The sequence below is a fragment of the Eublepharis macularius genome, chromosome 19, assembly GCF_028583425.1.
Source record: "Eublepharis macularius isolate TG4126 chromosome 19, MPM_Emac_v1.0, whole genome shotgun sequence".
Classification (NCBI taxonomy): domain Eukaryota; kingdom Metazoa; phylum Chordata; class Lepidosauria; order Squamata; family Eublepharidae; genus Eublepharis; species Eublepharis macularius.
The window spans coordinates 24853145-24924772 of record NC_072808.1 but is presented as its reverse complement, the minus strand read 5'-3'; the positions used below and the strand labels follow the sequence as shown (position 1 = coordinate 24924772).

General features: G+C 47.3%; 2 protein-coding genes across 2 annotated transcripts; both read right to left on the bottom strand.

The window, feature by feature from the left end:
* Positions 1-1016: 1016 nt before the first annotated feature.
* On the bottom strand, positions 1017-4553 carry GPR173 (G protein-coupled receptor 173). Its single transcript, XM_055003905.1, has one exon. It carries the CDS (start codon positions 4452-4454, stop codon positions 3342-3344), a length of 1113 nt encoding a protein of 370 aa, XP_054859880.1. The 5' UTR covers positions 4455-4553; the 3' UTR covers positions 1017-3341.
* A 21889-nt stretch (positions 4554-26442) lies between these two features.
* Positions 26443-70979, bottom strand: PPP1R3F (protein phosphatase 1 regulatory subunit 3F). The gene is made up of 4 exons (XM_055003280.1): positions 69927-70979; positions 44658-44713; positions 42708-42784; positions 26443-33304 (listed from the first exon to the last, which is right to left on the bottom strand). Exons 1-4 carry the CDS (start codon positions 70964-70966, stop codon positions 32201-32203), a joined length of 2277 nt encoding a protein of 758 aa, XP_054859255.1. The 5' UTR covers positions 70967-70979; the 3' UTR covers positions 26443-32200.
* Positions 70980-71628: the final 649 nt, after the last annotated feature.

The following is a 71628-nucleotide window of genomic DNA, read 5'->3' as shown; positions in this document are numbered from 1 at the left end:
CACTACCTGGAGGCTGACAACCCTAGTAGTTTGCCATTGCCTGCCTCTGCAGAGAGACAGGGGACTTCCCTGATGGTCTCCCATCCAAGTATGAACCAGGGCCGACCCTGCTTAGCTTCCGAGATCTGACCTGCCTGGCCCATCCAAGTCAGGGCTTTGCTGACCTACATGTAGCTATACTGGGACCGTAGATGCCACGGCTGAGTTCTCATGAGACTTCCTTCAGATTCCTAAAACCTCAGCATACCATTCAGCTTACTGCCAACTCGCCAATGTTTTACAGGCCCAGCCAGGACTGCTTTCCCCTGGTTGTTGCCAGGATGTAAAGTGACAGGTAAAATACTGGGTGGTCAGTGACTGCATTATTTCTGCACTTTGTGCGGGATGCAGTTTTGTTCTAAAGAAGAAAAGGGCCCGTCTTCTGTGCCTGTCCTCTCATAAATCTTTTTTTTAAGATCTCCCCATTATAGAGGAAAAGCACTCAAGCACTTTGCCTTGCACGCCTCTTAAAAACATTCTTGGAAAAGGCACTTTGTAGATGCTCAGAGAAACAGACTGGAGGTGGCAGACTTTTTGAAAACAAAAAGGGGTCAATGCCAGACTCTGTTTCCTTTATTCCCATTAAACCTGAGATTTCTAGTAGTAATGCAAAGGAAAGAGGGAAGATACCTATAATTGTCAGGAGGATTTTTGTTTGTTTGTCTTATGTGCAGGGAGGAGACTGGTTTTGATTTGGGGGGAAAAATCACCCAAGAATTTTGCATTTCATTCCATCTTTTTTATATATTTATAAAAAAAAGAAAAAGAAACAAGAAAATCCCCCGAAAAGGGGGGAAATGGAAACAAATTTGACACAAAAGGGGGTGGCGAGGCAGGGTCAAACTGAATCCCTACCCCAAATTTCCATCTCCACCCCCCGATCCAACCCTGCCCACCCCGCCCACCCCAAGCTGTCCCCCATCAGAAATAAGTTCAAAAGCATCCGTTGCAGGGGACACATCTCCACCCGTCTGCTGTGGGCCCCCACCCAACCCTCCCTCCCCTTGCTGAAGTCACAATTCCTTTATTCACTTTCCTTTAAAAAAAAGAAAAGAAAGAAAATCTTCATTTCTCTCATGTCTCTTTCCAGAAAAAAGAATTCTGGAAATGATCTGTGTTCATCTCCCATCTTTTCCAGATATGGATTTCCACGGGGTGGCCACAACATTGGCCAGTGATTAAGGCCATTGATTTCCTGGTGGCAGGGCTGGAGGGTCAGTCAGTCTTCTCTTCACAGCAAAAGTCCAAGCCGGGATTCTTCAAAGGGGGAAAAGTGGGGACGAGGCCCAACCCTCCCCCCCCCGCCCACGGCTCTCTGGGTCCCCCACGTTCCCTCCTTCCTCCACCACCCCGCTCAGATTCCCCCACCTCCCCCTCTCAGCTCTGCTCCCATACCGCTGGCCCTGGCCCATCTCCTCTCTGCTTTTCTCCCATTTCTCCCAACAGCGCCCCTTCCAAGCCTTCCCTGCTGGCCACCTCCTGCACGCTCTCTCCCTCTCCACCCATAAGGAGTATCTCAATGCCGGGGACAGTCATTTGATGAGAATGCCCTATATATATGCCCTGCCCCCTTCCTTCTCAGCGGGGATCGGACAACATGGCTGGAAAATCAATCAGATTGGATTTGGAAGTCCTGGCAATGTGGCGGACGCGCATCCCAGCAAAGAAGAAACCCAGCTGAACCAGGCTTTGTTAATCTTTGGAGACAGAAACAGAGCCAGGGGTCCAGACCCCGCTCCCCTACACACACGTGCTTTCCCCCTCCCTTACTGAAATTCTCTAAACTCGGGTCTGGAGCCTTTCCCCCACTTGCTCCACCCACTGCACTCTCCCAGGGGCAGGAGCAGAACCAGCTCACATGACCCCGGCCCCTTTGAGGCTCTTTGCTCAAAGCTGGACTTTTGGACTCTCAAGCCCTGATGGAACCCCTGGGACCGTATGCTCTCTCTTCCACCCCCAGACCTGACAACTGTGGCTGGCTATTCACCAAATCATATTTGTCCACTGGGATAAATCCAGAAAGGCGCTACAACAACTTTGGGGGCCGGGGGGGGGGGCGGAAATCATTGTCTGTAAGCCTCTCTCTCAAAGCAGAGCATAAACAAGCTCTCGGGTGATGTGCTATGGCCAAGACAGAAGTTGTGAACCAGGGGGGTCGGGATGTGTGTGGATAAGAGAGGGGCACTGAAGGCCTGCCTTGGAATGTCTGCTCTTCGCTTTAGAAGGGGATGTGCCGCCGCCACCCCTCCCTCTCCTGAGGCCTGCCTTACGCACTTTCCCTCCCGCCTCTCTGCGCTGTCGACTGGTGGTGTCTCTGCCGTCCCCCTTCCCTCTCTGGGGAACACAGTGCTAGGATTTCTTGGTGGGTTTATCCTCCCCCACACCCCGCCCTGCATCTTCCTGCTTGCATTGTTCCAGGGTGACATGGTCTGCCGGGCCTTGGATTGGCTGCTGCTATAGCAACTGAGGTGGGGTTTCCCAGGCTCCCTAGTTACAGCTTTCCGATTGACAAGAGCTAAGTCACTGCTGGCTCCCGGACGTCCCCCTCAAAACAGCTGAGCCTGTCGCTTTCTTCCCTGCCTGCCTCTGTAGCCCCAGAATTTTAGGAACTCTTACGGAAGGGCTTCGCTTAGGGACTGACCCTCGCAGAGCAGCAGATGCTAACTTCAGAGCTCTGCCCCCTTCACTGCCCTCCGGGTGTCAATCTGGACCAACCCTTCCGAGGCTGAGACTAGTGCTATTCTGGGAAACCGAGGCTACGAATCTGACTCTGGTCCGCTCAGCATTTGCAGGCATATCTTTAGAGCTGCCAGATTAAAGAAGTAGAAATAATGGATATTATGAAACGTGGGCTGAGGCTGTATGGACTTCTGGGGTGTTTGATGTAAGCCATGGGATAAGAGTCTGGAGACCAGAAAAACAAGAAAAACAAACCATAAAGCAGTGGGCACTTTGTCCTCTGTCTAAGAAAAGGCCGGGATACTAGTCAGGACATTTAACTGTCATTGTATAGTTCTGGATTTACGCCAGGGGAGCTGAGATCAGAATCCGGCTCTGATCTCCTTGAGGCAGTTAGGTGATTTTGGATATTTGCCCTGGGGGGTGCCTGAGAGCTCAGAGTCCATTTGCCGCACCCCTTACTCTGGAGAACCATGGCCAAGGTTGCCTGGGGTGGGGGGAGGGAAGCAGAATGACCCATCAATTGGCATCTCATGTGATGTGTATAAAAAAGAAAGGTTCAAAACAAAATCCAGACTCAGTTTGGCACAGGCGGGTGCCTTTGAGCTGACCCTCAGCGCCCTTCACATGACGCAGTAAGGCTCCCTGGGCAGTTCAGGCTCTGTCCTCCAGCAAGGAATGTGGGCAACCAAGCTCTTCTTGAGGTCCTTGTTGAGTAGAAAGCAAACTATGGGGTTGACAGCAGCTTGGGCGAAGCTCATCCAAACGGCTGTGGAGAGGTAGCGGTGGGGGATGCTACAGGCTTTGACGAAGACCCTCCAGTAGCAGGCCACAATGTAGGGTGACCACAGAACCAAGAAGAGTAAAGTGATGACGTAGAACATCCTGCCCAGCCTTTTCTCAGCCTTGAATTCTTCCATGCCCAGCAAGCGCCGATTGGCTGCGTGGGCGTTCTGCCGGATGCCCAACAAGGTGGGAGGCATGGGGCCACGACCAAAGCCAGCAATCCAGTTGGCCGCAGCTTGCCCAGTGGCTCCTGGCCCATGGAACGTCCAGTTTTGGCTGATGGCTGGGACCATCTGGATGGGCTTCATCTTGCGATGGCGGTACTCAAAGAGAAGGAGCTTGATGTAAACCACGTGGGTAGCAAAGATCAGCACGGCCAACATGAGCATAAAGCCCAGAGTGTCGTTGGCTTTGAAGTAGCGGTGCTCGAAGATGCACTGGTCCTCCTCCCGGATGAACTTGTAGGTCCCAACGTCAAAGACCGGGGGGAACGCCATGGCCACCGACAAAGTCCACACCATGCAGATGACTGCGACGCACGTCCAGAAGGTCATGCGTTTGGCATAGAAGCGGTGGTGGGCCACAGCCATGTAGCGGGTGACGCTGATGCAGAAGAGGAGGAAAGCCGCGTGGAAACAGAACAGGACCGCCATGAAGGCCACAATCTTGCAGCTCAGTACACTGTAGGTCCAGTTAGAGCCGTGGCGGATGGACACGAGCACGAAGGGGAAGCAGACAGCCGAGCGGATCACGTCTGCCAGGCACAGGTCCAGCAGGAAGTAGTAGGGGGCCCTGTGGAGACCACGCTCTTTCAAGACCAGCAGCGAGAGGGAGAGGTTCCCCGCCAGACTCACACAGATGATGACGCCCAGGAGCAGCAGCTTGGCATAGGTAGAGGCAGCGTGGGGCACTGAGCCGTGGGCCTCTTCGGTCTCATTGGCACTGGCCATCTTTAGGGGGGAGGAAGTGGGGGGCGCTGGGTCAGCGGCGACGTGCCCGATGACAGCCCATGACCCCAGTGCTAAAGGGGGGCATCATCTGTTTGGGGGGAAAGATTGGAGGAAAAGGAGGGGGGAAGAAAGGATCAGTTTAGAGTGCATTTATTGTATGCATTGCAATGGAACAGTCTGTCCCCCTTTCTGATATGTGTGTACTTTGGTTAGGTCTCAAGAGGTGGAGCCCCTGCTCAGCTAGTTTTGTTTGTTAGAACTGTAGACTGCAGCAGCTCCCTTGCTCCCACCCTGTATCTTCTCGCTAACTAATGCACATTGTTTTGAACACACACGCATCTCTGCCATGTGAACCCAAGAGCAGAAATACGAGTGAACTGCAAGCAAAAGGGAACATCACACAGACCATTGAGAAACAGGACATTTGTCAAGCATGGACATTCTGTGAGCCACAAATGTTTCAAACTTGGAGACTCCCAGAGCAGAACCACAAGTGACAAAAGGCACAGGTTGGACACTTGTCAGCTTCCCTCAAGTTTTGATGGGAAATGTAGGCAGCTTGGCGGAATGTTGGACAAGTGACAGTTGAAAAGTCCATTGGACAGCAGTCAGAGAGCCAAGCTGTGAGACCAGGACGCCTACATTTCCCATCAAAACTTGAGGGAAGCTGACGAGTGTCCAATCTGTGCCTTTTGTCACTTGTGGTTCTGCTCCCAGATTCCAGACATTTTGTCAAGACTTGTTGTCATCTTAGTGGGATGGAGGCCTGACAGTGTGCTCCAGAACCGCCCCCCCCCCCCCGCCCCGAGATGTTGCAGAGGTTTTAGAGGTTCACCTTCCGTTCACATGGGGAACCAGCCACGCTAGAAGCACAAAAACCCAGATGTGCCAGCTGTTTCCAGAACGAGGGTTGCCTACTGGGTTTTGATCCCGTAAGTGGCTCCTTAGTTTGCTGGTACGGTAGAACTGCCCCTTTGTGCATAGCACATTTATCCCCTTATTAAAATATTTAAATCCCACTTTTCCCTACGGCTCAAAGCAAGTTACAAATCCAAATTCAAAGCATACAAAATACAGTAAAAAATCCAAATTACTCCCCATCCCCCCTTTAAAAAAACGTCTCCTGCTTATACCCTCTTAAAACCCCTAGAAAACAGAACAGCCTTGCAGCACACTCTTAAGGACTTCTACGGGTGGTGCCCCTTCCGCCTTCTCAAGCAACCCCAATCATTCCATAGGGCCAGCAACAACAGAGAAAGCGTGGGCTCCAGTTGATGCCGGGCATTCCCGTTTCCATCCCAAGATAGGCCATTCCTGGCTGACTGGATGTCAGATTGTGTAGCGTGTTTTAAATTGTTGTGATCCGCCCTGAGCCCACTTGGTTGGGGAGGGCGGACTATAAATTTAAGTAAATAAATAAACGGCCCCCCTCACTTGAGAACAGAGCTGGGTGCCCTTAGAAAAGAAAAAATGTCACCATATTCAATTCCTTATCTCACTGTATTGGCATGACTCTGAGAGAACTGGGGACATTTGCCACTGTATGCACTTGAAGGCCAGGGGCCGCCTTTTCAACTTCTGTCTACACAATGGGGAAGATTGTACCCACCTCACAAGGATGTGTTGAGGATAAACAAAATAAGGACCATAAAGACATTTTTCACAGTAATATTGTATCATTCTGCAAAATGGGCAAAACAGAAATGTTCAGGAGGGCATTCATGTCACGGAATTAGGTCTGTAATGGGACAGGATGGTACATAAAGATATTTTCATATGGGAGTGGATCCTATACTCCCCTGTACATGCGTAAACCCAAATTCTGTATCGCTCACATTAGGCTGGCCTGGGCATTTGGCTGTTCACATTGTCATTTAATTTTGTATTCCTAGTCCTAGTGCCTTGGTATTGCTCTTGTTGACATTCAGTTTTATACTCCTCCATACTCCTATTGCATTGTTCATTCTGTGCCTTCCCCTCTTTCTGTACTCTGTAATCCGCCTTGAGTCTCAGTGAGAATAAACAGACTAAACAAATAATCCTGTTGTGACTGAAGTGAGTGCCTTCTAAAGGGATATGGCCAGCCATTCCAAAAAGCCTCACAGGTCCCAGGACATAAAGCTGCAACATTTTACAAAACACAGATGCAAAAGGTGGCGTTTGGGCAAGTGGGCCACAAGGTTTGTCACCCATCTGGATAGGCCTGAATGCTCTGTGACTGTCGAGAAAACATCCTTGCTGGGGGAGGGGGGGGGAGATAAGTAATCTTTTCTTTTTTGGCCAAGGTACGGACTGTACATAAAAATGAGGGGCAAATGGCCACCTTTGCCCTAGAGAGCCACAGCTCATTACAAGAGGGACCCCCACTAAGTACAGACTTTAAGACACACTTCTTAACTACCTCATATTTTATGTTTATTGCACCCAAGACAAGTATCTGCACCCTCCTTAATCTGCCATTCCCTGGGTTCTTTGCAGGAAGCCATGACAGTGAAACAGAAATGAATATGAAACAGAAACATGTTTGGAAAGATGTGCCCTCTGAATGTCTCCGTGGTTACAGCTTTTGAGACCTGTTTAATTTCTGGCTTGAGCAAGAGATATGTCATCTCCTACAAAACTGGCTGGTACATTTTGAATTGCACACAGAGGTCAGGGAGTTATAGATGGAAAGTGCTTTAAGAATGATCGTATGCTTCTTGCACTTGCCTGAGAAACAGTCATCTTTCTAAATTTATCATGTAGCGGGTTAATGTATTTCATTATCAGCGTTTGATGAGCTAACAGTTAGGGGATGAAATGACTGTAGATGGAAGCAACTAAAAGCAATTTCATTAGTCAATAACAACTGTGCTTTCTGTACAAGCTGAGGATTTTGCTCCCTTCTCAATCTACCCAAAGAAAAGTCATGACTAACTCCAAAACCTGCACCTTCTGTCAGCAACAGATGTGCATCCAGTTGAGATAACAATGCTGTGTGCGCTTGGGAGAGTACGGGCTGGCCCAAGCAGGGGACTGTGGAGTGCACAGGCAAGAAACAGGGTTGTCTACCTCCAGGAATTCTCCAGACTGCATCCACAGCAGAACCAAATACATGTCTGCAAGCCCAATGAACCAGAGGGACATTTCTGAGAAAGAAACTAGTCCAGTGGCACCTTAGGGAGCAACAAAAATTTCAGAGTATCCGCTTTCAAGAGTCACTGTTCCTTCCTTCAGATGCAGGAATCTGTATCTGAAGAAGGAAGCTTTGACCCTCGAAAGCTTCTACCCTGGAAATCCTGTCGGTCTCTAAGGTGCCACTGGATTCAAATGGCTAGCTACCTGAAATCTCTGAGAAAGAATGTTGAAGATCAGGCTGCCCAAGTATGGTCTTGTTTGGGGGGGATGGGTGTTGCCTCATCTTTGTGGCAGTACAGGGGAACCAGGGGCAAAGATGAGACTTCTGCACTGTTATAGTTATGTAGGAGGAAAAGTTTTGGCAGGGGTAGATTTTCTCACCCCTGCGTGAAAAGTTGCACCTGTTGAAATGAGCTCTTTGATACTGCCCGGTCTCCCTTCCATCCAGGTCAACCCAGCTGATCAGTTCCCAAACTGCATATGAGAAAACTGCTGGCATGCTAAGAAAAACCAACTAAAGGTTGCTTGTGAGCTCAAAGCACTCACCCACAAAGGAGGCTTCCTGCCGTATCTCTGCAAGATTCACTGATCTGGCAGTAACCTCCTTCCAGTCGGCTTCTGCTAGCTGTGATTGCTGCTGCTGTGCCTCTGCTTTGTGTGTGACTGGGCTACTTAATCACTCCCAATGCAGAGGGGCAGCAGAACGGCCTGCTCTCAAAGGAGGCTGCCTGTTGCATCTCTGCACTTCATTGCTTTGGACTTGCCTCCCTTCCACAAAATGCACCTCCACAGCACTGATTCACAGAGAAACACAAGATAGTTGGTTCCCCTGACAGTAGGTAATTCCCAAACATTTAATCTCAAAACAAGCTTTTTGGTGTCAACAACCAAGTGTGCCTCCAGTTTAATTCAGAAAAAATGTGACTCAGCTCTTGGCAGTTTGGGAAGGATAGCGGGGCCTCCTTCTCCAGGCCCAGCTCTGCAAGCTCTTCTCCAGAAGAGAATTCTAGCAAGATAGGAAAGACCCCAGCTGAGACCTTGGCAGATCCTGACTGCGGAAGGAGATCATGTCCAGGAACAGATTTCCTTTTCTGCAAAGTGTGCAGTCAAGTGGGGGCTGGTCCACGTGCTCAAGAAACCACCCGGCTGCTCGGTGGAGCAACGCTGCCACACATCCCCAACTGTCAATCCCCTGTGTATTCTTGCACAGACCTGAACTCTCACCTTAAGGACTGTTGCCTGTGCCACTTGAGGATCTCACGCTTCTGAAGGCCATGACCAGACTTAGACAGACATGACATCGGGAACAAATAAGCCCAGCTGCATCAGGGCCTGATCCCCACAGCTGGAATACCCCTTCCCATGCTGCTGTTCTAGCTTGGAAAAACAGTGCAAGTTGGAGAAGGCTGAAGTCCGTCCCCCCCCCCGTGCCGTGCTCCCAAACACGGCAGAGTCATGCGGCTGACCGGACTTGTGGCAGAGGTATCCACTTTTCACCCAGAGTGAACTCTTCGTTGTGGTTTCTTTTTTAAAAAAAACAAGCATGCTGTTTTTAAATATCACAATAGTTCTACTTGCATTTATTATTGCAGAGTTTCAAACACACACAGAGTTATGATTGGCCCCCCCCCCCATTTAAGCAACTCCTGGAATCTCCCAAACGGTATGGCACATTAGGAACAAAACAGAGGCCTACGTAATAGAAAACAGATCAGTTAATAGAAAACTAGACTCTGGCGTCCTCCACTTAGGTTATGGGTCCCAAGTTCAATGGCTTTGGGAAACGGGTATCCCCCATTTCCCCACAGCGCTATGGTCCATCGTGGCACCCCTGGGGGTTTCCCTGGCTTTTCTCTGATCTTTCTCAAACCTGCTTTGCCCCAAAGTTTTGAAAAAGATTATAATAAAAGCTTGGATGGCTGCTGCGTGGGTGGGAAAATTTGGATTTTCAGGCCCAAGTGGCAGCCATTTCCCCTGATCCTGCCCCCACAGCAGCCATTTCCCCTGACCCTGCCCCCACAGCAGCCATTTCCCCTGACCCTGCCCCCACAGCAGCCATTCCCTCCCCCCTGCCACTGTGCAGCTTTTTATTTTTTAAAAAAATCAATACTAGAACATCATGGCGTCAACAAACCATTGTAACAATAGATGTAGCAGTATCTCTGAATTCCCAGCCTTCATTTTAAAAACCTACGTCTCTAGCGCCTACCCCGGTAGAGATTCAAAGCAGCGCATCTCTACCAGGCAAAGGGCTACAGAATTTTTCAAAAAAAGAAAACTGGGAATTCATAAAACTTTCCTGCACCCATTGTTACAATGGTATAGCACTATAACAATATTCTAGCACTGATCTGTTTTTTCAAAAATCGCCAAAACCCTGGTGGCCTGGGAGAGGGTGCCCACTTCTGGGGGATAAGGGTAAGAAAACTGCAGAGAAACCTGCTGTGTGGAAGACCCAGTGCTGTTCTGATTTATCTGTAGGCAGCAGCACCAGCAACAGGGAAACCTCACAATCCTGTCCCGGTGTGGAAGGGTGGAGCATCAGGGAAGCAGTGAGCCCTCCGAAAGGGCGTCTAGGATCCCATGCGACGCTGCAGAGCACGCTCAGCCCCAAAAGGTTCCTATGACACTGTGAGTGATTCAGGGGTGTGTGTGTGGGGGGGTGCTTCTTGGTTGTATAACTGCATCGCTGCTTGGGATGGCAAAATGTCTGGAGGTAGCCCTAGCAGAGGGAGAAGAAAATGGCAGGAGCCAAGCAAGACTGGAGCAGAGCACCATGATGCTAAGAATCATAAGAAAGGGGTTGTTCCCCAGCATGTTAAGACGCGTGTAGAAAAGGGAATTTAAGCAGAGGGGAAAATGCAGTTCTTGACAGGTCCCTTTCTAAGTGTGCCTATATTCCTTTGTCAAGGTATGGAGGATGTAATATTTTTGCATACAACTTCCTACATGCTTGCATATCTACATACTGGGATACACAAGTAGCTATAGAAACACTCATCTCTTTTATTCTGGATTTACTTATTTTCTTTAAAAGCAATCTTACTGCAGAGATTAGTTCTCCTGGAGAAAATGGCTGCCTTGGAAGGTGGACTCAGTGACCGTATACCTCAATGAGGGCCTTCCCCTCCACAAACTCAACTCTCCCCCGGCTCCACTCCCCCCAATCTCCAGGAATTTCTCAATCCGAAGCTGGCAACCCTAAACATTACTGGGCAATACAGTTTTTAAAATTTTCAGCACCTGAGCCCTTTTTAAAATTGAAAATAAAACTGGTTGAAGTGTTTTGAAGTGAATTTCTCAAGCCAGAACTGGCAACCTTAGTTACTACAGAACTCCATGTTGTTCATTTGAGTCCACTGGGCAATCCTGACTCAAGGGGAGTGTCATACCTCAGGTGGGGTGAGCCCCCTTATGCTGCCACCACTCTGGGATTTAGGGTCCCTTGGGAAGGCCCAGAGTGCCCCCCAACCCTTCTGACCTCCGTAGCTTGGCCAATAAACAGGCGCGAGGACCCAGCAAAGTAACAACAAACGAAAGAGTTTATTTACAAGGTCAGTTAATATCAAACAAACAAGGTGCCTTAGCAACTACAGATGGGTGAAAGCAAAATAAACCAAAGGCCCTAGGGCGACTGAACTCCCTGCCCCTCTGTCTGCCAGGCCTGCCTTCTCCTCACCCTGCCTGGATGAGGGCCTCCCCCCCTAGCGGAAACCTCCTCTGACCTGCTGCTCCCCGGGAGAAAGAACCTAGGCCTTTCCCCTCCCAGACTTATATAGCACTAGCCTCCTGTGTTCTGATTGGCCAAAAAGAGCACCAAAACGGCCCAGGGGCTCCTGGGAATTGTAGGCAGGCCTACTCCCACTGCTAACAGGCTTCTGAGGCCTTGCTAGGCCTTCCTGGCACAGCCAGATCATGACAGGGAGCCTTATGGCAGAACCTCTGGCATGAGAGATTTCTCCATATGCAGCTATTTCACATGCTCAGCAAGCCCTTTGCCAAAAGGACCAGGCTGAAAGACACAAACAGGCTGTTTTCCCACTGCTTATCGGCCACGGAACATTGCGCCGAGCTCCCGGAACGACAGCGTCTTCCTGGTGCGATTTCGCACGAGAACAGCAGTTCTTGTGCAAAATCGCACCAGGAAGACGCTGTCATTCCGGGAGCTCAGCGCAATGTTCCGGGGCCGATAAGCAGTGGGAAAACGGCCATACTTCTCTGACCCAGAGAGGAGGAGGAGGTCAACGGCTCATTGGACTTAAGAGGTGTTCACCAAACAGACAGAGCTGTGTCATGCAGTTCCCCCAGCCTGACTCATTTATGTGGATGTTAAATTAGTCAGACGCACACGCACACACCCCACTTCTTGCCCACACGCACCCTCCAGAGTAGTAATGTTCCGTGAATACAGCTTCACATTCATCAAGTGGTAACTTACCACAGAGCGTGTTGGAAGAACCACTTGGCGAAGTTAGTCATCTGAGACTTCCCTGCAAAGCAGTGAGGAGAATTTTACTCCTCCTCGCCTTCTCCAGGTTTCTGTTTCCGTGTGGCGAAATTATTCTCACTGTTTGGCAGAATGAGCCCAACCACCGGCTGAGGAAGCGATGACTGGCACGGTGTCAGTGGCCATCCATACACATCCGCTGCTGAGGCAACAGCAGGATTTATGAAGCACTTCTCCATGTTATCTCAGTAATCTTTACGACAGCCCTCCAAGGGCCAAACCACACATATATGCACCGAGTCATATATCTGGGGCTCCCAGGGATTTTTAAAACCAATTTTCAGATGCATAAGGGGCCCAAGCTGGATTGGGAAACAAGGAGGGACTTTTAAGCCTGCTCTTTGTGCCAACAGCAACTCGCAGCACACGTCTGATTCGGCCCTAGAATAAGGGAAGTGTTGCCATCTGCATGTCACAGAGACAGGGAGCGGCTAAAGCAAAAAAAGGTATTTTCCCCTTGACTCTGCTCCTGTGCTTTTCACAGAAGAGATTAAGCAAAAGAAATAAAGTAGGTGAACCTTCCCCTCAAATAGAAAAGGAGCAACGGAAAAAGTTTCCTCTGCCTAATTTCTTCATGTAAGGCTGATATTAAAGACACAGGAACAAGGCCTGGGAAGAAAAAAAAAGGGTAACAACCTAAAGGGCAGGGTTGCCAAACTCCAGGTAGGGCCTGGAGTTTCCCCAGAATTATAACTGATTCCCAGACTACAAAGATCAGTTCCCCTGGATAAGACAGCTGATTTAGAGCGTGGAATCTATGGTGTTATAACCTGCCAGGGCCCCCGCCCCCAGGCGTCAGCCCCAAATCTCCAGGAATTTCCCAACCCAGAACTGGGAACCCTAGCAGGCTTGCTTAGGGCCTCTTGGAAAGTTCATGGCTTTAGATGAGAATTGATCGGGGGGGGGGGCGCTCACAGCTCAGTGTCTTGTATACTCCAGCTATACTCCAGACACACCAGCTATACACACACATGGGCACACACAAACAAAAACACGAAGCACACCTTCAGGCTCTGATCCGCAAGTGTCTGGCCCTTCTGCTTTATGTGCATCCAGAGTAATGTGTGAAAAAAACCTCAGGAGTGGGATGTGGATGCGCAAACCTGAGTCAGTGATAAGCTTGTGCTTTCCCATTCCAAAAGAGCTCCCATTGGGATGCAAAAGCGAAGCACAAGGCATTTGCACATCTGCTTGTTGGAGCAACTTAAAATGCCCCAAACTGCAGTCAGGGAAGACCTTGGTACAAAACTCTCCCTCCAGGCTGCTGGCTGACCAGAAAGAAGTATCCTGGCCAGCATGCTCTTGGAGCATTAACAGAAGCTTGATGTTCCGAAAGCCGGAAGACCCACAGAAAGGAACATGAGCAGCTGAAAACTGCAACACATCAAGCCACAATCATAGCCGCAGCTTCGAGAGCAGCTGAAAAGCTGACAACCCTAGTTTGTCTGCCTGTCTCTCACTCTCACACACAAATATCAGCATACGCACGTTAAGCATCTTTCTGTTTGTGAACATGGCTCCAAAGGATAGATCAAAACAAACACCCAGACCATGGGGCCATATACAGAGAGGCAAGACTGTTGTCCTGAAAAGTAAAAACAACTGTGAGAGGCATTTCAAAACCAGGAAAGTTAAAGAAGATACGAGACCTTGCAATGCTGCATCACAAGATCTTGCCTGCCATTTTAGGGGTTTCCTAGCAACCCTGGTAAGCAATGCCAAAGCATGAGAAGGCAGGTGGTAGCAGTGGAAGAGAGACGGGGAGGAGAGAACGAGCAGAAAGGGGGAGGCAGGCAGCAGGCCCGCTGAGAATGAGGCAGCGGGGGGGTGGGGGGGGAGGACGACGTGGAGCTGGAAGAGGGAGCGAAGCGGGAGCCAGGGGGGGATTTCCCCACTCCTGAGTGTCATTTGAGGGTTACACAGAAACTGAGGTCTGTATAGAGCACAGCTGTACACATTTAACAGTCGTTCACTCTCCCCTAAAGAACTGGGGAAGCTACGATTCTGTGGGCGGGGCTAAGAATCTCTAAGGGAGAATTTTTAGAATTCTCTCCAACGGCCATTCCTTGAGAAGGTATAAAACTGGTGTAAGTTTGTTTACTTCATTTATTTACTTTATTTATACTCCACCTTTCTCCTCAACGTGGCTCATGTCGTTCTCCTCTCCTCCATTTTATCCTCACAACAACCCTGTGAGGTAGGTTAAGCTAAGAGGATGTGACTGGCCCAAGATTACCCAATGCACTTCCATGACAGCAGAGGGATTCAAACCTGGGCCTTCCAAACCCGCGTCTGACACTCTACCGCTACGTCATGCTGGCTGGTAGAGAAAACATGCTCAGAGCCTAAGACCCTTATACAGTCGCATGTGGCAGTGGATCGCCCACGCAATAAATCCCCCTGTGTGGTCCTTTCCTCAGCCACCTTCCCTGTCACCGCTGAAAAGAGGGCTCCCAAAAACAGCGCTGCAGAAAAGAAGCCAAGGTGGAGGAAAACATCCACGAGGATGCATCCAAAGAAATTCATGCTGAGGGGGACAGACGCCAATATGAATGATTGCTTTCTTTATATGCAAAAAAAAGTGAAGGTCCCAAGCCAGTTTTTCAAGAGGGGGAAAACTAGGCATCAGAAATCTGTCACAGAGGGTCAGCAGCTTATGAAATTCACCCTTGTTCATTCCCTTGCTCGACACATAATAATAAAAAAAAGCAAACTAACTCCAGAGTGACTTTTTTGGAATGTTTACATTGCACTCAAAAGCCACAGAGATTGCTCCATGGATTGATAAACAACCAATGAAACTTGTTACAGTGAAACAATGTGTTGAATTAATAGTTATAGCCTTCCTGATCATAGCCAATTGCGGACATGGATTTGTCAACTGTGGTTTGGAAAATTCTTGGAGATTTGAGGGTGGAGCCTGGGCAGGGCACGGGGCTCGGCGGGGCGAATTAACCTAGAGCAGCTTCCACCTCCGGATTCTAGCCTCAAATTACTAACACCACCAGCCCTTTCTCCTCCACAGATGAAGGATGAAGTCTTGGCATGTCTAGGCAGCCATGAGCTCCACACCAGAAATCTGCATTTATACTGTGAAATCTGCTTAAGAAACCCCTTCCTCCGAGCAATATAAATGTGTTCTCCAAGCAACATAAATGTGGCTTCTAGGAAATTCAGGGAATGTATCTACCTGAGAATAAAAACAGAGGCCTAGTTGTCGTTGAAATAATACACCTGTATAAAATCAAGCCACGGGGTGCTCTTTGGGCTCGTGCTCACATAGATAGACCCCGGGTGAGGTTTGCATGGCAAAACAGCCATTTATTTATTTATTTTTTTAAAAAACTTGCACATAGGGAACCCGTCTGTCAGAAAGATGGGCACTAAGCCTAGTTTCCTCCCTGATATTCTAGTTGAATATGTGCAGGATTTTTAAAATGGAGACGCATGCAATGAAAGGTCCCTATCTGCACTCTGAAGAAATACAGCCCAAACATGGATCTCTTACCTCTGGCAGCCCATGCACACGCTACACGTCTACATGACCTCATGTGGGCTTTGTGCAGACATATTCTAGGAGTTCCCAGCTGAGAACTTAATTCCCAGGTGCACGTGGGCCCAACTCAGACCAGGAGAGCAGCACACAAGGAGAACACGGACTCCATTCTCCCTACCTCACCCCGTGCCATTTCTCCTCCCTGAAATGGGTCCAGGTCCAAGAGCCACTATTTCTCCAATGGGGAAACTGGCTGGTACTGATGGTTACACGTAAGTTTCCCTAATAGGCAAAAATTGCCCCCACAGAGCTGCTTAAGGCAGGGGCAGTCTATTGCTCCAAGCCTTGGGATGGGCAGGGTCCCCAACCAGCTACAGTCCCGCCCCTTTCCTGAAGGAGGGGAAAGAGGAGGAGGAACTGGTTGGCTGCGCCTGCTCACTCCAGGACACAGGCAGCAGCTGGCTCGGTGGCTGCCACGTGTGCCTGCCCATCTTGCAGAGGGCAAGAGCTTCTCCTTTCTCAAGCTGGGGTGGCTCAGGAAAAGGGGTGAGCCCCAAAACTGATGGCAGTGATTCTGTGGCCCAAGATCCACTAAGACCGCCCCTGCTTTCAGGTAAGGGAAATGGGAGGCTGTACCCCCTCTTCCTTGGTCCCAGTTGGAATGAGGACCCCATGCAGCAGGGGGGTTAGTTCTCACAAGGAATGAAGCAATGAAGCCTGGAGAAGCCATTGTTTGAGAGCAACAGTCTAGTGCTCCCATGCCTTAACTTTCAGCAAAAGCAAAAACATGTTGCTAGACCTCAAGGTGGTGGCGTAAGATCTGGAAATGTATGCAATATGTCTGCTGAAGTCTCTGAAGAGGACTTGAATCCTGACTTGAATTCCAACATGCAATTTGAACTTCCTTTTCTCTGTACAGTGAAGGCCTCATTCATGAGTGTGTGACAATCAATTCCCAGATTATACTAACCAGCCCATGAAAAAACGGCCCAGCACTTGCAAGCAGAAACCCAGCCTGAGTCTTCGGCTTTCAGCCTGCACAATTCTTGGATTCCACCAGCTTGGCCTAATTCTTCCCCTCACCCCAACGCTCAATTGCCCCCATTCATCTATTTTGCCAACTTGGTCTGTCTGTGTTTGGACAATTGTGTGTGCAAATCAGTGCAGGGTTAAGGTTTCTACCATGCCCTGGCAACAAAACAAAATGTGGTTGACAGATCCCCAATTCTTCCTCAAACTCCTTGAAAATTTAAGAGTCCTGCAGGTAATACACAGTTAACGAGAGAGGGTATAAACTGCACTGGAGTGACCTGCCAGCAGACTGGCCCCTGCCCATTTCCTCCCTGTTCTTTGTTCCCCAAAGAATGGGGGCAGAGAGATACATGAAGGAACTGGGAAGCAGAGCGATTGTACTGGCAGAAGAATGGGGCAGAGGCAGGGTGCTGCTCCCCCTCCTCCTTGCTACCCTGCACCCATCTGAGCCGATCTTTAGGATCTATTATGAGGGTTCATCAAACAGCAGCTTCGTCCAAATGAATGCTGCCCTGAGGACCCTAACCCTACCCTGGAGATTTAATAGCGGCTTTCCGTATCAGACAATAGTTCTGGAGAACTCCTCCCTCCGGTGGACGTCGGTCACTCACCGGACAGACCCATTCGTTTTTGGTCATGCCAAAGTATACCCAAGATTCACAATACAACACACTGCAAAGCAACAGTAAAACTGGTTTTACTCCCTCTAATAAACACACAGCAGAACATACTTACGCAATTTCACAAATTAATGATTTGTGAATTTGGTTGGTCTGCCACGCCAACCCATTTCCATCCATATCCATGCACATTCTAACTAGAAGCTCATGTTCAAACATAAAACAGGAAAGAATATGCAGCCCCCCCCCTATTCATTTTTATATGAACACAGAGAGGCATGAATTCTCAAAGATACAAACCAACTTGTGGATTTCTCTCCCATGCACATCAGGTACACATCGACATTCCTGCACACTTCTGCCTAGAACAGTGGTGTGACACTCGCAAATGTGTCACAAGTACAACACACCAATGGCTAGTTTTCTCTCTCCCCACACCTAATTCATATTAACTGCAAACTCATACAGAATTTTCATACAAATAACCGGGTTTTCTCTTTTACAAAGGTTAAGAAATGATTTCCCCATCGCTTGTAATCTTAGGTTTGGGACCAATCACACTTAATATAAATGTTTGTAAAATATAAAGCTGCTTAATACTGAGCCAGAGCGCAGTTCAGCCTCATAGAGAGTTGCCTATTCTAATCGGAAGCAGCTCTCCCCCAAGTCTTAGGAAATCGCTGGTCTTCCCCAGCCCTACTGCTAGGGAGATTGCTTAAACTGGAAATGTCACTGGTCTGAACTAAGGTAGTAGTTTTAGTGCAGGCTAATGGTTAAGTTAGTTTAATCAGCAAGTGTCCGGAGGTGTCCTGGGAGAGGGAGAAGTGGCCAAATCGGACACTTTGGGCTGTCTGATCCAAGTGACTGGAGAAGGGACCCTCGCCGAGCCGGTTGTCAATGCCTGTCCATTACAGGGGAATGGCCGTGATAGGCAGCAGCTCTCAGCACAACTTTGGTGTGCGGACAAGGATGAATCGGAAGCAGCTTTGTTATATCACTCTGTGCTTGGAACCAGGGTGGGATTACCCATTTACTAGCAGGCCTGTGGGGCAGCCTCTTATGGTGCCCACACTAATTGGGGTGCAAAATATTTTACTAGTAGCAGTTCAAAAATATTTTTAAGGGGAACCCCCCCCCCCTAGAATTGCCAGGGACTTTGTGCGCTGCGCAAAAAATGGGTTTGCTTACGAGGGTCCCTCCCATTTCCCTTATGCTCAGGGCCTACCTAATAGCGGCATTTAAGAATCTGTCCATGCAGTTTCGAACTGGATAATCACATTGAGAAAGCATTGGGTTGGGCTTGGGTTTATTCCTCTCCTGCGGTACCTAACTGGACTAAGTCGCTTGAGTCATGTGAAACTCTTGGCATGAAAGAGACTTCCCTATAACACATTTTGGTCTGAATTACATGAAGTGACATGGGGGGGAGCAGGGCCTGACGGCATGGTCTGCATAGGTGTCCCAGTGAACCAGTTTCACAGTAGAGTGACTCTGAGGAAAGGGTGGCAATCCGTGGTCAGGGGCTCTCTCTCATCTCCCTAAGACCACCAGAAGATTCTGCAGCCACAGATCCCGCCTCCTGCACTCACCTGTGGGTTGGTAGCTAAGAGGTATCTGATGATCCTTCAGTTTGGCCATGGGACCACCACTGCTTAACTAGATGGCCCCTTTCAGTTCTGTGATTGTATCTGTTCAAACGCCAGCTGAACGTCCCTTCTCTTAGATGCCTCTTTCCATAATGGATAAAAAAGCACTGACAGCCGCGGCAGCAGCGATATGATAAAGGCACGCCAAGGTGAAGAAGGTACAGCCAGTACCCATCGCTCCTGGGCTGACACCTGCTGTTGAAAACGGGGCCTGCAAAGAAAGTTCCTTCTCCGCAACACTCTTGATGCCAACACATCAGAAGTAAAGCACATGCGCTGATATATCAGCGGTCCAAATGGGTTTGGGGTTCAATGTGGTCATGTTTGCACACACTGAAACCTAAACATGCAACCTCACCAAGACACACCTGACATATCTATACAGAGCAGACACGTCTCTCAGCCACTGGCTCCTTGAAAAAACACACCAGGTGCCCTAATGATCTCACAGGTTCAGAGTCTGATTGATTTATGCACACTGGTGACCACTTTCTCTGGCAGACACCTCCGTGCTGAGAAACAAAGTCACATTTATATAGAAAGAAATGACAAAATTGTCTAAAGACAAAAAGAGTTATAGGTTGACAGAATGATGTGCCAGTCCAAAAGATTAAGGTACATACCAAGAACAAATTAACTGCGATTGTTCATGAGCAGGCACACACAGAAGCAGAGATCAATGCACACATCATCCAGTGAAACACATTCATTCACAAACACACCAACATGTACAATGGTTATTCATGTCTGTTATGCAGGGAACCAACACAGACATCTACTTGCTCAGGTTCAGACAATGCACCACACACACACGCACCTCAAGACACACCTGTTCACATGAACTAACACCTGTCACAACACACTTTCCACCATAAATTCATTAGTCTCTTAGCTTCACAGATGGCAGTTGAATTGCTCTAGAAAGCCATAACGGTTGACTTAAGAGAAGTTACTATAGGTTTACAAGGGACTTACTAAAATTTTGCACAGCAGAAAAAATATATATAATCCCACATTATTCCATCTGATTTACTTGTGATGCACAATTGGTTTATTCTTGATTTTGTTTCACTGGAGTACAGAATCAACCTTGTCAATTTAAGTGCAATATTGCTTAGTTTACAGGACAGACAGTTAAAAGTAAATCCCCCCCCCAGTGATAAGTTACTCAACTGACTAGCTTATACTGATTTAATCAGTATTGAAACTAAATACATAGAAGTTAGAAGCCCAGAAAAAAAATATTACTCACCTGTCTGTGGAATCTTAAAAGGAAGGAGAACTAACTTTTAAAAAGCGTTCTTGGGTTGCCTGTGAGTAATCTTTACTCCCCTAGCAACCAGTGGAAGGGCTATTTTGAATGCTGAGTTTGCCTATCGTTTACCCAAGCATCACTGAGAAGATTATGGGCTCCAAGAGATGAGTAAGCCATTCACAATATAAAACAGCAAGAGTCCAGTAGCACCCATAAGACTAACAAAATTTGAGGTAGGGTAGGAGCTTTTCTAAAGGTACCTGTGGAAGTGAGCTGTGACTCACGAAAGCTCCTACCCTACCACAAATTTTGTTAGTCTTCTTAGGTGGTACTGGACTCTTGCTTTTTTCTACTGCTACAAGCAGACTAACTAAAGAAGTGAGCTGTGAGTCCGGAAAGCTCCTACCCTACTACAAATTTTGTTGGTCTCAGAGGTGCTCCTGGACTCTTGCTCTTTTCTCCTGCTAGAGACAGACAAACTGAAGAAGCGAGCTGTGGCTCACGCAAGCGCCTACCCTCCCACCAATTGTGTCAGTCTTGTAGGGGCTCCTGGACTCTTGCTCTTTTCCAGGCTCCCCATCTCGGTCTGTTCACAATGCATTTACTCCTGGTCTGCATTCGGTTGAGCTGAATACAAAGGAATTACCTCCCATTACATCACCTCCAGTCCTACACCTGCTTTTCACGGGGGTGCCAGAGAATCCTCCCCTCCCCTCCCCCCTCTTTTACACCATTGATTACATGAGGCAGAAGGGCTCCCGCTGGGGGTCTGCAGGAGGGGGGGGGGGTCCTACTCGCCTACTCGGGAGCGGCTGTCCCCGAACCGCTTAAGCATCTCGGCCAGCCAGGCCCGGCTGGGAACAAAGGGACCTCCCCGTTTCCCCGCCGCCGCCGCCACCTCCATCTTCCCGAGCCCCGCGGGACGGGCCTTTCCTGATGGGGGGGCGGGGGGGCATCCCCTGGAGGGAGGGGGGGAGGCCGCGGGGCCCCAGCCAGGCTCCCGGGGGAGGGGGGCAACGGCGAGGGGGTGCCGGGAGCAGCCGCGCCCGCCCGCCCGCCCGCCCGCCCGCGAAGCCGCCGCGGAGCCCCAGGGCGGGGCGAGCAGAGGGGCTGCGAGGCGGGGGCGCCGCGGGGCCTGGGCCGCTCACCTCCGCTGCTGGCTCCGGAGCCTCCGCGTCCAGACGGCGCCGGGGCGGCTGCTGCTGCTGCTGCTGCTGCTGCGGGGCTCCCGCCCTGCCCGCGCCCGTGCCCGGGCGGGCCGGCGGGGATGCCGGGCGCGGTTGCCGTGGCGACGGGGCCGCCGCCGCTCCCTGCCTGCCTGCCTGCCTGCGCCCGGGGAGGGCCGGGCCGGCCTGGCGGAGGCGCCCCTGCTCGGCTCCGCGCTGCGCTCCTCAGGCTGGGGCGGGCGGCGGCGGCGGCGGCGGGGAGGCGGAGCCCCGGCGCCGGGGCGGCTCTTGCATCCCGCCTAGGGGAGCGGCGGCCCGGGGGCGGCGGGAGCCCGTCCCTGCCCGAGGAGCCGCTCCCCGCGGCCGGCCATGGCGCGCTCCCTCCCAGGGGTCACCCGGCCCGGCCCGGCCCCTCCGGCCCCGGCCGGGCCATCCCTCTCGCCGCCGCCGCCGCCGCCGCCTCAGCCTGCGGGGCCGCTCCGCCGGAGGAGGAGGAGGCCGCAGGGCGCGCCTGGGCCTGGTCGGCCGTGCCGGGCGCGAGGGCTGGCGGAGCGCGCCGAGGACAATGGGCGGCCCGCCGCGCGCGCCCGCCTCTCGGCCCGCTCCGGCTCGGGGACGTCGGCGGCGGGGAGGCGCGCGGGGCCTCGGGAATCTCCGGACGGCCTCGGCCCGGCGGCGGAGCGGAGAGGGGCGCTCCCCCCCCTCCCTCCCTCCCCCCCTCAGGATCCGGTCCGGCGGCCTGGGATCCTTCTCCGGCCCGGCCTCGCGGGGCACCAGGAACCGGGAGGGAGGCCCGGGGTCGGCCCCGCTCTGCCGGGTGCCCTTGGGCCAGCCAGGGGGTCGGACTGGCCCGTCTCCCGGGGCTGTTGTCAGGATAAAAAAGAGGAGATCGGTCGGTGTAAGGCGGGGTATCAAGGAAGAAAATCGGACCGAGGGGCGCGAAGGCCGCCCCCCTCCCCCAAAAAAACCCGGATTTAAACCCAGTTTCCGTGCCGGTGGTTCTTAAAAACCCGCATCTGAGAGCCATTTTGGTTTAGTGGTCAAGAGCGGCCGGACTCTAAGCTGGACAGCTGAGTTTGAGTCCCCACTTGAAGCTAGCTGGGGGTGAACTTGGGTCAGTCACAGCTCTCTCAGAGCTCTCTCAGTTCCACCCACCTCACAGGGAGATTGTGGTGAAGATAATACACTTTGTAATCCACTCTTTGTGTGGGCGTTAAGTTCTCCTGAAGAGCAGTACATAAGTACAAGGTTGTTGTTATTATTCATAGACTCATAGGGTTGGAAGGGACCTTGAGGGCCACCCAGTCCAATCCCCTGCACAATGCAAGGGGGTTGGACTGGAAACCTATTAACACGGAGGTTTCATTCATTCATTGTGGCTAATAGCCATCAAGAGCCGTATCCTCCATTAAACTGCACAATCGCTTTAAAAGCTCACTATACGCTAGCAGCCATCACTACACCTTAGCACTCCCTCACAAGGAAGACGCCCTGCCCCGTTGGCCATTTCGGCTGCCCTTTGCTGCATCTCCAGTTCCTGGCTTAGAACACCCAACTGCTTCTTCCCTGAGGTGTCTCTTCTAAAGAAAGGGACAACCATTGCAGCGTGGGGTAGTGGTTAAGAGTGGCAGGATGCTCATCTGGAGAGCAGGGTTTCATTCCCCGCTCCTCCGCTTGAAGCCAGCTGGGTGACCCTGGGTCAGTCACAGCTCTCTCAGAGCTCTCTCAGCCCCACCCCCCTCACAGGGTCTTGTGGGGATAATAAATGACATTGACTTTATAAACTGCTGAGTGTGGCATTGTCCTAAACAGCAGTATATAAGCACAAGGTTGTTGTTGTTATTGTTATTATTAACATGGAGGTTCCATTCATTCATTGTGACTAATAGCCATTGAGGGACATATCTTCCAGTAAACTGCACAATCACTTTAAAAGCTAACTATACGCTAGCAGCCATCGCTACACCTTAGCACTCCCTCACAAGGAAGACGCCCTGCCCCGTTGGCCATTTCGGCTGCCCTTTGCTGCATCTCCTGTGCCTGGCTTAGAACACCCAACTGCTTCTTCCCTGAGGTGTCTCTTCTAAAGAAAGGGACACCATTGCAGTGTGGGGTAGTGGTTAAGAGCGGCAGGACTCTAATCTGGAGAGCAGGGTTTCATTCCCCGCTCCTCCGCTTGAAGCCAGCTGGGTGACCCTGGGTCAGTCACAGCTCTCTCAGAGCTCTCTCAGCCCCACCCCCCTCACAGGGTCTTGTGGGGATAATAAATGACATTGACTTTATAAACTGAGTGTGGCATTGTCCTAAACAGCAGTATATAAGCACAAGGTTGTTGTTGTTATTATTAACATGGAGGTTCCATTCATTCATTGTGACTAATAGCCATTGAGGGACATATCTTCCAGCAAACTGCACAATCGCTTTAAAAGCTCACTATACGCTAGCAGCCATCACTACACCTTAGCACTCCCTCACAAGGAAGACGCCCTGCCCCGTTGGCCATTTCGGCTGCCCTTTGCTGCATCTCCAGTGCCTGGCTTAGAACACCCAACTGCTTCTTCCCTGAGGTGTCTCTTCTAAAGAAAGGGACAACCATTGCAGTGTGGGGTAGTGGTTTCATTCCCCGCTCCTCCGCTTGAAGCCAGCTGGGTGACCTTGGGTCAGTCACAGCTCTCTCAGAGCTCTCTCGGCCCCACAATCACAGGGTGATTATCATGAGGATAACAACACACTTTTCAAACCGCTCTGTGTGGGCATTAAGTTGTCCTGAAAGGCGGTCTATAAATTGAATGTTACTATTATCTCCACACAGACCAAAAGTGACTTCCCATGGTGCGTTCTGAAGTAGTCACCGAGACCACCCTCAAAGAGCAATGTGCAGAGGGACACTGGCAGATCACTTCCTCTTCTTCCCCTGGATCGTGTCCCCACCCAAGAGGACTTGCTAGTGCCCTTCCCGGCAGCTGGCATGCTTTGCTCAGCATCTAGACCACTTCGACAAGGAAGCCCTCCTTGCCAAAACCCAGGCCCCACTTTCCAAAAGGACTGGGTGCCCCCCCTTCTTTCTAGGGTTGGCAGCTGGAGGCCCAGGTAGAGTTGGGCTCAGAGGGCCCCGGTTTTTTGCAGCTTTACTATAAGGTAAAGGACTATAGTGGTTTCCAGAGGAAGTGTGGCTTCCTGTTGCCAGTGTGGCTGCTGGTAAAGTACAGAAGCAGCCGGATTTCCACAGGGCAGGTTTCCATGCCCCCATCCTCCAGCAGTGGCCAGCCCCCGCCCCTTACTTGGGCTGTTGGGCTTCAATTTTTAAAGACGTGTCAATTTCGTGCCGTTATATTGATAAAATGGTTGCTACATGAGCAGGAAGACCCAGACCAGCTTAATTGGAATCCTTCCCAAACACCATTAGGTAAGTTTGAGACAGACGAGAACAGGTGGGGAAACCTCAAGAGGTGCACCTCAATGCTGTGGAGAAGCAAGAAAAAAATCTCTCTTCCCAACAGCATTAACCTGGGGCAGATAATGCGTGGAAACGTCCCGTGCTGGTCTGCAGTCAGCAAGCCAGAAGTGTCCTCTGCATACAAGAGCCGCTGTACTACTTTTCAGGAGAGGCGTCCTATCTGTAAAGTATCCCAATACATATACGCAGCAGCCACTTTTTGACATCTTCCTGATCAGCTTGTTTCCTCGGCAAAATGTTTCCTGTAGTTTTACTAGTTTCTGTTTAGTTCCATGCACCGTGGCATTGCCCAGGCTTGTCAAATCTCAGAAGTTAAGCAGGTCAGTACGTGCACGGGGAAGGCACCAAGGAAAACTCCGCAGAGGAAGGCGATGGGAAAACACCTCTGCTTTTCACTTGCCTTGAAAAATCCTCTTGCTGGAGTCATCGTAAGCCAGTTGTGACTTGACAACACACACACACACACAGTCTCACCTGCAGAATGGATGGCATCTCTCTGACAGAGGGGAGACGCAGAGGTATCAGAACTCATGGATACTTGGAAGCCAAAATTTCCACCTTGGAAATCCAGGCTCTCCAATGGCCGAGAAAGGTACTCTACAAATACTCAAGTGTGGTTGTCTTTATTGTTACTGTACCTGTTCCAGGGACTGAGCCTCAGCACTCAAAGCAAGTTCTGTGATCTGAATCCTAATGGTGCCATCCTAAACAGAGTTAGTCCCTACTGAGTACATTGAGGTCCATGGACTTAGAAAGGTGTAAGCCTGCTAAGGATGGCACTGTTACATTATTGAGGACTGTGAAAAAGGCTCGGGTGTGTATTTTGAGTATTTCTCTTGTAACAGATTGCTGAGATTTTGGCTCCTGCTGGCTTTTTGTTTTCTGATTATAGCATTTCCTTTCCCGCCCAAACCAGCCTCACTTCCTTGCAATGAGGACAATGTTTTAAAAACCGCTGCCAGTTATTCAGGCCTACTGTGGCACAGCCAATGGCAGGAGACAAGATTCCTCAGGAAGCAGCTACACCACACACTTAAATTAGATAGACGGGGCTTTTTTTCTGGGGAAAGAGGTGGTGGAACTCAGTGGGTTGCCCTCGGAGAAAATGGTCACATGGCTGGTGGCCCCGCCCCCTGATCTCCAGACAGAGGGGAGTTGAGATTGCCCTCCGCCGGAGGGCAATCTCAACTCCCCTCTGTCTGGAGATCAGGGGGCGGGGCCACCAGCCATGTGACCATTTTCAAGAGGTTCCGGAACTCCGTTCTTCCGCGTTCCAGCTGAAAAAAAGCCCTGATAGGAAATCCCTCTCCAAGGGGGAATAACCGTCCTAAAGTGGGTGAATGGATGGATGGCCGGGGGGGGGGGGGGAGGTATGAAAAAATTCTGTCCCTCACCAATTTCCAGTTCCCCAAATTTGGAGTGGGGTGGGGGAGCTGTGACAATAAGCTACCATCAGAATGTTATCAAATGGGCTGGGGTGGGTATCTTCTTCAATTCACCTTTTTTGCACATTGACAGGAGAGTGAGCACAAGGGGAAGCAATTGCTAGACTCTGGCACGCTTCTCCGCAAGGCAAAGAGTGCATTGGACCCCAAGCTGGAAACTATCTATGCTGAAGTGTGCAGTCTACATCCCACCCCCACCCTGCCACACTCCACTAATCACACACCCAAAGACATAGATGCTGTAACCAGGATGTTTTTATTAGTGTTTCCAATGCAGGCACAGCTCAGGTGATACACACACACACACACGCCACATGTTCCAGCCTCAGCCCTCTTGGTCTGGTTACTGACAAAGGGCATCAGAGACATGATAGAAGAATAAGATATTCCCCAAACTGTTGATTTTCAGATCTGCTCCCACTGCAAACATTCCTTGGTGGAAAAATAGCCCCTGAGGTTGTGAGGCTGGAAATCTCACTCCAAATCGAAGCAACCCCGTCACCTCAAAGGTGAGGAGGAAAAGTGCGTTTTTTCATCCAGGTAAACCAGGGCTCCATTTCATGGGTCTTTAGTATGAACTCTGTAAGTCCAAAGGCTTGAGAACACCTGTGAGGACTGCTTCTCTTTCTTCTACCCCAACACTTACTCATCTTTAAGATGCCACAAGGCTCTTTGTCACTTTGGCAGCTGTAGACTAACACAGGAAGGGATCACATAGACCTGGCGCCAGAGTCAATCCAGGCAGCCATTCCCCCCCCCCCACTCCAGGGGCTGAATCCACTCATTACAAACCACTGCTATGGACAGTATAATCACCAACTGCTAGCACAGATGCCACAAGGTGTAAATGCTGCATTTTGAGGGCACATTTGGTTTGCACTTGAGAGTGACTGACACCTCAATACCAGGGGAAGTAGCCAGCAGAGACATTTTTTTTAAAAGTGCCATAAAAGTGATGACGTATATCACCCCCTGACCATAAGAGCTCACGCTGCTGGTGAGTACAGATACATACCATGAGCCTTTTCTAAGAAGTCAAATTAATTCAATTCAGTGTGCACTTTTTTTAGAGCTAGCCTGTGAAAAAGTGATCTAAGAATGATTTTGAGTATCCAAAGCATTCCTCGTACACTATTCCAGTAATTCTTAAAGCAACCCCCTAGGCTGGCCAGAGGGATGGACGGCGGCTCAAGAGAAATTTGAGCTGCAGGCTTCACGACACACACTTGGTGCTCCTGCCGTTTTGCTATCCTTCGACCCTGATCCAATTCAGGAGCAACTCCATTTCTCTCCCTGGAATTTAAGGGAGACTGACGCAGCTGGATGGGAGCTTTGGTGCTCACACAGCACTGCCTTTGTGCTCTAGCCTCGACTAGAGCCAGGGCCTTTTCGGTCCTGGCTCCCACCTGGTGGAACGCTCTGTCTGCTGAAATCAGGGCCCGGCAGGACTTAGTATCCGCCAGCCTGGAAAAAAGGGGTGTATAAAACCCTCCCTGTGAAGGCTGTCCACCATCTTGTTTTAAATGTGTTGTTTTTAATTAATGTGAATTTTTTATTGTATTTTAATTGTATTTTTAATATGTTGGTTGGTATCCACCCTGAGCCCGCTTGTGGGGAAGGCGGAATACAAATTTGAAATAAATAAATAAATAAATAAAATGCTTCATGAACTTGTATAATTCTACCCATTCAGCCACGCCTGGTGCCTTTGCCTGGTCTAAAGGGGAAGGGCTTCAAGGCTTCTAACCTGGCTGAATGGAATAGCAGGATACATTTCTTCAGGTCAACAATCCTTGGAAGAAGCCTCTTGGATAGGTGGGAATGACTTTCGTGATGGGGAAGAATGGGGTTGAAAGTATAGTTCGTGACTGAACAGACATTTGAACCAGTGACTCTGTAACTCTCGCATTCACCTACCTCACCGCATCAGTTTTCACTCAGGCCTGGCAACTAAAGAAAACCTGGGGAACAACTGACCTACCACACAAGTGTACGGCAACTTACGCACACAACTGACTTGGCATCCTAAAGCTTATGTCAAGGGTGAAGAGATCTGGCTTTCCAGTGTGGAGAGCTCAGGGCTTATGGGCCAAGCGAGAAGCGACGAACTGCACTTGAATGGCAAGTGAACAGACTCGCATGTATTCCTCCCTATTGACTTGCGCTCCACTTGCACTCCACTCGATCATGTAGTGGAATGAAAGTCAACAGGGAGGAATACACGCGAGTCTGTTCACTTGCCATTCAAGTGCAGTTCGTCGCTTCTCGCTTGGCCCTCTGAGGAGGAGTCAGGTATGTTGAGACGGCCTTTCCTGTAGCAGGGGAAGCAAAAGGCAGCATGGCACCAGCTGCAGCGAGGAGGCGGAAGTTCATCTCTACTCACTGGATGGCCTCCTGTAGTGGTTAATGCCACTTGGCGCTTCCTCACACATGGCAGGCAAGGGGGGCCCTAAGAACAGACTAACCTGGTACACAAATGGCAAAGTTTATTATCCCAACAGTGCCTGCTAGGTCAGTTATGATTATTGCTGTTCACGGAAGGGGAAATCATGGACTTCTGTGACATGGTTAGCAAAGGGCCAGACAGCATCTAGGCCTCGTTCACAGTGTGGGGGTAAACACGTGCACCCCAACAGACGGCAGGGTGGGGCTCTCATTTAAAAAAAACACAAAGACAGCTGCCAAGGAGGAGAGTTCTAGCCTTCGTGGCACACAAGAATGTTCAGGCAGGTGACCTACCCCTGCACTCTGAAGGAGAACAGCCCAGCGAGAGTTTAAACCTCGGGGGAAATCAGTCTGCGAGCCCAAGCACCCCTGACACGAACGTGAGACCTAAGTTTCGTTTCCACTTGATGATGGCCCAAGGTGGAAAAAGATACAGAAAAATTCAAACAGCTCCTCTTTCCCCCTGCTCATTAATAGGAGGCACGGCCCACTTCGATGTTTCTCTACACAAACCACAAGTTGCAATGAATGAGATCATGAGAAGTGCTCATGGGCAGCTCCACGTCACGGCAACCAGCCCGTGCAGACAAGACCTCCCGCTTGCGGCAGCCAACGCACTTTGCCTTACGGCCAGGTTGCCTGGTTCTGTCCAGTGCTGCTGTGAACGTGTGGAAGCCTGACGGGACGCGGAGCCAGGAGGATGGGCTGGCCAAGTCTGCGGCACGGTGGAACAGTCGCTTTCAGACATTCGCACTACTAGGTCAACGGTGAGCTATCAGACAAGTGGACAAAGACAGAAGGGAAAACAGCAGTGGAAAGACAAAGACCTTATAATCATGGAACAAATCAACAAATGCATGAACACACAAGCACACACGCATACACACAGCTGTGACTGCCAGTTACATTCTGATCTCAGCTTCTGTTTGGTGAACAGAGAGTTCGTTACCATGAGATCCGGTCTGGACTCTGACATATCTATTTACGAAGCATGAAGAACCTTCCACCTCCACCTACATTCTAAGTTTGGATCAGCAGAGCAAAGGGACATCAGAATCCACACAGAATACTTCTCTCTTCCTCCAGAAGGCCCCACAAACGATATCACAGCAGCTGCTGACAGCACACACATTCAAGAGGGAAAAAACGAAGCATGTTTAGCAGCACAAAAGGTGTTGGGGGTGCTGTCTTTTCACAGCATGTCCAATGCCAGTCCAGCCTATTGCACGTGAAGACTTGACGTTTCCAAGCTACTGTCTTTCTGCAGACAAATACGCATATATACAACAATAAATTATTTTCACCTCCTGCAAACCCACCACTCCAGGTTTGCACTGCTAGTGGTTAATAAATAAAATCTATTTGGGGGTGAGTTCTATGGTTGGGAAAGGTCAGGCCTTCCCATCAGGTACAAAAATAAATACGGGGCCATCTATTTGGGGGAGCTTTCCTGTGGTCCTTTCTGATGGACCCTGCTGGTGGGCAGAAAAACATGGGGTGTATCCGTGAGCACAAAGGAGCCCTTCGAGCAGAGGCGCAGTCAGCCGTCCAAAGGGTCCCAGAAGCAAGATGTGGCTCAAGCACGGGGCATGAATGGAACTCGTCTTCATCACTTCAGAGGCAGTCTGGAATGATAATGGCTGTTTGGCAGGAGTGTGATGGGCAGAATGGCTGAAATTCTCTTTGCAACAGAAAGCATTTTCCTGCCTGCGAGTTTTATTAGAACAACGTGAAATGATGGGAACTGAGGATGCAGTTCAAGAGGATGCATTTCTGCACAAATCCCAGGGAAATGAATTTGACTGTGGAAAACAGGAGCACCGTTCATTTCAGTAGAGCTTGCTTAGTGTGGGGTCCTGCTAGATTATGCTCTATGACATTAAAAAAAAAAATTGTGACTTTTAGGAATAAAAATAACGAAGCCTTTTCTGGAGTGTGTGCACACACACATGCATACACATCTATAATTTTTTCCTGTTATTTTCTCATAAAAGCAGATGATAAAACTGGTAGCTCACAGCAGCTGCCCTGTGGACTGATTTGTCTATGTCTGAGCCTCTCTACTTTGTGGGAAAGGGCTTCAAACTTCCACTATGTCTCAGGGATGCATCCACGCATCAAAAGGATATTTCACCATTGTCGCACATAAGCTGGTATTTGCAACTCTACTGTCTCGTCTGCAAAGGGAAACTCCAGTTATTAGTGAGTGCTCTCGTGCAGCAACAGCACAATATCCTGCATCATGTGGATGCAGCCCTAGATGAAGCGAGCATGGATTAATTTAATTTTTTTACTATGTTTGTTTTATTTATTTTTAAACTGTTCTTACTCACCCCAAATCCTTAAGAAAGGGCAGAACGGGCCTCCTTGGTGGCCCTTACAAGGGCAGAAAAGTGGGATATAAATTTTGTAAATAATAATAGTAATAAAACCAGCATAGCTTGCTGTTCCTGCTCTTTTCACCAATCCTTTCTGTCTCCAGATGGCAGAGCCAGGACCTCATGGGACCACCTGGCCAGACCTCCAACTGCTAGTTTGCTTCCACTTGTTTAAAAAAAAAAGCACCCCCCCTCCCAAAGCTCTTATATTGGAATTTTAAACTAGATTACCCGTTATTGTTTTTAGACTTTAGTATCGTCCCCGTTTTTTAAATAATATATTCATTTTCCCCTCTTTGTACTTTGTGAGATGCCGAAAGGTACTTACTCTGCATAATTTAAGTATATATATACCTGTACACTATATTTTTAATCAGGGTCCAAATTTTCACTGTATACTCTCTACTCACTAAATTAATCATTTACTCTCAGTTAAGGGTGCTTAGGATAGGAAACTTTGAAAGCCAAACACCAGAAAGGGGAAAGTTGAAAATATTATATTAAAGTCAGCTAAATCCGACCAGGAAGGTTTTTCATTCTTGGAAGGGGAGGGGAGTGTTGTTTATTTATTTATTTATTTAATTATTTATTTATTTAATTACTTAGATTTATAGTCCGCCCTCCCCAACCAAGTGGGCTCAGGGCAGATTCTGTTATAAATGCTGTTTTCTGTTATAAATGCTTCCTATGAAACAAACAAAAGTGGGTATTGTTTTACATAGAGCGGGCAAGCAGTAGGGTTTGAGGGGCCTTTAGCAAGTGAGTCCCCTAAACGCTTAAGAAGAAGAACATAAACATCTGACTATTCTCTTGTGCTGCCGCTGACCTTGACTGCCCTCTGTAAAGTAAGAATGGAGAAGTGGAGGGGGAAGGGGGAGCCCTGGTGATTATCAAGGCTGGATCTTGCCATCCTCCAAAACCAGCTTTGATCTCTTCCTCATGGAGGGCCATAAATAATACAATCATTTACCTCTTCTACCCGATGCCTTTGCTAGACTTCAAGAAAAGCGCACTGAACTTTGGAAAATCTGGAACAGCCGTAACTCAAGACGTGCCCTGACCTCTCAACTGACATCCTCTGTCCCTCTCCCTTCTTCAAACCAAGGTGGTTCAGAAGAAACAGAGATGGAGCCAAGCCACAGAAGGTCCTCTCGCGGCCCTCTCATGGCACCAGACGCCCAACTACGAGAACCAATCCAGGAGGAAGTAAAGGGTTACGGCCACCAAGGGCATGCAGCTGCTGAAGACCACAGGCAGGAAGACAAAGAGGCTGAAGAACCGCAGGGAGCGCGTCAGGATCCTTTCAAGTTCACTGTGAGAGTTGGGATGGGTTTCATGAGCCTTGTGGATGTGGTTCCCCTCGCCCAGCCAGAGGCTGCCTTGCCCTATCCAGAAGCCTCGAGTCTTGCTCTGCCCAGGAGCACCGAGAGGGCTGGACAGCAGGTCTGTGGGAAGCTTTGGGAGGGGCGTCAGAGTCCGGGCAGGGACCACCAAGGGCATCACCGTGGCCTCCTGAACTGCAGGCCGCAGAACATTGGGCAATACCGCTCTCAAGCTGACAAAGGAGTCAGCGTCCTTGGCAGGGCTCCTCCGGGCGCTCCCCTCTTCCAGATGGTTTAGAAAGCAGCCTTCTAGCAGAACAGGTGGGCTCTCACGGCCCGGCCCCACCAGCTCAGGGGGTGCCAAGGTTGCATAGCCAGGTGCGGACCCCTCCTCCTCACTGTCTCTGCAGTCATCGCCCCGCTGCCTGGCGTAGTGCAAAGTGATCTCCTCTGCTAAAGAGCTGTTCAGCGCTCTCTCAGGGCCTGCCCAGTTGACTATCAGATCACGGTCGGACAGGACACTCTGCCGCAAGGTGAGGAGAGACGGTGCAGGATTGTTGGGGCTCTCTGAGCAATCCTCCGCCCAGTCGCCTCTCCCTCCAAGCTCCTCTGCTCGGAGCCGGCTCAAGTGCGACAAGTAAAGCTGTTCCAGCTCTCGGTCTATGGCGTCTTCCTCCAAGCGATGGGGCATCTCTTGGTACTTCCTCAACTGTTCCTCCATGCACTCCTCCAAGAAAGAGCCCTCGGTGGTGAGGTCGCATTTGTTGAACTCTGGCACATCCCACTGACCCAAAGGATGGGTTTCTGTCCCCAGTGCCAAGCCCCAGGGCACTTTCAGTTCCTCGTGGGATGCAGGATGGACCTTCAAAGCAAGAGAATGTGGGGAGTCAGTGAAGTTCACGGGATGGTCTTTCCAATGCTCCTTCTTTTCCGGTGAGTTGGTGGTGATTGTGAGCTCTGGAATCTGAAAAATAAGTGTGGGAGAAGACAAAGACATATGAGGAAAATGGCAGGACGTGATGGTATCATCTCCAAAGGGTACCCAACTAACCTTACAATACTGAGGGAGTTACAGAAACAGCACAGATGGCATCCAGGTTTATCATTAGGGGTATAAACTTCTTGGGCAAGGGGCCTGCCTGTCTTTTCTGTTAAGTGGTTACTGCATTGCTGGCATGACATAAACAAGTATCACAGAACCGCATACCTACAGGGTGTGGGGTGTCAACCGAGCACTGAACTGAGCCAGCACTCCGCCTTCAGGATAGTTGCTCCCAAACTATTATTCCACGATGATGGGGGCTCCATGTGCACAATCGCTTGGCAAAACGTCCCACGGCAACAATCACAAGGTTGGAAAAATGCTTCACGGTGATTAACCTAATGACACAGGGCCAAGCTAGAAGCGACGGATGACACTTGAATGGCAAGTGAACAGACTCACGTGTATTCCTCCCTGTTCACTTGCGCTCCACTTGCACTCCACTCGATCACGTAGGAAAGAGACTCACAGACTCACACGTATTTCTCCCTGTTCACTTGCGCTCCACTTGCTCTCCACTCGATCACATAGGAAAGAGACTCACAGACTCACATGTATTCCTCCCTGTTCACTTGCGCTCCACTTGCACTCCACTTGATCACGTAGGAAAGAGACTCACAGACTCACATGTATTCCTCCCTGTTCACTTGTGCTCCACTTGCTCTCCACTCGATCACACAGGAAAGAGACTCACAGACTCACACGTATTCCTCCCTGTTCACTTGCGCTCCACTTGCACTCCACTCGATCACGTAGGAAAGAAAGACTCACAGACTCACACGTATTCCTCCCTGTTCACTTGCGCTCCACTTGCACTCCACTTCTAGCTTGGCCCATACTTAGCACCTCTCTGCCCAAGCTGAAGGAGCTCCTGACAGATGTTTGACAAGTGCCCCAGAACTCGGACCAGAAGACAAAGGGCTGGGGATCACACACAGATTCCCTACACCTTACACCAGAGCACTATTGGCTGGAAGAGGGATCCTCAGGCCACAGACAGAATCCTCCTGGATCCTGGGATTCCAGTGGACACAGAGAATCCAGTCCCTGGAGAACAAGTGCTCTCTTGCAAGACTTTCTCCACCTGGGTAGCTTCCTGTTCCAGGAAGTAGCCGCCTCTCTAGGTGTGGGGCAGCAAGGCAACGGAGGATTAGTAGGGATGCTGAACCACAGGAAGCGGAACAAAGGGAATCAGAGGACACGTTCTCAAGTGGCTTTGGGGACTGGATTTTGCTTGGGAACTCTTGGATTTGGCCTGACAGCACTTTCCTTCCAGTCCCCATAGAAAGTGAGAAGGCAGCTCATCTCTCAGGGTGGTTTTGTGGCTGACAATAAGAACCAAAAGGCAACGGAAGGCGATGCAACTCAGCCGAGATCAGGGGCCTGGTCTCCAAGCAGAAACTTGGGTGCAGCCAAAGGCTCTGGGAGCAGGGAGCATCAAGGCGGAGGAATATCACTGCTGCCAGCTGCAACATCTAGGCTTGCTTTCCCTCCCTTTGCTCTTCCTAGCTCCAGGCATGGCCAGAGGCGTGAGCCCTCGTGCACAAGCCACAGGTTCTGGGCCCTGAAAGAGGATTCAGGGACAGCCCACGTATAGTTGGTTACTTCCTGTTTGTTTTATTTAAACTGTTTGTTTTTATTGAGATTTCAAAGTATTTTTTATCACAATTGCAAAACACCTTCTGGGAGAAGAGGCAAATAAACACACTAAGTAAAATTATACACGCACTCAGTACTTTGTAAGTTATTTTTAAAAAATTAAAAACAAATACATTACATAAAGTTTTAGGTGGGTGGCTGTGATGGTCTGCCGTGGAGCAGCAGGATTTGAGTCCTCTGGCCCCTTAGAGACCCACAAGGTTTTCAGGGTGTCAGCTTGCACAAGACTCTTGGAGGCTTACCGTTTGAAAACCTTGTGGGTCTCTAAGGCGCCACTGGACTCAAATCCTACATTATAGGAAAAAACCTCTTTGATTTCTGCAAGGCTGAATTTATTGAATGATACAACACGCTCTGTGCTAAAGCGTGAGAGTGGTAATATACGATTATCCTTCACGCAGACTTCTGTTTGGACAACGTTCACCACACTTCAGTGTCAATGAAGACGATCCGCTTTCATGGGGAGATACTGGGCTATAAAATGAATCTGAGCGAAACTACTGGTGAGTGCAGGCAAACGGCTAAATGAGTTAAAATGCCAAACAGTCAGGGATATTTATCTATTTTAAAAACTGTTAGAATAATGAATAAGCACTCAGTCTGCCTCGCAAGCTTGTTAAAAACATTGTCTCATTCTTGTAGATGCTTAGAGATACAGACCGGAGGTGGCAGAATTTCTGAAAACAGAAGTCAACAGTGGTCAATCCCAGCCTCTGTTTCCTTTACCCCCACTAAACCTGCAGTGCAATCCTGAACAGGGTTACACCCTTCTAAGACCACTGACTTAGAAAAATACAATTCTTCTTAGGGTTACTCTTTAAACACACTTATGATGATGAACTTTCTTTCCAATTTTTTTCTTTATTGTTGGAGAATCTGTCCATTAGGTTGTCAGAAAATGTTTTTTTTTTTTTTTTATTAAAGAATTTTTATTGGATTAGAAACATATAATAACAATTATAATCACATTCTTTAATTTCTTTTAATTCTAACCCCCTCCCTTTCCCCCCCTTTTTGTTGACTTCCAACAGTTTTCCAACCCCCTATCCACTTTCCCTCTACTCCCTTCATACTTATTTTATTTATTTATTATAATATACTTTCAGATTCTTCTAAGCACTATTTCCACTTCCTTTCACATATAGATTGTCATATAAGTTGTCATATAAATAAAAGGTTGTCAGAAAATGTTCCAGTGGAGAGGCAGAAAATGCTGAATAGTTTTGTTTGGTGTAATGAGAAAGCTGAAGGATTAAAAAGAAAAAGGAAGTGATAATATGTTTGAAAAGTGGAGTGGAGCTTATGGTATGCCAGGCATACGGTTATATTATTCTGTAGCAAGACCAGCAGATTTAACTGAGCCATGCTTTGTTGTTATATTTCATTAGAGGAGTTGCTATAGCACAGTAGTGAAGTGGTTCGGCTGCAAATCAGCACTCTGCTGGTTCAAATCCCACTCCTGCCATGAGCTCAGTAGGTGGCCTTGGGTAAGCCACGCCTCTCAGCCCAGCTCCCCACCTGTATTGTGGGGACAATAATAACAACGCTAACTTGTTCACCGCTCTGGGTGAGGCACTAATCTGTCTAGAAGAACGGTATATAAGCACAGTTATCATCATCATCATCATCATCATCAGACTGTTTTATAATTAATCCTATTTTATAATTAATTATCAGAAAACTAAAGTGATAACTAAAAATATGACGACACCCCAAAATATGGAATTAATTAGACTGACTGGATTTCAGCTAGAGAAGAAAGTAAAATATTTAGGGGTATATTTAACAGCAAAGTGCAGTTCGTTAATGAAAGAGAACGATGGGAAGCTGCTTCAAGAGATCAAAAAGGATCTAGAAAGACGGAAAGGACTTCATCTCTCACTGTTGGGAAGAATTGCAACTGTCAAAATGAATATACTACCATGAATTATATTGCTGTACCAAACTATCCCGATATGTATTAACAAATCCTTTTTTGAAGAGCTATATAAGGCAGTGTCCAAATTTGTCTGGCAAGGAAAGAAACCAACAATTAAACTGAAAACACTTCAAGATGTGAAAGAAAATGCAGGTTTTGCTTTATGGGACTGGAAAATGTATCATAAAGCCTGTTGCTTAGTATGGGCAAGAGAGTGGATATTCTTAGAAAATCAGAGACTTTTGGCAGTAGAAGGGCATGATTTGCAGTTGGGATGGCGTGCTTTTCTATGGTACAGGAAAACAAAGGGTCACAGATATTTTAAGAACCATTGGATTAGAATGTCCCTTATATCAGTATGGGAAAGAACTGTATCACAGATTTACTCTAAAATTCCCCAAGGGGTATCACCTTTAGAAGCGTTCTCACAACCTAATGTATTCTCAGTAAACAGGTTGATTAGGTATAAAGACTTATTAGATGATGAAGGAAGATTAAAAACAGAAGAAGAATGACAGAAGCAAAGCTTCGATTTAGATTGGTGGTCAAGGACCCAGGTAGAATCTAGGTGTAACAAAGATTAAAAAATGGGAGGTTTTCACTTAGAGCAAAATACTTTTGAAAAACTGTTATGTGACTCGGATGAAGAGCTGATTAAAAAGATGTATATATTTCTAATGCAAATGAAGAAAAAAAAATGCAGGGGTAGAAGAATATAAGAACAAATGGACACGAAATTTAGGATATAGTATAGGTCCAATGCAATGGAATAAGGTATGGAAAGTGAATGTTAAAATAACCAAGTCAGTGTCATTTAAAGAGATATTCTATAGATAGTATCTAACACCTGATAGACTTGCCAAAATGTATAAAAATGTATCTAATAACTTCTGGAAGTGTGAGAAACATAAGGGAACATTTTATCGTATGTGGTGGTCTTGCAAAGAGGTATATAAATTTTGGATAATGGTTCATAGACTTTTACAAACGATTTTACAGGTTGTAATTCCATTGAAACCTGAAATATTTGTGTTAAACTGTATACCAGAAGATTTGGACAAAGATCAGAAATATTTTATTATACATGCAGTGACAGCAGCAAGAATTCTACTAGCATTTTATTGGAAAAGACCAGTAATACCCCAGCAGGAGGAGTTAATAGCGAAGATAGTGGAGGATGTGCAACAAGACAAACTAACTTTATTAATGAAAGGACAAATGGAAGAAGATTTTGCTGCACCCTGGACCCCCTTTTACAACTGGATGAGAAACAAATATAAAGATTCAAACGTAGTAATGATATGAAGGCAATATTGTACTTTCTTACTAGCAATCACAGTTAAGTGATGAGCAGTGCGGAAAATGTGGATAAGCAGAATGTTGTCTCAAGCAGAATGTATGATATTTTTGTCTCTTGTTTTCCCCCTCTCCCCTACCCCTAACGGAAAAACTAATAAAAAATACTAACCGTAAGACTATTTTATATAGGATTCTTCTCTCACTACAGATGCTAACTTTCTGCATTTCTTCCAGTGCTCTAATCAAGTTAATTACCTCCACTTTTGTGCAATATCCCTCCCAACTTCTGACTGGGATACAAAGACTCAGAGATCGCCATTCTTTTTTTTTTTTTTTTTTTTTTTTTTTTATATATATATATTTTTATTTCAATTATTAACAAAACTGTTTACAATATGAAATACAACATGGGTAAATTGTTAAAAACTACATAACAGAGAAGGGTAAAACATGGAAAGACAAATTCAAGTTGAATGATCTGATATATTTTGGATTATAGATTCAGGATTGTTTGGTATATTTTATTGGGAGGATATAGATTTTCTTTAGAAATGTATTCAAAAAAAGGGAACCATTTTTCCATAAAATTTGTTGTTTGGGGGAAATTTTCAGCTTGATAGATTCCATCATTGATTTTTTCAAATAAAAAATGGTCCCATATTTTAGAATACCAACTGGTAATTGTTGGTACAGTATGTGATTTCCATTTTAAAGCAATTAAATTTTTTGCTGCCATTAAGAAGACATTGATGAGGTCTCGTCGAATTGGTGGGATCTCTATATCATCCCATTGATTCAGAAATATCAGCTCAGGTTTCTTTGGTATTTTGTAGCCAGTTAACAAAAAGATTTGGTGCAAGATTGTATTCCAGAATTCTTCTATGTAATGACATTTCCACCAGCAATGTATATATGATCCTGTATCCCCACATCCTTTCCAACATAAAGATGAACTGTGAGAATAAATAGCTGCTAATTTTTTGGGTGTAAGATACCATCTTGTTAATATCTTATAGGACTGTAGTTTAATACTAATTGTTGATGAATTAAATATTTTAGAGGACCATAATATTTCCCATTGTTCTTTTGATAATATTTTGTCACAGTCTTGGTGCCATTTTGACTGATATGTTAAGGTTTTAAGTTTAAGGTTTTGTAGCAAAATATTATAAATTTTGGAGATTACTCCTTTATTTGAAAGGCCTTTCCTATCTATAATTTGTTCAAATGCAGTCTTTGGTTGTTTCATAATGTCCTTTAAGTTTATAGAAGAGGCTAGATTCTTTAATTGAAAATAAATAAACCATGATATATTACTATTAATTTTTTGCTCCAATTCCGGTTTATCTAGTAAGCCTTCTCGGGAGGCAATATCAGTTAGCCTTGTTATGTTGTTTTGGCTCCATTTTTTAGTGAATGCGGGTGAGAGACCCGGTGGAAACCAATCCTGAAAAAGAAAAGAAGAGAACCTGGAATATTTGGGGGTGATTTTATTTCTATAAGCATCCCATACTTTTAGGATAGCTGTAAAAAAGATGTTTTGTTTAGAGTTTGTTGGGCGGACGTGTTGTTTATTCCATAGAAGATCCTGAATGGATTCATTTTGTTGTGTGTTTTGTAAAAAGTTGATCCAATCCATATGATCTTCCTTCTGTATTATAGAAATTACATCTTTTAATCGTGCAGCTTTTTGATAGAGATCAATATCTGGGAAATTAAAGCCTCCTTGTGTGTTTTTTAATCTTAGTGTTGTAAATGCAATTCTTGGATGTTTATCTTGCCACAAAAATTTATTGAAGAAGGTTTGCCATTGTTTTAAAAGTTTTGGTGGGATTAATATTGGAATTGTTCGAAAGAGAAAAATTAACTTGGGAAGTGCAAATGATTTAATTAGATGGTATCTATCATACCATGATAATTGTTTTTTATTCCAGTCACTTAATTCTGCTCTTATTTTAGCCATTTTATCTATGTGATTTAACTTTAGTAACTGGTTGAGGTCAGATGGTAGGATTATACCCAGATATGGTAGTTTTTTTGGTTCCCACTGGAATTTATATATGTGTTTAATATTCAATTGAGTTGTAGTTGTTGTGTTTAAAGGAAGTATGTTCGACTTGGTGTAGTTTACTTCTAATCCTGAAATTTGACCAAATAAACTTAAAAGATTTGATAAGTGTTGAAGCGATAGGATTGGGTTTGTGAGGTATAGCAGCATATCATCTGCAAAAGCACTGAGTTTATATGTTTTAGAGTTAACTGCGATTCCTTGAATTTGGGTGTTCTCCCTGATTGCTATTGTCAGTGGTTCTAAGGCAATTGCAAATAAAGCAGGTGACAAAGGGCAGCCTTGTCTTGTTCCTCTATAGAGATCGCCATTCTTAACTCGTATCTTGGTATCACGAAACTTATATCCTGGAAACTCTTGTTGGTCTACTGGACTCAAACCTTGCTCATCTATTTTACATGTATTCCTTTGGTTTGCAAAAGAATCAGAGGCGAATGTTTAGAGGGAAAAAACAATTTTACTGCGATTTCTCTTCTGGAGGTTTGGGACAAGTATAGACCAAAACCGGCACCGAATGTGCTGCCTCGGCATTAGTAATGGAACCTACCACTTTTCATTTAGATGTTTCTGTGGAGCTTTGAGCTATGAGAACAGTACAGGATCAACAGAGATTCAGGCTTACGTGTCAATGGTGCCTTAAGAACCTGCAAGGAATTAATATTGAACATATAGATCTTCCTATCAATACCTTCAAATGTGGATTTTTTTAATGTTCAACAAGAAAGAGAGACAGCACATATGAGGACCCAACATTCTTGAAAACATTATAATCCATTCAGAGGCAAAAGGTGTCCTTTTTAAAGGTAGGAGTTAAAAAAATGTATTATTCAAGTGAAATAAGGATGCAGTACAGAAATGTAAAACGATGCTTTCACTCTTCGTACCAGAAACGTATTTTGGTTTGCTCTTGGGGAGCTGAGCAATTGCCTAGCTTGGCGACCCCCGTGTTTGTTAGCCAGCTAGAGCTCTCTTTCCTGTGGCTTCTTTCCTGCCCTTCTGTCCTCTGTTGGGATTGAGTTTTGAAATGAACTAACCAAGTACTGGTCTTAATCGATAAAGGCCTGAAAGGCTCAAGGGCAGCGTACTGAAAAGATTGCCTTCTCCTCCTATATGAATCTGCCCATCTTCTGAGGCTAGAGGCCCTGCTCTGCCTGTCCCTGCAGGCGGTGACCAGAAGCCAAGTCTTCTCATGTGTGCATTCCAGATTTAGGACACTCTTCCTAAGGAGGACAAAATGCAGTGAGCAAAATGCTGCTCAGTTGGGATCACTGCTCTGGGCCGATTCCAGACGGGCACAAATAGAGCGAGTGCTTCCGCTTTTTCAGCGACTTCACTCGTAAAAACCCGCAATTTCCCATCCCGGCTTACCTGCGGTCCATGGCGCTCGGTTGCGCTCTATAAGCGGACGGTGTGAACGCGGTATTGCGGGTTTGCACACTTCTGGACGCTTCGTCGCCGAGGACAGGCCCTCCCCTTTCCCTCCTTCCTTTGCCGGCCGGCCGGCAACAATATTCCCTTAAATTTTTTTTTTAAAACCGGGCGCCATTTGCGCAGTCACATGTTTGCGCACATCGAACTGCGCAAATGCGCACAAATGCACAAAAGCGCACAAAAGTCAACGCTGCGTATTCGCATACCTGCGCGTTTGTGCATTTGCGCAAAACACGCAAAAAAATTTTTTTAAAAAAAACTGAAATGCGAACCAATGAAGGCCCCCGACGTCAACTGTGACAGGGAGGAAACAACCTCAGTTGGCCGTGCAAACATCCGGAAGCGGGACGGCACGGCACGCTGCGAGACAAAGCGGATGAAGACGAAAGTGAACGCGTGGCCGGTAAGCGATTATTTCCGCAGAAAAACCACAATTTCTGGCCATCTGGAATCGGCCCTGATGTTGCATCTGCCTGACCCCAGGTTGGTTTATAGAGAAAAAAGGTTCCAAATTCTCCTCCTACACTACAGTATGGGGGCCGGTTAGAACAGAGTAAATGAACATGTCACAGGTGGATATGCCACTCTCATATAGAGGTACATGGGTTTTTTAAAATTTAGTTTTTCTTGCAAAAGAAAGAGAGACCAGGAACCCGGGTTCTCTGCATTTTCTGATTTGTAGGAAGAGAACAATTGGTCCCATTCTTAATCTTCTGTCTAACAAACTCACAGGATCACTGCATGAATTAACTGGGTAAGGAACTGTTTGCTACCTGGGCAGTTACTTTGGGAAAGGGCAGCTATAAATACATTTGGATACAACCCTTGTTCCAGATTGTAAATAAAGAGAAGGCTGTGGAAGGGGCTCTTTGCAAGAAGTGAGTGCTGCCCTCAAGGTCCCAGCACAGTAGCGGAGAGTTGCCTTGCCACAATGACTTGTTGTGTCTCACCTGCGTCATAGGAAGAGGCGACGGAAGTGCAGGGGAACTGGGGGGCTCATTCGTCAGATCCTTTTCAGCGTTCCCTTCTGCAGGGAGAAAGAAAAAAGAAAAGCGTCTGGACCGGGTTTTTGTTCTTTCCAAAGCAATACATTTCTGGATGGATACTGTACGGGCAGTAAAATAGTAAAGAGTCCAGTAGCACCTTTAAGACTAAACCAACTTTACTGTAGCATAAGCTTTCGAGAACCACAGCTCTCTTCGTCAGATGCCTCATATTGTAGCATAAGCTTCTGAGAACCACAGCTCTCTTCGTCAGATGCCTCATATTGTAGCATAAACTTTCGAGAACTCAAAAGCTTATGCTACAATAAAGTTGGTTAGTCTTAAAGGTGCTACTGGACACTTTACTATTTTGCAACTACAAATTAACACAGAATAACTCCTCTAGACGTATGGACAGGGTTTGTGCACTCAGTATAGATCAGCATGTCATGGCCATAGAGGCAGGGTGCCCAGCCTCAGAACTGGCGGCTAAGATCAGGACTGTGGGTATTTATGCTCTTCTGTGAGTACAGAATTTGCAATCAGACACAGCACATGCAACAGAAATGCTCAGGAGGGCCTTCTTATAAAGAGATCAGAGCTATGCTATAATAGATCTTTTTAGGAGTGGCTTCTATAAGGCTGAGCTATAAGTCTATAGTATTGTAGTCTTTTGCCGTGTTCATTACACACTGTCACCCCTTTGACTGAATTTCAACGTCAGTATCAATGTCTTCTACCCTTAGAATGCTTTCTTCGGTACCGTCTGTCAAACCTTAAACCAGTGTTTCCCCACTTTTTTCCCATGTAGGAACTCCTAAATTAATTTTTCAAATCCCAAGGAGCCCCTCCCTGTGAGAATGTTCACAGGCCACAAAAAGTTGTTGGCAGGAAGCACAATTCGATTACTGCTACATTATTGCTTGTAAAGAGCTTCTATATATAACAGCAATATTTCAAGGGATATTTTGAAGGGAAGGGTTAACTGTGATACTTCCAGGGATATTTTGAATATTTTGTGGTATTTCAAATTACCACAAAATACCACAAAATTACCATGGTTTTTCGCAGAATCTCTGATGGTGTCCTGAGGCAATAGCTCCCCAGTGGTTGGGAAACATGGCCTTAGACTGTTTTGTTGCCTGAGACAGTTTTTGTTCTTTGCTAGCAGTGTTTTCTGACCCTGCAGTCTTAGCCTGTTTTGTTTTCTTAAAGATCTGTGCTGTATGACTGAATCTGTGGTTCATATTTTGTAATTCACTTTGATTCTCGGCGAGAAAGGTGGGCTATAAAAGAAGTCAATAACAATAATATTAGAAGTAGTAGTAATAGTAATTGTGCATAAATGTATTCCTGTCACAGGTTCAGACTTTTCTTATGACAGAATTTGCATTTATTGAAGCTAATAAATCCACCAAGCACTGCCGTCCACCTCATTTCAGCAGAGATTGTACAATGCCATGGAGTCCATGCAGCTGTGGAAACAGCTTTACTTGACAGACAGACCGCCCCCAACAAATCAGCGGGCCAGAGCTGCCCGGAAGCCCCTCCTTCCCCACCCCGATTTCCAACTCTTTCCTTTTGTCATCTGGATTTTTAAAAATGTGCACCATACACAAAGGATTCTGTCAGAGATGCTTTAGGCTGATCCTGCACTGGGCAGGGGGTTGGACTAGATGGTCTGTATGGCCCCTTCCAACTCTATGATTCTATGAATGCAAGCACAGATGAATAAAAATGGCACAAAAAAGATTTTAAAACACCCAAAATAAAACACTTTCGCTGGCAGCAACTGGGCTGGATAGACCAGACCAAAGGTGTGTCTCAGATTAAGCAATTTCATATACTCCATAGGACGGCTTATCCCATCCCTACTGACAGTTTCTGCCCAACTGGAAAGACCAAGGCAGCCCCTACCTTCAAGACAGATGGATTGTGCTGTATCTTCGACCCGCAGCTCGTTCTCAGTTGACCTGCAAAGAAAGATTGGCAAAGAAATAAGACAAGCAAGCAAGGGCTGGCAGTTAAAACCCATTCAAATGCTTGCTAAACTGGCCCCTAACTCAGATAAGACGTTCTTATTAAATGAATACTGTTGGTACAACATTAAAGCACCTTTGTCAATCGACTGTAACTAGCACATTTGGACCCATACAGTGTTATCCACCACATTTTTATTTTGTCCTTCCTGTGGGTAACTCGCATGGTTCTCTCCTCCATTTTATCCTTACACCAACCTTGGTAAGGTAAGTTAGGCTAAGAGTGAGTGAGTGGCCCAGAGTCACCCCGTGTGGATCATGGCCGACTGAATACGGATCCCTACCTCCTTGACCAACTACTACACCACACTGGCTCATGCTCAGTTTCATCTGCTTGTCCCAGTTCTTGGCAAAGGAGATGATGGGATGCATTGTTCATGTCCCATATCATGTCCCATATCCAGGCAGCCCCACATCGAACCACATGGCCACCCAATTCAGAGATGGTAACAGCTCTCCTTTGGATGCCAAACTCCAGGGGCACATTCTAACACCAAGACAGAAGCACACAAAATGACCGTGTGGATGAGTTCTTGCTCAGGGGCCAGCAGACAGAGAAACTTGTTCCCAATACCTATGGGAAAGGGCTACATAACTCAGAGAAGAAGGTGGGGAGGCAGTCTCCCCTCCTCACTCTGCCCCCCTGCTTTTTCTCTTTGCATTTTCTAGAAACTGCCTTTTAACTGCCACGGAAACTGGAAATGGAACTCTGAAGTATGGCTGTTGAGAGCAAGAGAAGTTCTTAGAAAAGCAAACGCCTTCAGCTAACTGACAAATTTGCATGCCCTCCCCTAGTCAGGTCCCACAGCCCCTCGTAGTTTCCGCACTGCAGGCTGTGGTAGAAACTGCAGACAGATACTGCCATCATGCGATCTGAGCAAACATTTTAGCGTAGAAGGCAGTGAAGCCCCTCAAGGCAAGGAATGGATAGGATTTAAGGTCTGGGGACTCTCATCCCCTAGTGGCATAACTGGGCACCCCCGATTTGACCCAAACAGTAGGAACTGGAATGCATAAGCATTCCACGGGTGTTGCATGCCTGGTGAAGCAGAATACCAACACCCCAGGCCCAGCGGCGTCTCTGCAGATTAATCAAGTGGACAGAAGGGGCTGGTAGGGCGCACACCTGTGACACAAACTTGAGATTCAGCATGGCTCGAATGTGCCACCTATAGCCTCTGGCATCTTGGACCCCCGAGGTTTACCTGAGTACAACTCTTTCTTACCCAGTACACCTGGCCAACTTCATCCTTTTTTGACAAAGGACAATTGATTTGGACCAGACACCCGATTTGTCATGGAAGTGCTGAGCCATTATCAGGGTGGGTCTACCATTTTGGGGATTGTCTGACTGGTAATAGTAGCCAACAGAGAGAGAGAGCTTTACATGGGAATGGCTAGATCCACTGGTTAACCTTAATGAGGAGGCTAGCTTAGGCTGGATTCCATTGCCCATAAATTCCTGGGAGCTCTGGACTTTTCTTTGTCCCCACTTTGGGACAATATGGCATCTGGAGACCTCAAGACCAGAGGGGAGGAGTTAAAGACTTCTCCATTATCTTTGGTACTGCAAGGAAATCTGCACATTATTATTATTTATATAATTTAGAGTTCATCTTTGTCACTGAGACTCAAGGCAGATCACATAGCGTGAGATTAGCACAGTCAATATCAGGACGTTTCAATAAAAATGCCATAGGGTATATAAATACAAATTTACACAGACCTAACAGCAAAAATCCAATAGAGTTGAAGAAATGCTGTAACAGAGCAGAAATAATTCTAAGACTGACATTAAACAACACAGAACTACCCAGTAGGATCATATTTAAAGCAACAGATAGTACACTGTAGCGGATCTGAAGCAACAGGTAGAATGTTAGGCAACGGATTGTACACAGTGGTGAAGTCTACAGTCCCCATCTTTTACGGAAGCTCCTCTTTGAGATCTCCTCCCTACATGCTCCGAGGAAGTCGCTATAGCCCAGGTAAAGCACACTTTGCTGAGTTAGACCAACGTTATGGCTTTTATTTGAAAGACGATGCTGTGAGATCATGCCCCCTTCCCTGAATTTGTGTTTTGGGTCCATTCCTACCCCCTTTTGAATCCACCACCTCCATTTTCCCTTCTTTTTATAAAGACATTTTTGGGCTTCGTTTAGTAGAATATATTTCTCTGAGATATTTCTCTTCAATTTTTCCCTGCATAGATGCTATATAATTTGCTACAAGGTATTTCCCAGAGTTTACACCCAGTTACTTCTTTACTGGTCTAGCACCCTTTATAGTGGACCAGTCTAGATGGTCTCAAGAGATACCCGAGTGGTGGCAGCTGGTTACTAGGGTGCCTTCCAGGGAGCCCTTGGTCACATTTCCCTCCCTCCCTTCTGTAACAATACGGGAACAGGCATTCCCTCAATCTCTTTAGTTCTCCTGAGGAAACATAGGCAAGGCCAAGCTAGATGTGACAGAAATCCCAATAAAGTAACAGGGTGGGGGAGCCAAGTAAGGTACAGCACAAGTTGGGTGAAAGGAAGGAGCTGAGCCTAATGGATTTCTAAGTTGGAAGTAACCTCTGATGGAACAAGGAGCACAGTATGATCAGGCTTTTCTTCCTTCCCACTCGTGCATATTGCACTTTCAAATACCCCACCACACCCACCTCTTGAACCTTGCCCCCACTGTACTTAGTGGGACCCTCACTCTGAAGATATCCCCTAGGCACATACCATACAGTCTGCCTCCTGCAGCTGACGATCTTTTATGCCCTTTTCTTCCAGTTTATTCCCACCCCTAGACCCCCTGGCATCTCATCAGTAGACACCCACCAGGGGAACACCTGCCAACGAAGAATTTCTTCATCACAAAAGGGCATCCTTAAAAATCAGGAAGTGCTTGGAACTACCCAATCTCTCTCTTACACACCAAAACCTTTCCCAAAATGCCATGTGTCTGAGGATAGAATTTATTTATACCAACAACCCCATACTAAAGATTCATAAAGGACCTAAAATATTTGGTATGGGGACAGAAAAGCTGATTCCTCTTCCTTCCTTTCCCCGTGGCAGTAAAGATGCAATAATAAACAAACCATGTGATCCTAAATCCAACTGGTAAACTGCTTAGAATATTAAGCTCTTTGTAGAGTATCTGGAAGTATGCCAGAGTGCCACACCCAAAGGCACCATGCAGATGTGGGCCCAGTGCCCACTCAGTCGTGCCAGCACTGGAGGTGAGAAATGGGCACTACTCACTCCCACTCATCACGGAGCAGTGTGCCAATGTCCTGATGCCAACCACACCCCTGGAATCGGCTGACCAAAGCATAGCAATGCTGCATCTCCCTGACGTCACCCAATCCCCATATACACACAGAACCCTGCACTGCATGGAGAAGTACGGCACGCCCAGCAGAAAATTCAAATCCCTTTCTGTCAACAAGCTCTTTTTCGATAGGCTGCCACAAAGGGAAGGCAGCATCTCCCCAACCGTAACACCAAGGCACCTCCATAAATCCCCAAGCAAAGAACTTCTGCCAGGCAAGGGAGGGGGGGAACTTTAATTCTATTGTTATTTGTTTTTGTGCTGGTTTTTAACTTATTATATGTTGTAAGCAGCCTCAAGACCCTGGGGCGAGTAGTGACTAAAACAAAATATCCAATGAATAAATATATAAATAAATAAATGCCCTGAGCAATTGCTTTCCACAAGACAAAGGGGGCACGGACACTAGGACAGCAGCAAGTGGACACACATTCACAGCAGGCATTCTTGTTATCTCCCTAACAGCACACTGGTAAAATGCACCCGTGGAAGGCGCCCCAGGCACAGCCAACGTCTTACGCCACCAGATCCATTTGCTCTCTAGGGACAGGCCATTCATGTTGATTGGCTGTCCCAGTCACCAGCCATTTTGCTTTGCACTTCCCATGCCACCACCCCTCCGCTGCATTCATGCGGTTCATTAGTGCTGCCTGCTGCCAGTCATCCCAGTCTTCATTCTCCATCCCCCCTCCCTGTCATGTTGCATAGTTTATCACATGCCAGCCATCAGAAGAACTAGGAACTGGGGGGCAGGGGGAATGCCCCTAAGCCTTGCTAGAGCACAGCTGTGCAGACCCTGAAGAACTCGTTCAGTGTAAGTGCCACGCTGAAGTTAGCCAAGGTTAGTACTGGCAGGGCGGAGAGCCCTACCTACCCAAACCAATTCAAACAGAGAGGCAGCTGCGAAAGAATCCACACGTTTATTGGACTGCATCAGGAGTGCTGAAGGAGAGTCAGAGGAATGGGAGCGGCCAACTCTCTTGCTCTAGCGAGGCTCCTGTGCCTCTGAAAGCTGCACTGACAGACCGCAGAAGCACAGATACAGCTGTCCTGATGCTCTGTGTCGGAGAAACAACTGTCTGTTAAGCGACTGCAAAAGCCAGGCTGGAAGAAGAGAGTCGTTCTGCCCCACGGGACAACTGGAGGCAGGCTGGCCACTGCAGCTGTCGGTCCTCTTGCAGGCTCAGCCGGTGGTGAACGGGGTCCGCTCCGGCCTCTGCCCCTCTTGGCGGGCTGCCTGCAAAGAGCCAAAAGGGACACAAGGACAGTAAGCAGGAAAGGCCCACAGCAGCAACAGACCGCAGGTGGGCTCAGGAGTGGCACCTCCCAGGTGCTCCTCAAACCTTCCCCTTGGGGATGTACTTGGAGGGGGAGACTCACCCTCTCTGGCAGGGAGTCACGCTGGAACACCGTCTGCAGCTTCTCTTTGCGTTTCTCCGTGGGGCCGTGACCCTGCGAGGTGAAAGGGGCTATGAGTGTCTGGCCAGCATCAGCGAAGGCTGGTGAAAGTGAAACCCTGCCCTCAAGTCATAGTTGACTTATGGTGACCCCTGGTGGGGTTTTCATGGCCACCCAGCAATGTCGTTGGTCTCCTGTTTACATGTGGAGGTGGCACCAGCATGACACTGGGGCGATGCTCTGCTGGCATGTCTCTGAAGGGGGGGCCGGACCCATTAAATACCATGCATACTTACTCTGTGACCCCTATGTGGGAGACACGGCTATCAGAGGAGCATGTATCACCAGACAGGGTGGCGTCTCGCCACACTGTGCCTGCCCATCTCTAGGTTATGCCAATATTGGGCTCAGCTGCTATCCTAAGCAGTCTGCAGACTAGCCTTTGGACTGCGCTGCTAGCGCAATTCAGTATTTCACCATTGGCTGCATTTCTGCCATACTCTGTGGTCCCTTACCGCCAGGGCAGCTCACATTCATAAAAAAAAATAAAAGTAATGCAAAAGCAATTTTACACAAGGTATGTGAACATTCACATTCATAAAGAGGAACTAAACTTTCACTTCCGCTAGCACACACCAGTCAGTAGATGTGGCAAGCCCCTATGTGGGGAGTCGAAACCTTTCAGGAGATGACAGTGGAGAAAGGTTGTGGTTTGGGAAGGCAAAGAACAAAGAGTCACCTGCCTGTCTGGGGAGTCTAGACACAGAGCAGACATGTGTGAGTCGCAGTGGGGAAGGCTTGAATCTCATCACTCAATGGAAAAAAAAATTAAGTTTGTGTAGTGTTTACATGCCCACCAAGACGAAGTCTACAAGTGTCTACCAAGACAAGACTACCATTTGTCTTACACTGTTAATCTGCCTGGAGTCTCAGTGAGAAAGGCAGACTATTATTAATTATTATTATTATTATTATTATTATTATTATTATTATTATTATCAGCAGCAGCAGCAGCAGCAGCAGCAGCAGCAGCCTTGTTCAATACAGCAGCTGCAATATTGGAATGGAATTTATGGAAAAAATACAAGGTACCATCCACAAAATATTGGTGGACGCATAATCACAAGGAAGTTTTTGAAAATGAGGAAGTTATGATTTTGTAGTATTTCAAAATCCAAATGGATAAGAAGTTAGAACACAATACTTGGGATATTACTGTGGTTGAAAGTAAGAAGGTTAAAGTGACTGATGTGGCAATCCCAGGTGACAGACAGATTGAGGAAAAAGAGATTGAAAAGATAACAAAACATCCCTGGGGAAAACATCCAATGGTTATTCTGTAAGCGGTCGGCCCGGCCTCTGCCATTTTAATAGCAGTTTTATATATGGCTGCTTGTAATATTAAAAAAGTTCAGGCCTCTGGAGTTAAAATGGCTGCTGTTTGGCCACCAGAGGACCTCCAGCAGTTGCTGAATCCTGCCCGGGAGAACATGGCATGCATGTGGAGTGATTGAGAAGCGACTGGATTTACTATCTATCTGGCCCCGCCGGTGCCCAGTGCAACAAAGATCTCGCAGAGTCATCCCCACTTAGCACATTCCTTTCCCTTCTTCCATGATGAGATCTCCTGTCCTTGACTGAGGAGCTAATCAAATGACATTCATAAGTATATACAGTCGTTCCTGGGAGAGAACAGTCCCTCCCTAAAAGTACTTAACTTAGCTCCGGTGGACTTAATCAGCAAACTATCCTTTTTGTGCAGTGCTAGAACTAGTTTTACATTTGTATTCACAGACCCCAGCAGCTGCCAATCAAGGTACTCAAGCCTTTTGTCTAACCCAGGAACTAACCTTTGGAGCCTTTGTTCTAATGGCTAAGTGGGCTCTTCCACCTCAGGGCACATTTTACCTATAAAGGTAGAGCTCTGGCCCCATTTAAATCGTTCACGCTTCCGGATCCATAAGCGTTGTTCCCTTGAGGTTTGCCCAAGCCTCTTGCTCCCTTGGCCAAGGACACTGGCATTCGAAGCTACCCTCCTCTCCACGGACTGGACACCCCTCCACCTCTCCAGGATAGGTAGATATACTTATTCTCTCTCTCTCTCTATCCCCAATCTCTGGCTACATTTCCTAGGACTGTGTGTGTGTGTGTGTGTGTGTGATTATTTTCCCCAGTAATTTGTGTGTATGTGCATGAAGTTCTTGTGTTCAATAAAAGTCATGTTTTAATATTAAGCACCAGACTCGCTTGTTCTATTTCAGAAGGGACCTGGTATACACTGGTGATAGATCCCAGTTACCGCATCTCGTATAGCTGTCTTCCTTGCTTGCTAATTCCCCCTATAAGACATATTTATTGCAAGGAGACCACTTCCAGTAACAATTCCAGTGGTGATAGGAGCACTCGGTGCAATTCCAAAAGGACTAACTAAGCCTGTAAGCAGTATCAGCAGAGACGTAACAACTGGACAGTTGCAACAGCTGCACTACTTGGAACACGCCACATACTAAGGCGATACCTCACTGACTGTTAAGATTCATGGATAAATTCCAAGTCGGTGAAGAAAACAGGGCTGTACATGCCTGTGACTTCTGCTACCTGCCTACCGTCCACTGAAAGTGGTAGGTGGAGGAATGCGGCAAGCACTGCGGTGCTGAGAAAATATTGGATAAAAATACATGAAGGGACGATGCAAAAGATCCTCAAACTGAGATTTGAATTAAATCCGAAAAGCATGCTCTTTAATATTTCACCAACAAATCTGAGAAAAGAACAAGGAGATCTCTTCCGTTATATGTTTTTTTTTCAATAGTAATTTATTTAGGGTTTTTTTGTAACAATAAACAACAATAACAACAACTACTTCATAAAACAGCAACGCGTTACCAACAAATAAACGTTAAAAAGTGAAAGTAATAACTAATAATTAGCATCATAACTTTTGAACTTTACAGCTGAAGTATATAAAATCTATTTTTACACAGAGAATGAGCAATATGTACAAGTTTAAAAGGTAAGCTATAGAGTAATAGAGGTCTTGTGTCGTCTTAGCCGATGTCCATTTTTCTTCTTTGATCAAATAATCCAAAATTGGGAGCCACTGTTCTAGAAAATATGACTTATATTTTGGATTATCCCTCCGCGCCAGTTGGTATCTCTTCCGTTATATGGTGACAGCGGAAAGAGTATCATTTGCAGGAAAATGGGAAACCGAAGCTTGTCGTGGTCTCCCAGAGTGGAGAGAGAAGGCTCACGAATGTGCTTCAATGGCCAAACTGACCACCTACTTACAGAATAGGTTGATAACTGACTTCTGGAAAAAATGGAAGGATTTCTTTGATTATTTAGGTTAAACTAATTGACATAGTAGCTTAGAGGGAGAGAGGGAAGAAGGGATAAGCTATCATGTCGCTAGGCTCAAGGAAGCTAAATGCTTATTAATTACCTTTTTAGTTTAAAGAAACTTAACATGTTCTGCTTGTTTTATTCCTAAGATTTTTATATCTGCACTGTTTATATACTTACTGGTGGTATAAGATTGTATAATTTACAATTTACTGTCTAAATTTTGCGTAACTTTTATATTATGCACTTTACTGTTTTTGTCTTACTTTCATTTCTTTAAATAAAATGTTTAAAAAAAAACACCAAAAAAGCATTGTGGTGCTGCACTGCGTACAATGGCATCGGTTCTGAAGGTCTCTTGCAACCGGATCCCTGGCAACTATGCCCAGTAGGAGCTGGAGACAAGGCACGGGAAGGGTCTCCTCAGATCTGAGTAGGTCTTGGATCCGGTGTCAGAGCTGCGTCTTCATGACCTGAGATAGATGCACGTCTCCAGTCTCAGAGCAGGAAGAGTGTTGGGACTTCTTAGGCCTCCTAAGTGGAGGCTCAGCCAGGAGCCTTGGATCCAATGGAGGACGAGGCGAACGAGACTTCCTTCCTGTCCGATCCGACCTCAATGCTGATCTGCAGGAGGATAAGGATCTGGCTCTGGAGGGGCAAGATGGCTTTGAGCCAGAAAGCTCTCTCATTTCTGGCCTTGCCTGTGAATTGTTGGCAAAACCTCCACGCCACCACATTATAGCCTTCTCCCAAGCACACCGGTCATGTTGGTCTGTGCGTGTCATCTTTGTACCCCACTGGGTACATTTCTTAAATAAGGCCCTCTGTGACATACTGAGGGACAAAAACTCACTGAGCAAGCCGAAGTCAGACAGCCCAGGTCGAATACACCAGAAAACCGTTAGCTAAAGCCGATACCAGGGGGAAGGTCAGGAAAAAAAGTCTGAAGTCAGAAAAACTGATGATAAACAAGCCAAAGATAAACAATAAGAGATATAATGAGCGGAGCTCATAAGCGAAGTTCTTCTCATTGCAGCAGCTGAGAAAGAACTGAGAGAAGGGGTTGCTCCTCCTAGGTGCCTGTTAGGTGGGAAAATGGGCTTCTACATGACTGGGGAGAAGCGGCCCCTAATGGAGCTCTAAAGTGTTAAGAGACTTTCTCTGGTTGGCAGGCCTGTGCATGCGCAGTCCAAATGTGTGCCTGCACAGAAGAATGAAGACGGTCCAAAAATTCCAGCCCAAACATCTAGTGGCAGTGAAAAAAAGAAACTATGTATGGCACCTAGAGTTTTCGGGAGGGGGCTCTCAAGGAGCATCCCGGGTTTTCTGTCTGCCTGGACAAAATGGGGTGTCTCCCATCTGGCAGTCTGCCATACACTGCTGGTGGGCTGAGTTCAGTTTCAGAGGAACGTCACGAGGAGTTGGATCTGGATTAAGTTCGCCACGAATGGAAAGCACTTCCTTAGCGACGCATCGCTTTCTCCCGCCTCCCCACCTCAGCTGCAACCAATTTGTCTCCCAAAAATGCTGTTCCTGGGGGAGAGGGGACCTCGGGATTGGTAGGGGGTATTTGCAGCGATAAGGGAGAATTGGTGGAAATTATACCTCCCCATTAGCAGAAAATTTAGTCTAGATCCAATCCAAGGTGTCCAGCCCCTATCTTAGTGTGGTTTGGGAAGCAAAGAACCCAGAAGTCGAAGTGCCAGTAAGTATTTCAGGTGCTGGCCTCCACAAGCATGACTTCAGGCGGAATCTATGCAGGTAAACAATGTGGTGCGCACGTGCAGATGTGGCAGAGCTGTGCTGCAGTGGCACCCACCATCTTGAAGGTGCACTTCTCGAGTTTTAGAGGTCATGGATATTATTGCAGCGGAGATCCATCCATTTATGACTCATGTATTACATTACTTAAGCAAGAAGGGGACTCTCGTAAGCAGCCCGTGGTCACATCTAAGGCATCCTAGTTCCACAGACCGAGAGGCACCAAATACATCAAAATATTTATTGAATTAATTTAATATTTTTTTAAAAGCATTGCAAATTTTCAAAGGATCTATCCTCATCAGTACTGAAGGACTGGTCTTCCGCAACTAGCTGGAACGAAGTTCTACGTGGCATTTAATTTACTGTGGTATTGCTTGTAAAAATCCTTCTCCATGAGCACGATCTGACTGTGTCTACTCATATCAAATCCTGTCCACCAATATGTGTGTTTTTCTTTACAAGTTCTCCTTTGTTCTTTTTCTTTTTAAAGCCAAACTGATTACTTCCAATTCTTCTCAACAATCAGAAATCAACTGTAAATTATCAATTTGGGGTGCTAAGTATTGCTCCTCAGTTTGCAATCAGCCAACGTCACTGGGTCACTAATTTTATTTTTATTGTTTGCAATTATGAATGCATGGCAACAAAATAACTATCAGAAATAATTTTTAAAAAAAAAAATAATAGGCAGAAGCTTTAGCTAGCTCCAAAGCAAAAAGCAGCACAACCAAGAACTTACCCTTTCCATAACAAGAACTGATAATTCACAACTGACTCATGAATGCTGGTGAAAGAGAAAAGGAAGTAATTAAGGAAAAGGAAAAGAGAAAAAAATTAAAGGGCAGCAGTCTCAAAAAACCTCGATACTATTTTGATGATTCAACCACTCAATGACCTGGCGCAGCAACTGTATTTTATGGTAAAATAAAATTCCACAAATGATCTACTTTTATTACTACAAAAGGGGAGCAGCAAATGGCTTGGCCCCTGGCAATACACAAGTCCCTCTTTTCGCCCTCACTTGGTATGTGGTGCCAGCAGCCTGCTCAGTACCACAAAAGAAGCATGGTTTTCTCCTTGCTTTGGCTGAATTAGTTGAGATGAAGAACTTCCACCCCCAGGTACAAAACTGTCCACTTGAACCAGTTGCTTATATAATGCCTCCCCATGTTGGGGGGGGTGTCTCTGCAACCAATGAACACTCCTACACACGCACCGATTCTTATCAAAAAGTTGGACATTTCATTAGGTTTTGGGGGAGGTGGGAGAGAGAAGAAAGACACTTGGCTATTTTCTCCAGTAACAGTTAAGTGTAGCTTTTGATTTTGCTGTATTTCCTGGCTCAGTAAATGGAGTGAAAAGACCAGGGCCCTTTTCACACTGCTCACCGGCTTCCGAAACGTCGCGAGATGTAGCGCAAAAAACGCAGAAGATAGCGTCTTCTCGCACGAGTTTTGTGCGATGTCGCGCAAAACTCGCGCGAGAAGATGCTATCTTCCGTGGTTTTCGCGCTACATCTCGCGACGTTTCAGAAGCCGGTGAGTAGTGTGAAAAGGGCCCATGTGAGCTAAAAGGTGCATTTCATCTATAAACTTCTGCCTTACATCTTCATCTGTGCATCAACAAATTTATCACTGTACCTCATAGTAAACTGGCCGGCCCTCATGCCCCTCCAACCACCCTTCCCAAAAAACTGGGCCACTCACACAAAAGGTAGGAGTCTTTATGTACAGGGCATGTAGATAAGAATGACTTTGTAAATTATCCAAAAGAAATCCTTCCCAAAGAGGACAGCAGCTGAGTGTCAGTTAAAGAGGGGGGGGGGATAAGCCTTCTTAAAGCACTGAGGGCCAAGCTACAAGTGATGAATGACACTTGAACGGCAAGTGAACAGACTCACGAGTATTCCTCCCTGTTCACTTGTGCTCCACTTGCTACATAATCACCACTACGTGATCAACTGGACAGCAAGTGGGGCACAAGTGAACAGGGAGGAATACTCGTGAGTCTGTTCATTTGCCGTTCAAGTGTCATTCGTCACTTGTAGCGTGGCCCTGAGCCTTTATCATTCTGAACCTCCTCTAGCCAAAACATAGTTCTCATCACGAGCTCAGAAAAAAAACAGGCAGCATTTTTAATTTGGCCTCAAAGAATATACTGTCCGTATCAAGGCTCTGCTTTGGAACAAGTGAAGTAATAACAAAGCGACAGGGTCTCTGAGCATAAACAGAGGGTATTTTATTCACCACTGAATAAGCAGTCAGCTCCCAAACATCTGGGATTTAACAGGAAAGGCTCGCCTAGCAGTGGATGTAACTCTTCGGCAGACTTCAGTTCCAACAACCCTTCATTAGAATCTGAACATCTCATTCAGGCTAATGTGGGTCTTCGTCTTTACATGTTATGGCTGCTTTACTGCAGCAACGAACATAGATTGTGCCTCTACCATTAAAGCCCTCACCCTTCCCCAGCACTAAAACCAATTTACTTAGTAGTACTTCCAAGTATCCCAGTGGAATCAGCAGTTCAAGGTTAATGCAATCAATTCAGTAACTATACCAGCATTCTTATACATGTGCAGCTTGCTAAAAAGTATCCAACTCATCCTTCCATAATCTCTGTGGTTAGTTACATCTGAACAGCAGCCGGGGCTATTAGGTATTCCACGTAAGAGCAGAGAAAGGGCAGAACTGGCCAGAGAATTTAGCATCCAGGGAAGCCCCACCGGAATTTTTAAAGCACACTTCTAGCACATGGATCTTGCATTGCAAAGGCTGCAAAAATAAGTTTGAAAGCATGTAGCCAATTCTTGGTGAAACAGCAGAAAGGGACAAATAAAATTCTCATTTGTGAGGAAGAAGTCAGCGCCATGCATACTTTTCTTAATTCCTCCAAGTAGAACAAACACTGTCAAACAGAGGCAACTGGATATACAGATCTGCACATTTCATTCACGCTTCAGAATTTAACATCCCTTCATGCAAAATCTGAATAGCCTCAATGCAGAACGTTACTTTGGGTTTTTTAGGGCGGACTGAGCTCAGCAGACTCCAATAAACTCCAGAACTCCTGTGCTATGACGACGCAGACCACCACGGAGAAGCGTTCTCAGAAAAGACAAGTAACCTTTTCTCCCCTGAAAAGCAAATGTGACTTTGGCTCACATTTGTATCATGCCTTTACAATGTAGCATTTTATGGTAGTGTATATCCTTAACCAGGGCTTTTTTTCTGGGAAAAGAGGTGGTGGAACCTCCTCTTACACAACATTTTGCCACGCACCATCCATGTGAACGTGAACTGAGGTTTTCAGTGTTGAAAGTCCTTGAAGGAAAAAGATGTGCAATGCTCAAAGGGTACTCCTTCAGTTGGAAACAGAGTGGATCTTTAAGTTGAACACCATGACACCTAATGGGTTAAATCATGAAATGGATTTTTCCTCCTTTCAGTGTATATCCTTAACCAGGGCTTTTTTTCTGGGGAAAGAGGTGGTGGAACTCAGTGGGTTGCCCTCGGAGAAAATGGTCACATGGCTGGTGGCCCCGCCCCCTGATCTCCAGACAGAGGGGAGTTCCCCTCATCTGGAGATCAGAGTTCCCCTCTGTCTGGAGATCAGGGGGCGGAGCCACCAGCCATGTGACCATTTTCAAGAGGTGCTGGAACTCCGTTCCACCACGTTCCAGCTGAAAAAAAGCCCTGTCCTTAACTAGTTTTAACATTTAACATGGCTTTCCGCATAAAAAGAGCCCTGCTGGGTCAGGCCAGACATTCATCCAGTCCAGCATCCTGCTTCATGCTGCGGCTAGCCATTTGCCCTGTAGGGCCACACACATGGCACAGGGGCCAAGGCCTTCCCCTAACACTGCCTCCTAGCACTGGGTTTCAGAGGTGGACTGCCTCTGAACGTGGAGGTTCCCTTTAGTCACCATGGCCAGTAGCCGCTAACCGACCTCTCCTTCACGAACCTGTCCAGCCCCCTTGTAAAAGCAGCCACGCTCTTGGCTGCCACTGGACCCTCTGGTCGCAAATTCCACATTTTAATTACTCATTGAGTAAAGACGTACTTCCTTTTGTCCATCCTCAATCTATTGCCCATCGACTTCGTCAGGTACCCCCAAGTTCTAATACTACTTGAAAAGGAGGAAACATTCTCTCTATTCATTTCCTCCACCACATGCATAAACCTCTATCCTGTGCCCCCCAGACTCTTGAGCCTTACTTCATAGGAAAGATGCTGCAGCCCCTTAATCATCTTGGTTGCCATCTTGCGTACGTTTTCCAGCTCTGCAGTGTCCTTTTTGAGATACGGCAACCAAAACTGTACAGTTTTCCAAATGGGACCTCACCGTAGCTTTATACAAAAGCATTACAATATCGGGCATTTTATTCTCAATTGCTTTTCCTAATAATCGCCAGCACGGAGGTTGCCTTTTTCACCACAGCTGCACACCGAGTCAACATTTTCATTGCCCTATCCACTATAACCCCAAGATCTCTTTTAGTCTTGGTGTCAGCCAGTTCAGACTCCACCAGTATATAAAGTTAGGATTTTTTGTTCCCGTGTGCCTCATCTTAGCCTTACGAACACTGAATAGCACTTTAAGAGATCATCCCATAAGTCTTCACAATCCGCTCTGGTTTTCACCATCCTGAATAATTTAGTATCATCTGCAAACCTGGCCACTACACTGCTCCGCCCCATTTCCAATACAGATATGAATACATTTAATAGCACGGGTCCCAATACCGATCCTTATGCAACCCCGCTGCTCGCTTTCCTCTCTTATGGTAACTGTCCATTTATTCCTACTCTCTACTCCCTGTCTTTTAACTAACTTTGAGTTGATAAAAGGACCTATTCTCGTTAGCATGTTAAGGTAGAGGTAATTAATACATATTAAAAGCAAACAGAGGTTTTTTAAAAACCCAAGTGACCAGAACAATGCAGACTCTACACCCTGGCTGCATTCACACACGTAGGATAATGCCCTTTTAATGCACTTTAGCTATTATTGGCTAGTGGTTTTTCTTGTTTAACACAGTGAAATCCAGTTGCAAACTATTGCTAAAGTCCACTGAAAGTGCATTATCCATCGTGTGTGAAAGCAGCCCCTGTGCTGGTCAAGTGGTCACCATCTGCATGTGAACAACCAGTAGAAGATATGAAGAATCCTGTGTGTGTGTGCTGTGAGGACCAGATGTTCTGAAACTGAACACCCAATCACTTAAATCAGACCTATCTGGACATGCAAGACAGCCTGGGATAGACTTCTTCAGCCGGAAGCAAACGGAAGGGAGAAAAAAATCCGGACAGCTGAAAACAGCTGCAAATAAACACAAAGAATGCACCGTTGGAAAGATTACTATAGGAAAAAATAGAATCAAGTGTAATTATTTCTGTTGAAAATAACATTTGCTTATTCTAAAACGTAGGTCCTGCTTGTTAGCCCTAACAGACTAGAAGACAATTAAATTAAACATCACTAATTTAAACTGGTCCCTTGACAGCAGCAGCAGCACAGGGGCAGTAATTCCAGAGGGGCAGTCACAGTCTGTGGCAGAAAAACGAAACAGGTGATAATTTAGAGGTCAAAAAAGTTTCCCCCCCCCCCAGCATAAACTTTCACGGACCCACTCTGCTGAATGCACGTTGCGGTCCTCGTTAGACAGACATTTTATACATGATGACGTTACCAAGAAGCAAATTATGAACATCAAAGGGCTGGAAAGGCAGGAAGCAGAGGTAAAATGTAATTATGGGAAATTCAAATGCGATAAAGACTATGACCGAGAGCATTCACAACAGCACTGACTGGCCATCTTCCTGGTTTTGTTAAACTGTAATGAGCGAGGAGGAGTCCTGGGTTTTATCCAAAATTATTGCTTTTTGCTAGGAATTATTAACACACATACATACACACATCACAGGCATTGAGAGACAAACCATTTCTGGCCCCAGACAACCCCACAACCTTAAACAATTGCTCTCTCACAACAATGCACTTCTCAACATGGACATGAACTCTGCGACCAGGGCCTGCAATAAACCCAGATGCCAACTCTGTCCCTATATACATACTAACAACATAATAACATTTCCTATCAACACCAGCTATACCATCGCAGGCTCACTCATTTATTCGTCTTCCAACATTACATATGTCATCAATGCCGTTCAACTCTCTATACTGACCAAACAAGTCAGTCTCTTTGTAGAACAATGGACAGATATAAATCTGATATCAAAAATCACAAAATTTAAAAAATAATGCGAGAGCCAGTTTGGTGTAGTGGTCAAGAGCACGGGACTCTAATCTGGAGAGCTGGGTTTGACTCCCCGCTCCTCCACTTGAAGCTAGCTGGGTGACCTTGGGTCAGCCACAGCTCTCTCAGAGCTCTCTCAGCCCCACCCACCTCACAGGGTGTTTATTGTTGTGGGGATAATAATGACATACTTTGTAAACCACTCTGAGTGGGCATTGTCCTGAAGGGCAGTATATAAATCGAATGTTGTTGTTGTTATTTTAATCTTCCAAGACATTGTATCACTGACCTAAGAGTAATGTGCAATATCCCTCCTACCCTCTGCCTGGATTATAAGACTCCTACCTTTTCCCGCTTCTTGTAACTGACGAAGGGAGCCCTTACCTTTTTGCAATAACAAACTCTGTGAGGGGTCTTGACAATGTGTTTTTAAGTGCAGGAGAGTTTAGCATATTATTTATTTGTAAATATCTGAATCATGGTACGGTGTTTCCAAATATCTGCTCAATTTGCTTTTTTATCTAATGTTTTACCCTTATCTACTGGATCAATTATGCCAGTGTGGCCCATTTTGCTCCAGGATTTAAAAACTACCCCCCCCCAAAAAGTTCAGTTTGCAGGAGAGGAATCCAGCTGTGGCAGGTGTCTACTGGCTAGCATCTGCAATATTGCCAATACACCAATTCCTTTTTTCACCCAACCTTTCCAAATCCTGGAACATGTTTGCAACCTCTCCCCCACCAAAAAAAAATTCAGGTTGATTTTTTTGATAAGCTGAAGAATAAGACAAGTTGCAAAGCTTGAGTTTACGGGTTAAGAAACTGCAGAGTCATTAAAACTCTACCAGTGCCCCCCTAAGCAAGTCAGTTCTGAATCCTACGCAGGTGTATTCAATGGGGCTTACTCCCGGGACAGTGTTCTTAGGACCGCACAGTCCATCTGTCTTCACCCCCATCCAAACCAGAACAGGCTCAGAACAGACTCGACTCCACAGTCCTATTCACCTCTACCTTCCCAAGCTGTAAAAAACAAAATCACCTGACGAAGCAAGTTACAAAGGTCGCCACTGATCCTGCATGTGAAAGGTGGGTGGGGATTTCTGCCGAGAGTGAACTACCAAGATACAATCTACACGTTTTCAAGATCACCGTCAGTAAAGTCAAAAGACCACAAAGAACTGTGGTTCTCACCTGGGGCTGGCTCAGAAAATGGCTACCATTTGGGGAGGGGGGGTTCTAATTCCTCCCTCCAGGCACATATTTTTTAAAACTTCTCTGAACCGAAAAAATAAGTAGAGATCTCCTCTTTCCTAAACAATCATACTTTTAGAATCATAAAAAGTATATCTTCATACGCCTCCTTAGGAGCTTTCCCATTCCTCAGCTAAATAAAAGGCAGTGATATAGTCAAACTCCGATAAAGTTTACTCGCTTTAAATATTTCAGTGTTTCTTCAACTGTGTGTTGGATTTCTGGTTTAACTCTTTGCAAATTTGCATTTATGTATCCTATTACATTGTTTATTGAAATGTCTTTGAAATGGACTGTACTGATTCACACCTTGAGTCTCAATGAGAAAGTCGGGCTATAAATAATGTAAATAAATAAATACAATATTCAACAATAATACTCACCAGTTATATTTATATTGTGCTTTAGGGTGTCCAAAGCACTCCTTGCTAAAAAAAAATTTAAAAAGGCAGGCCCCTGTTGTTATCCCCTATAGGGCAGATATGGGGCCAAAGCTGAGAGACTGTGGGTGACCTCAGACTACCTAATGAGTCCCTTTATAAAGCGTAAGACAAGGAAGGGGGCATGAATAGCCCTATCTTGTCAGATCTCAAAAGGTAATCAGCATTGGTAGCTGGATGGGAAATTGCCCAGGAAGACTCTGCAGAGGCAAAATCAAAAAAGAGTCCAGTAGCACCTTTAAGACTAACCAATTTTACTGTAGCATAAGCTTTCGAGAGCCACAGCTCTCTTCGTCAGAGAACGCGATTCTCGAAAGCTTATGCTACAATAAAATTGGTTAGCCTTAAAGGTGCTACTGGACTCTTTTTGATTTTGCTACCACAGACTAACACGGCTCACTCCTCTGGATCTGCAGAGGTGGGCAGTGGCAAACCACCTCTGCTTCTAACTTGCCTTGAAAGCCCCTTGCTGGGGTCACCAAAAGTTGGCTGCAGCTTGACAGCACGTATGCATGTGAAGTAAGAGGTGCAAAGCACTTTGTACATTCGAAAACACTACACCGTTCCTTCTTTGCCGCTTCTTAAGCTCAAACCAGTGCAGAGGGCCTCAGATAAAACAGTTTACAAAACACCTCTAGCAAACCCTGCCCCTCAGTCACTGTCCTCTTGCCCTTCTGGGACAAAAGCTGCCCGCTGCTGTTCTGCGCCACGAGCTGCAAGCAACCACGGCCAATCAAAAATCTGCTCACTCTAGCAAAGCCATAACTGCTTGCTACCAGAGGGCCATGTGGTCAGCTGCCCTACACAAACATCATATGACTCAGGGCCAAGCTGGAAGTGACGAATGACACTTGAATGGCAAGTGAACAGACTCACGTGTATTCCTCCCTGTTCACTTGCGCTCCGCTCCACGCAAGTGAACAGGGAGGAATACACGTGAGTCTGTTCACTTGCCATTCAAGTGTCATTCGTCACTTCTAGCTTGGCCCTCAGGCAGGTGGTCAGCAGAACTATAGTAGCATTTTGTAAGTATTTGCTGAGAAGATATGATCAGGAAGGTGGTTTTGGAAAAGCTATCTTTACCAAGGATGGACTTCCAGTCTTGCTAGGGGGTAGCATCACTCGGGCCAGGAGAAGGAAATCCCAGCATGGCCACGGGATGCTCACTTTCTGAGCGCCTTTAGAGCAAGCCTACCAGGAAGAAACATCTTTAACAGAAGGAAACGTCTCGGGCAAATATCACACCAACCAAGTAAATATCTCACTGGTGGTTGGAGGAACTTTTTCACAAATGTCAGAACTTAACTAGATTACTGTTATTACTCAGGTGAAGAGCTGTAAAGAACCGTTTCTGTGTATCTGTATTATTCTGCAGAAGTGCTGAAAAACACAGAATTTGATACTGGGTGTAGAATTCTATTTTCTGAGACTATCAGCTTTCTTTCTTTCTTTGGAAATAAGACGGGTCTGTCTGATCACATTAAAGCCCAATATATCCTGAAGGACACCTTTCCTGGTATAACCAAGAAGGCTGCTTTGTTTCTCCAATATGCCATTAAGATTCGTCAAGAGAAGACACAGTGATGAGCCAACGTTATATCTGAATTTTATCTGTACATGTTTTTATCCTTTTATTGTAACAATCCTGCAATTTGTATTATTTATTTATTTTATTTGACTGATATCCCACCCTCCCCATGAATGGGCTCAGGGCGGCTCACATCATCATTAAAACTCAATAAATTAATAGTCAACTTTAAAACAGATTTAAAACTTATATGTTAAAATACTAAAAAGGATAGGTATTAGCCTATCCTTTATGCTATTATGCCATTAAAGGCATAATTTATTGATTGATCTTTCTTTCTTTCTTTCTTTCTTTCTTTCTTTCTTTCTTTCTTTCTTTCTTTCTTTCTTTCTTTCTTTCAAGTTTCTTATGGCTGCAACGTGTACGGCTGAGGCCCTGGCTCAGCGGTGGAGCATATCTGCTTGCCATGCAAAAAGTCTCTGGTTCAATCCTCAGAATCTCTGGTTAAAGGGATTAGGTGTCAGGCGGTGTGAAAGACCTCCATCTGAAACCCTGGACGGCTGCTGCCAGTCTGAGTGGACAGTACTGACCTTGATGGACGCAATGGTCTGATTCAGTTCAAGACACCTTCATGTGTCCATGTGCCAGTTTAAATCTCAGAAGTCAGAGGAATGGCTGAATAAGGGACCCAGAGGCCAGAGCTTCCCATGACTAGCAAAACCAGAATAAAGGATGCACGGAGTAATACCAAAAATGCAGGCCAAATTATGCAAATAAAAGAAAATATGTAGATCAGTTCACTCTGCATAAATTTACATACAACACACAATTCTGCTTTTCTTAGTGCAGAGTGTGGATTTCCTGAATGCAGAATTTTACTCTCTCTTTTTTTTAAAGTACTGCCTCTTTATAGTCTGGTTTCATAATGGAATGAGAATAGCAGGGAGAGCAAAGAGGAGAGGCAAAACCAAGGACAGAGAGAGGGCAAGGGGATGAAACAGCAACCCTGACCCCTTCCCCAGATCATGCCTACTCTGGAAGGGGTCAGGGCAGGCCTTGGGCCAAAATAACAGCAACAATTTATTTAGCGCAGTTTTATCCAAGGAGCCCATGCCTACACAAACCATTATCTACTCCTCCATTTTGCGCTCACAACAATCCCCCGCTTAAGCACGTGAGGCTGAGAGAGTCTGAGACACCCAGATGCTGCAGAGTGGGGATCTGTATGAAGGGTCTTCCAAATCCGAATGTGACACTCTAACCCAAGGGGAGGCGTCCCCGGCACGCGTGCATGCCAGCAGTGGCACATCAAATGGTTTTGCTTGGCACCCAGGGTCAGTTCTTTGCCCAAACAACAGAGGCAGTGGCAGCATTGCTGTAGCCAGCAGTGCAAGAGAAGGCCATAGGGCGTGGCTCGTGCCCATCACCGCTGCTCAGCTGCCAGCCCTATCCAAGGTGCATCACTGACGCCTGCCTTGCTCCTCGTGCATCCGGCCAAGTACAGCCCTCATCTCCCACCCCAATGCCCACTCTGTTTGCTGGTGCACCAACATCTCCGCAGGTAGGTGCCGCGTTGCTTTTTTCAGTACTTAGGCCAAGAAACGTTTGCCTTCTCCTGCTCTAACTGCTCCACAAATGGGGGCTCTCAGATAGGAAAAGAGAGAGAGAGAAATGCTTGGGGTGACTGAGAAAGAGGAGCTGAGAGGGGCCCCCTCCCCTCCCAGGAACGTTACACATTCGGCTCCTCTCTGCTCCGTGAGCAACCCCCTTGAGGTGCTGGGCTTGTCCTCTGATTCAGAAAAGGTAAACACCTGAACCGCAAAGAAGCCAGGAGCAAACCAGAATTTTTCAAGGTCCTATCTTATGAACCATCCAGTAAAGCACAGAGAAGGGCAAGCTCTCCAAAAAGATACAGAAAACAGGGGGACGGTATACCAAAGAGAAACAGTCCAGAAAAAAAAGATCCTCCAGGATCATGGCAGGACTCCTTGGGGCATTATGATCTAAGTAAATATTTTTTAGCCTGTTCTTCTCACAATCCTTGGGCCTGGAGGCTTAAATTGCTCCCAGAATTACAATTGATCTCCAGATTAGAGAGCTCAGTTCCCTTGGAGAAAAGGGCAGCTTTGGACGGTGGATTCTGTGGCACCATATCTCCACTGAGCCCCTGCCCTGCCCAAACACCACTCCTAAATCTTCAGACATATCCTAAGCCAGAGTTGGCAACCTTGAAAGACAAAGGCCAGGTTCATACAGATGTCCAACTTCTTGGACTGTTCACAAAACTTAGCAAAGTACAGCTTGTCCTCTCTTAAGGCTCAAGATGGTAACAGTAGCTCCATACCTCCATCATATGCTATAACAAAATCAAAAAGAGTCCAGTAGCACCTTTAAGACTAACCAATTTTATTGTAGCATAAGCTTTCGAGAATCAAGTTCTCTTCGTCAGATGCATGGTACAGAGACTGGTCAAATATAGAAGAGGAGGGGGGAGGAGAGGAGGAGAGAGAAGATGCAGTTGGGGGGGAGAGGGGGGAGAGAGAAGAAACTGCATCTTCTCTCTCCTCCACTCCTCCCCCCTCCTCTTCTATATTTGACCAGTTTCTGTTCCATGCATCTGACGAAGAGAACTTGATTCTCGAAAGCTTATGCTACAAAAAAATTGGTTAGTCTTAAAGGTGCTACTGGACTCTTTGATTTTGCTACTACAGACTAACACGGCTAACTCCTCTGGATCATATGCTATAAGAATCCCATAAGGCAAGATATTATTGTTATTACCACTTTAACAAAAATACAACCCAGGGGATCTTTACTGCCACACTGAGCAAGAAATCAACTGGTTGAGCTTCCTCAGGCGTAACTAGGGAAAAGCAAAAGGTGATTCCAACTTTGCTTCCAAAGAAAACGCAACAGACCAAAAATTGTGCAACTGCACAGGCTCTCCTCAAGATTTAACATTTCTATAAAGGAAAAAGAACCCTCTATGTTTTTGTACAACAGCTACAACATTTATAGGACCATGTAAGAGAAGGAGCCCTGGAGCTTACTGACACCCCGTTGCTTCCCCTCCAAAACTTCCTCTGACTGGAAGTCCCCTTTCCCTTGTCACCTGCCTTTTATATGCAGCTCTCCCACCACTTATTTCCTGGCCTTGCTCACAGCTAGACCCTTATGCACAAGCACACCTCATATGAACTCTAGGTCCAGGGAATCATTCTGGACCACTGTACGGTGGGTACCTTGCTCCCTCCCCACGGGACTGGAAGAGGCCACTCCACTGTCTCTGCCACAGGTGACTACGGCTTGCCCTATCGCTAGGCAAGCTGAGGGAGTCTGCCACAGGTGGTACTTATATTTATTGACAACATTTCTATTCTGCCTCTCCAGAGAATCTGCTCTATCACCACTATTTTATTAAGGGATTCTCCCCATGCACAACTGTTTGGGTTAGTAGTAGTATTTCTACCACCATGGGGGAGGAGGGCCGTCCCCAAGTGTGAATGTCATAGCCATGTGTCAGCTCATTTAATTTGCACTTGTGTATGAGCTGTACTGCTTCAGCCTGCAGTCAGGGACTCGCATATGCTCCTCCGTATTAAAAACAAATCCCTGGTCTTAGGGTTGCCGACAACCTGGTAAAAAAATGTCTTGTCCCTTTAACTGAGAATTAATGTGCGGAAACAGCTTTTCATGGAGGTAAAAAAAAACACCCTGAAAGGCAGCCCAATATTGTCAGATCTTGGAAGCTAAGCAGGGTTGGTACTTGTACCACCAAGGAAGACTCCACAGAGGAAGGCAATGGCAAACTACCTCTGCTTCTCCCTTGCCTTGAAAGCCCCTTGCTGGAGTCCCTGTAAGATGGTTGAGACTTGATGGCACACGTATGTAAAATAACATCCCATCAATCTTCTGTTAAAGGGGCAGGACTTTTTTTCCTCCAGGTTATTGGCAACACTAGTGGTCACAGAGCTAAGGAGATTAATCTGGACCTCTGCTCTTGGACACGTTGCTGCTATGTGGAAGGAACTGGTTTGTTGAGTCCTGAGGATTCCATGATGTATACCTCACTTTGCAAAAGAAGAGGTATAGCCCAAGTACCCTGACCTGGATGGCTCAGCCCAGCCCAATCTGGTCATCTCTTAGAAGCTAAGCAGGGCCAAGCTTGGTTAGTATTTGGATGGGAGATAAAAAGGTAAAGGTTAGGGTTAGGGATAGTGTGTAAGCACTGAGTCATTACTGACCCATGAGGGGACGTCGTATCACGCCGTTTTCTTGGCAGACTTTTTACGGGGTGGTTTGCCATTGCCTTCCCCAGTCCTCTACACTTTACCCCCAGGAAACTGGGTACTCATTTTATCGACCTCGGAAGGATGGGAGGCTGAGTCAACCTTGAGCCGGCTATCTGAACCCGGCTTCCGCCAGGATGGGAGACCACCAAGGAAGTCTAGGGTGATTTTGAAGCAGCAGCCAATGGCAAACCATCTCTGAACGACTCTTGCCTTGAAACTCCCAGCAGGCTCATCATAAGTTGCCTGAGATTTGATGGCAATTTCCACCACATAGCCCAGACACAAATATTGCCCTCATTGGCAGGCCTGAAGAATTGTGTGACTCAATCAGACTTCCCAGATAGGTGTGCAAAGGTGTTCAACAGCATGCTTGCACGCTGTCTACACTTGATGCACTTGCTGCAGTCAGAATACGCACAGCAACCGTGTATTTTGCATCGTCTAGATTGTTCCTGGAAATTTTTTTGATGTTCTACAATCTTCATGTAAAACCAACACTAATTAGAACATACACTTGCTCTAAAAATAGTCCACTTTCCATCTTGCCTCAACAACATTCACTCACGCGCACGATATTGCTCTCCTTCTAGGCTTGGTTCAGAATAAAGCAAAACCATGGTTAGTTTGTGAATGCAAGATCTGGCTTGCCAATGAGCTTTCAAATTCTGGCTTACCTCAACAAATCTGCTTTCATCACCTTTGCTCTAGTCCAGCATCTCTGGAACAGGAAAGCGTGCAAGGAAAGCACCACAGAACAAGCTAGAATGTACACATGACACTAAACAATAGTTAAAGACTGTGATTAATCAACCAGCTTCAAACCATGGTTTCAGATACTGGTTCTATGAACCTTAATTAACTGCAGTTAGTGGTGTGGTCTGCATTCAGAGGATCGTACTAACCACAGTTTGCTTAATTAAACCATGGTTTTGCATTATGTCTAAACCAAGTCTTGGAGTCGCATGCGACAGTACCCTCATTGGGAAGGGGCAGGCTCACTCCTCCTCCAGCAACTATTTGCGCACTTGGTCGGCTCACTGCTGATATGACCTAGACAAGAAAGCTGGGGAGGGGACCCAGTGGAAGGAGTTCTTCAGAGAGCCAGTGAGGTGACCAGCATGGAGAAAGCAAGCAAGAATTTCAACCAAGTTCACTCGAGTGCCTAAATCAAGAAGCCACACTTTTTCTGTCCCCCATAACCCCTAAACCACAGTTCTCTCTCTTCAAACCTTTTCAACTAAAAAACCAAAACAATCCTGCAATCTCCATGTGTTTGGTGTTGCTGCAAGTGGGGTGCCAACTAACTGGGACTGAAGCCTACTTGCCTCTGTCTACAGACCAGAAAAAGCACATAGGTTAATCAGCAATGAAGGTCCTTGGGTAATGCAAAACCCAAACTGTCTCCCCTTTGGGAGAAGAGGAGAATCCAGCGCATGAATTAACAATGTAGGGAGCGTGCATGGCAATGCCTTGGATGAGGGCAAGGGAGCTGATGGATGCCATATGCTCAGGCAGCAGGAAAGAGGGTGCTGGGACACATTACCTGATTTTGATTGGCCTCATACAGCTCTTGAGCCTGCGTGATTCTCCTTCTTTGCCAGGCCTCTTGGGCTGACCCAGGGAAGGGGCAGCCCCCTTGAGCACCACGCTGTAATTCTTGCCCTGGTTGTTGGCCCAATAGACACCCTCATCGGTCTGGTAGCGCACCACAAAATCCAGCCGGGCTCCTCCTTCCTCTTCATCTTCCTCATCCTCATCCCCAAAGTCCAGGCGGAAAGCAAAGCGGTCGGTCAGGCCCCCGTCAGGAGACCCGCCAGGGATGTAGAGGGCTGGGTAATCCCGGTGACTCTGCCACCGGTCTCGGCTGGCCCGCACATGAACCGCCTTGTGGTAGGAGACGTTGAGCACCCGCACGGTGCCGCGCAGCACCCGCGGCTCCCCCGGCTCTGGGGGCAACACCTCCTCCAGCTCCACCTTGGCCTGGCGCAGCCGTTCCAGCTTCTCATCCTCGCCTTGCCCCATGGGCGACAACACAAAGGAGGGCAGCAGGTACGGGGCAGGCGCTGAGGGGGGCGGCAGCACAGCCAAGGCGGGCACTGCCACCTCAGGGGGGGACTCCGGCGAGGGCGGCGGCCAAGGCTGGTAGCGCCGCCAGCGGGCCAAGGGCAGGCCCAGGGCGTCGGCGAACAGGACGTGGCGCCCGGCGCCCTGCTGGGGAGCCTCCCCCGCCGCCGTGGCCCCCCCAGCACAGCTGGAGGAGGCCTCTGGTTGCCCCGGAGCATTCTGGGAGGGCGGCCCTTGGCCATCCTGGCGGGGAGGCGGCCCGGGCGGGCCTGAGGGGGGCCCGGGCGCGGCGGGGGGCTGCCGACGCCCCTCCTCGGCCTCCTCGTCGGAGGAGCTGCTGCCGGCGCCGGGGGCGGGCGGGTGCTGGGGCCGGGGCACCGGGGAGGAGCGGGGCACCAGGGCCCGGCGCGGGGGCGGCTCCTCCTCCTCCTCCTCCTCCTCCTCGGCCGCCTCCTGGGTCAGGGGCAGCGCGGGGGCCAGCGGCGGCGGAGAGGAGGAGGAGGCCCCCGCGCGGGCCATGGCGGGCCGGCTGGGCAAGGCGCGCCGCCGCTGTCGCTCCTCAGGCCGAGGCGGCGGCGGCGGCGGCGGCTGCCGGGGACGGGGGGCGGCCGCGGCGACGCCGGGCTGGGGTGGAGCGAGCCGGGAGAGGGAGGTGGGGCCAGCCGGGCAGGCGGCGGGAAGGGGCCGCCGGGCAGGGCGCAGCTGGGAGCGCGGCGCGGCCCTCGCCCCACCCCGGCCGCGCGGACACAGCGCCGGGCGGGCCCTTCCGAGCCGGAGCCCGGCCGCCCGCGCCTCGGGCCCCTTCCCTCGCGCGTCTCTGCGCCGGGGAGCCGGAGGGACGGCGGCTGCCCCAAGGTCACCCGGCGAGCTTCGGTGGCGGAGGAGCGGGGACTCGAACCTGGCCTTCCCGGATGCCTGATCCCGCCGCCGTATCACTCGGGCTCCGCGCACCAGGCCGAGGCAGCTCCCTCCTCCCCTCCACCCGTCTGCATTTCGTTTGCAGGCGCATCAGGGCAGAGACCTGGCCTCCTGTGCAGACGCTGCTGCGTAAAGGGCCTGGCGCGTCCACACATAATTGAGGACGGGGATGATCCAATGCGTCCAAAGGATTCGCGGCCAGGGCCTTCTAGCTGAGATTGTACCTGCAGAAATTCTTATTTTAGGAAGGACTTAGTGAGCCA

Excerpts from the sequence above, each read along its gene's own strand:
- GPR173 (XM_055003905.1), bottom strand. The coding sequence starts at position 4,454 with ATGGCCAGTGCCAATGAGACCGAAGAGGCCCACGGCTCAGTGCCCCAC.
- PPP1R3F (XM_055003280.1), bottom strand. The coding sequence starts at position 70,966 with ATGGCCCGCGCGGGGGCCTCCTCCTCCTCTCCGCCGCCGCTGGCCCCC. Across the intron at positions 44,714-69,926 it reads ATGAGGCCAATCAAAATCAG|GTCAACTGAGAACGAGCTGC; the intron begins GTAATGTGTCCC and ends CTTTCTTTGCAG. Across the intron at positions 33,305-42,707 it reads CGCCTCTTCCTATGACGCAG|ATTCCAGAGCTCACAATCAC; the intron begins GTGAGACACAAC and ends CTTATTTTTCAG.